Source organism: Trichosurus vulpecula, chromosome 7 (genome assembly GCF_011100635.1).
Source record: "Trichosurus vulpecula isolate mTriVul1 chromosome 7, mTriVul1.pri, whole genome shotgun sequence".
In the NCBI taxonomy this organism is placed as follows: Eukaryota; Metazoa; Chordata; class Mammalia; order Diprotodontia; family Phalangeridae; genus Trichosurus; species Trichosurus vulpecula.
This window is the reverse complement of record NC_050579.1, coordinates 206,771,611-206,843,699: the sequence shown is the minus strand read 5'-3', so window position 1 is coordinate 206,843,699 and position 72,089 is coordinate 206,771,611. Positions and strand designations below refer to the sequence as shown.

At 37.5% G+C, this 72,089-nt stretch overlaps 1 pseudogene; it reads left to right on the top strand.

The window, feature by feature from the left end:
• Positions 1 to 43,427: 43,427 nt before the first annotated feature.
• Positions 43,428 to 62,584, top strand: LOC118857791 (annotated as a pseudogene).
• The last annotated feature ends 9,505 nt before the right edge of the window (positions 62,585 to 72,089 follow it).

The window sequence follows — 72,089 nt, the reverse complement described above, 5'->3', positions numbered from 1 at the left end:
AGAAGGCAAGCAATACAATAATTGTTATATGTAGAAAGTTATGTAAAACACATTTCCACATTAGCTATATTATGAGAAGAAAAGCAAAAGATAAAATAAAATAAAAATGTGCTTCAATCTGTACTCAGTTTATCAATTCTCTCCCTGGAGGTAGATAGCATTTTTTAATATCATGAGTCCTTTGGAATTATTGAGGATTATTGTGTTGATCAGAGTAGATAAGTCTCCCACAATTGATTCTAATTTCTAATCTATTCTTCCTACAGCTGCCAAACTGATTTTCCTAAAGTGCAGGTCTGTCTATGTCACTCCCTTATTTAATAAATTCCAGTCAATCCCTATTGACTCTAGGACCAAATAATTTAATATTTATCTCATTATTTTATTTAGTTTTTAAATAAGTTTTTCAATGTACATAATTATTAATTTGACAATACATGTATATAACTTGTAAATAAGTAAATATATACATTTTTGAAGAGTTTGGACTAGATAAGTGGTTCCCTTTCAGTGGATTTACAATGATAGTCCAAGGGATTAATACTAAATGTCACTTTAATGACAACTTAAGCAGTAATTATCCAATTATGTTACAAATATATATTTCCTCTGTGACAACAATCATATGCATCTTTGAGGCACTGTAGGTTTGTTTCTGCAGTGATTTGAAATGGCTGTGATCGTGCACACAGTGATTTTGGTGTTTACACAGTGATTGCATTAAAAGCTGAACATTTCTGACTAAGTGCATCACGTTCTTACAGTTTCTCAACCTGTCATCAAATTATTTCCAAACCAACCTAAGGGATCAACATTCGAGTGCAAATTGATTCCCATAGTGAGATACATATGCATATCCTTATTTGAGTTCCCCATACTGTACCATAGAAGCTTCTTCATTTCCTTCTATTTACCCAGTAGTTGTACCTCATCAACTGTGTAATCACATGATCAAAATCTTACGAATTCTTGCATTTTGAAGTTCAAATTACAGACTGTTTAAAAACCATGATCACTGAGCATTAGCATTAAAAGCCATCTTAAAATCATGACAGATTATCACAAGTGTTTTGCAGAAACAAACCTTATGTTAACTCTCATTGCAGTATTAAGGCTGCTTTCCTTTTTTTTCTTTTTTCTGAATGTTGCAAAATTATTTAGTATTTTATTTTTCCCCAGTTACATACAAAAACAATTTTAACATTCATTTTTAAAACTTTGAGTTCCAAATTCTCTCCCTTCCTACCTCCCCACCCCGCCTCATTGAGGCAAGCAATTCTATATACATCATACTTATGTAGTCATGAAAAACATAGCCATAATAGTCAAGTTGTGAAAGGAAACACAGACAAAAAAAACTCAAGAAAAATAAAGTTAAAAAGTATGCCTCAATCTATAATCAGACACCATCAGTTCTTTCTCTGGGGATGGATAGCATTTTTCATCATAAGTCCTTCAGAGTTGTCTTGGATCATTGTTTTGCTGAGAATAGTAAGTCATTCAAAACCGATCATCTTACAATATTGCTGTTACTTTGTACAAAGTATGTTTCACTATGCATCAGCCCATGCAAGGCTTTCTAGGTTTTTCTGAGAGCATTCTGCTCATCATTTCTTATAGTACAATAGTATTCCATCATAATCACGTACCACAACTTGTTCAGCTATTTCCCAATTAATGGGCATACCATGAATTTCTAAATCTTTGCTCCAAGAAAAGAACTGTTATAGATATTTTTTGTACATATACGTCCTTTTCCTTTTTTAAAATATCTTTTGGGATACAGACCTAGTAGCGGTATTTTAGTTCAAAAGATATGCATGGTTTTGTAGCCCTTTGGACTTAGTTCCAAATTGCTCTATAGAATGGTTGGATCAGTTCGCAACTCCACCAACAGTGCATTAATGTCTCATTTTTACAACATCCCCTCCAACATTTGTCACTTACCTTTTCTGTTCTTTTGGCCAATCTCATAGGTATGATGTAATACCTCAGACTTGTTTTAATTCATATTTTTCCAATCAGCAGTGACTTAAAGTATTTTTTTCATGTGGCTACAGATAGCTTTGATTGCTTCATCTGAAAACTGATCATATCTTTTGATCATTCATTAACTGGGGAATGGCTCTTATTTTTATAAATTTGACTCATTTCTCTATATGTTTGTGAATTGAGGCCTTTGTCAGAGAAACTTGCTTCAAAATTTTTTCGTGGTTACTATTGCTAACTGTATTTTCCTTCATCCTATTCCCCCCATTTATTCTATTCTCTCCCTTTTACCCTGTACATCCACAAAAGATTTTTGCTTCTAACTACCCCCTCCCCCAATCTGCCCTCCATTCTATCATTCCTCCCTTCTCTTATCCCCTTCCCCTTCTAATTTTCTGTAGGGTAAGATAGATTTCTATACCCAATTGTGTGTGTATGTTATTTCTTCTTTGAGACAATTCTGATGAAAGTAAGGTTCAGTCACTCCTCCTCATATCTCCCCTGTTCCCCTCCATTGTAAAAGATTTTTCTTACCTGTTTTATGTGAGATAATTTACCCCAGTCTACCTTTCCCTTCCTATTTTTCCTGGCACATTCCTCTCTCACCCTTTAATTTTATTTTTTAGATAATATCCCTTCATATTCAACTCACACTTATGCCTCTGTCTGTACATACTCCTTCTGACTAACCTAATAAGGAGAAAGGTTTTATGAGTTACAAATATCATCATCCCATGTAGGAAAGTAAACAGTTTAAGCTCATTAAGTCCCTTATGATTTTCCTTTCCTGTTTACCTTCTCATGCTCCTCTTGAGTCTTGTATTTGAAAGTAAATTTTTTTATTCAGCTCTGCTCTTTTCATTAGGAATGCTTGAAAGTCCTCTATCTCATTGAATATCCATTCCCCGCCCCCCATGAATTATATTCAATTTTTCTGGGTAGGTGATTCTTGATTGTAGCTAGCTACTTTGCCCTCCAGGGTATCATATTCTAAGCCCTCTGATCTTTTAATGTAGAAGCTGCTAAATTTTGTGTTATCCTTACTGTGGCTCCATGACACTTGAGTTGTTTCTTTCTGGCTGCTTGCAAAATTTTCTTCTAGACTTGGGAACTCTGGAATTTGGTTATAATATTCCTGGCAGATTTCATTTTGGGATCTCTTTGAGGAGGTGATCGTTGGATTCTTTTAATTTCTATTTTATCCTCTGGTTCTAGAATATCACGGAAATTTTCCTTGATAATTTCTTGAAAGATGATGTCTAGGCTCTTTTTTTGATCATGACTTTCAGGTAGAACAATAATTTTTAAATTATCTCTCCTGGATCTATTTTCCAGGTCAGTTGTTTTTCCAATGAGATTTTTCACATTGTCTTCTACTTTTCATTCTTTTAGTTTTGTTTGATTGTATCTTGATTTCTCATAAAGTCATTGGCTTCCATTTGCTCCATTCTAATTTTTAAGGAATTATTTTCTTCAGTGAGCTTTTGGACCTCCTTTTCCACTTGACCAATTCCGCTTTTTAAGGCATTCTCCTCACTGACTTTCTGGACCTCTTTTAGCATTTGGCCTAGTCTGTTTTTAAGGTGTTATTTTCTTAAGTATTTTTTTTGTGTCTTCTTTACCTAGCTATTGACTCATTTTTCATTATTTTCTTGCCTCATTCTCATTTCTCTTCCCAATTTTTCCTCTATCTTCATTACTTGATTTTCAAAATTCTTTTTGAGCTCTTCCATGGCCTGAGACCAATTCATATTTTTTCTTGGAGACTTTGGATGTAGGAACTTTAAGTTTGTTGTCTTCTTCTGAGAATGTGTTTTGATTTTCTTGTCACCATAGTAACTTTCTATAGTCAGAGTTTTCTGTTGTTTGCTTATTTTCCCTATTACTTGACTTCTAACTGTTTGTTAAAGTAGGCCTCTAGTTCCAGGATGGAGGGCACTGTGCCACGCTTCAGGGGTTTTGTGCAGCTGTTTTCAGAGATACTTCTAGGGACCTTTTAGTTTTCAGTTCTTCTAAGGTGTGATCTAGGGAGAGGTGTTCACTATCTCCTGGCCTGTGCTCTGATCTGTGAGTGACCACAAGCACTCTTTTCTGCCCTGGAACTGTGACCAGGGTCCCTGTTCCCCTCAGGCCCCAAGCTCTGCTATGCTCATTCTCCTCCTTGCCCTGGGACTGCCACCAGGACTGTGACCCAGATCCAAGTATGGGCAAAGCAACAGAGTCCTGGCTCAGGGCTAACAAAAAGACCCCTGTAATCTCTTTCTGACCATCTGTTCAACCTCCTCACCAATTGTGGGCTGAGAGCTCCGGAAGCTGCCACTGCTGCTGCCACCACTGCAGTCAGTCACTTCCAAGGCCTGCTCCTGGTTTACTGTGGCTGGGGCTGTGCTGGTTCTGCCTGCACTAGACTGTGCTCCACTCTCACCCAGGTGTGACAGACCTTTCCTGCTGACCTTCCAAGTGTCTTGGGCTGGAAATTTGTTTCACTCTAGTTTATTTTTGTGGGTTCTGCTGCTCTAGAATTTGTTTAGACTCATATTTAAAGGGTTTGGACGGGTTTGGAGGAGAGCTCAGGTGAGTTCCTGTCTTTACTCTACCATTGTGGCTCCACCTCCTTAAGGCAGTTTTCTGATGTTAGCTTATCTTCTACTTATGTTATTTTTATGTTATTCAAATGAACTGGTTAGCAACACTAGTCAGTCACTAGTGGGGTTTCTGTAAAAGTGTAGGTTATATGCTAATGGTAGACAAGAAGAAAACCATCTTGAAGAGATTCTTTTCTTATAAAGGTTAGTTTATATATAAACATTGTTTAAAGAAATGAAGCAACATATGCCATTGCGTTTTAAGTACACTTATCATTTAATATAATGTTTGTCATCAGCAAGTAGTTAAGTAGATATTTTATATTATAAATAGCTCTTCATTTTTGTCAATTGGTTAAATGGATAAAAATTGTAACAATGAATTTTTATCTCTTAGCAAGAGCCTAGCTTATAAAATTTTACCATTTACATCACGTTTGTGTGAGTGTACATTTTTGTTATAGTCTTGTTTTATATCAAAATACAGAAATAAAATTGATAAGGAAAGAGATTTAAAACTGTGCTTATCTGGTATTAGCCAAATATTACAAATCTTTGTTCAAAAAAAAATCCAACATTGAAAGTAGGTTTACTGGAAAGACTTAGATGAACTGATACAGAGTGAAGTGAGCAGCACCAGGACACCACACACGGTAAGAGCAATGTTGCACAATGAAAAACTGTGAATCATTCAGCTATTCTCAGCCATACAGTGATTCAATACAATACCATAGGATTCATAATGAAAAAGGCTATCCATTTCCAGAGAAAGAACTGAAGAAGTCTCAATACAGATCAAAGCATACTATTTTTCACTTTCTTTTTTTGGTTCAAGTTTTATTCACAAAATGACTAATAAAGAAATATGTTTTACCTGCTTGCACATATATTTCCTATATCAGATTGCTTACTGTTTCATAGAAAGGGTAAGTTAGAGATGGAGGGAGCGAGGAAAAGAATTTCAAACTCAAAATTATAAAAAATAATATTAAAATTATTTTTACATGTAATTGGGGGGAAAATAAAATATTTTTAAAAGCAAGTAGGTTTATATGTGATTATTATGATAAATATCTTCAAAGTTATAACTTATTTCATTAAAAACATTTTTACTGAAAAAATTGTAAAATGAAAATTTTTTCAAATTTCTTTCTTTTTTATCTTTAGTTTTCTAAAAAAGAAATTTAATATTAAGTATCACAAATAATACTAAACATAAGAGGGTTTGCTCAATTACTTCTCTTAATGATTACAGAATATGCCACATAAAAGGTTCATAATTATGTAATTTTGTATTTAGAGTTTTTAATAATTATAGATGGAAAAATTTATAATTTTAATTATATAATGTACATCTTAATTTGGATATTTTTGTGACCAAAGGTATCATTGTAACTATTATAAGTACAAAGGATTAAATCTAAAAGAATGTTATGAGTGGTATACTAAATTAACATGAGGATTCACAGCACAGTTTTTTTTTGTTCCTGTTTTGTTGAAAGTTGTTCATGGAATAGGAAACATTGAGAACCACTGTACTGGATGGCTTCTGAGGTCCTTTCTAGCTCTAAATCTAAGACTCTATGGAAAATGAAAATAAAAACAGTTTTAGAAAACCAACAATGTTCTACTTTATGGCAAAGTAGGTGGAAGCAATAAGACACAGTTCCCCCTCACAACTAATCCATAAAGACCCAGAAAATTCACCAGTCTGAGTCCTGATTGGAAAATCCAAGAAATTAATCATAGTGAGTCATTTTTCCCCAGCCCCAATCAGCATAAAGGTCTGTGGAGACAGAGGGTCTATCTAGGAAGGCACAGGGATGAGCCTTCTGGCATGGGAACGGAACAAAGCCCTGAATATATGCATTAGTTTAAGAAGAGGTTCAAGCACAACAGTGTCTGACTAGGCAGGGAATAGGAGCAGGTGCCAATTCATCACTCATACCTTAGAGCTGGGTCACAGATCCAGTGCAGACTGAAGTACCTGTATCTAGGAGAAGTAGATCAGGGCAAGGAGCTGTCTAGTGACTCACAGCCTGAGGCTGTGTAGGAAGGGGGAATAGGAACAGAAGTGAGGGGAGAAAGGTAATAAGCATTTATTGAGCACCTGCTATTTACTAGGTCCTATGCTAAGCACTTTCCAAATTTTACTTCATTTAAATAACAGCATTATTTGTAAGTGAGCTGTAGCTATGTGGTTCTGAACTGGAATCAGAACAAGGTATCCGATCAAGCCTACACCACCATCCTAACTCTATAGTGATATAACCTAAGCAAATAGCTCAAAACAAAGGGGACTCTGCCATTCTGTTTCTCTGAATCTACAGAGTCTTCCAGCTAGCTGATGGTAATTGGGTCCAGCAGCAATCTAATGGAGCTCCAACCAGGGGAAAGCTCACAGTTGTGTTGCTTGCACACCGACCCAGTTCAGAAACTTGCAAAGTTGAGACAAGGATGGCAGAGATCATGTTTCACCCTGAATGAGACAGTTTTGGGCATCATGAAAGCTTATAGATTTCCAACTTGAGCTGTTCCAGAGACCCTTAAACAACATACCAGTCAACAATTGGAGAAAATGGCAGCAGGACCCAAGAGAACACAAAACAGGACTGAACATGGCCCAAATAGTCCTTCCAGAAATGTGCAGAACCTGGCCCTAAAAAAGTCTGAGGTTAGGAAGTAAAATTGGAAGAATGAGCAAAAAAAAAAGGAATCATCATAGAGAATGTTCTCTAAGAAATAATGAAAAAGATGGTTTCTTAGAAACCTGGGAAGACTTGTAAGAACTAATGCGGAGAAAAGTGAGCAGAATCAGAACAATTTATAAATTAATGACAATATTTTAAAGACAAAACAATTTTGAAATACTTAAGAACTCTAATAAATGCAATGAACAACCATCATTCAAGAGGGCTCACAATGAAACATATTGCCTGTCTTCTGACAGGTGATGAACTCAGAGTACAGCTGTGACATATATTCTTTGGACACAGCAAATGCAGGAATTTGTCTTGCTTGACTACACATATTTGTTACAAGCGTTTTATTTTTCTTTCTTTTTAAATGGGATGGTGAAGAAGGGAAGTGAGAGGGAGAGAAAACAGATTTTTGTTTACTAAAAAAAATTATAAAAAGAAAATAATCCTTATACTTCTTTCACAAGATGTGAGAAAAAACTATCTGTAAAATCTTTTTTTTCCATTTGGACCTCCAATTTCTTTGTTTTTTGAAACTCACATTGTTAAAACGTGCTTCATTGATATAGGTGGGAAACCTATGGATAACTTTTAGTCTTAGTAAGTTGCCTGGGGGAACTGAGACTAGTTCGTGTCAAAAGAAGCATTTTAATTCAGGTCAGGAAAGGCCTCATGAAAGAGGTGGTATTTGAGCTGAACCTTGAAGGAAACTCATACGTACTTTTTAGATGACTGTTAATGGGAAGCCTACACGGTGAGGCTTTTAATAAATTTCAGGAATGTTATGATGAAAACATGCAGATGCACAAAAATGAACACATAAAAAAACCTTTCAAATATTCCTGAGTTAGCAGGAAGATTGCATTGTAAATCCATACATGTGTATGTATATGCAATCCATGCATTTTATCTTTATTTGAATTTCTTTTATGATCTACTTCTGTCTCTACATCTAACTGGATTGAATTCCTTTCTTTAATACAACGTAACTGTGATACATTCAGCAAATAATAACATTTTAGGCCTTAAATTTTTCATAATTAGAGATAATGAATAGCACCAGTATAAAAGGGCTATTGTGGGTATAATGAGATAACAAAAAGAGATTTGCAAACCTTAAACCTGTGTGTGTATACATACATACATACATACATACATGTATACATACACACATATATATGCACACATACATACATACATGTATATTAGAATGGATAGAGTATTGGGCCTGGAGTCAGAAGATTCATCTTCCTGAGATTAAATCCAGCCTTAGACATTTACTAGCGGTGTGACCATGAGCAAGCCACTTAACCCTCTTCGCCTCAGTTTCCTCATCTCTACAATGAGCTGGAGAAGGGAAGGCAAACTACTCCAGTATCTTTGCTAAGAAAACCCCAAATGGGGTTATAAAGAGTTGAACATGACTGATAAATGACTGAAATTTTAAGCTGTATATACATATATATATATATTCATGTTGTTATACATATATATGTACATATATATCTATTGAACCATATATTATATTGTTTGGGCCATAATTTTCTGTCCTATTCCCCCATCCATAAAAGTCTTAGTCAATTCCCTTTGATCACTGAGATTTATTAATCTATTTAAACTGCATTTTCTCAAATGGTGGTGGGGTTCCAAGTAAATATTCTTAGAAAATGATCTATTTCTGAAAAGTTATTTTCTTTTTCCACTTTTATAATCATTATTTTACTTGCCCATTGACATTTTGAGGATGTTCTTACCTTTAATGTTACTTCACGTACTTGTGCATCCAATTAAATTCCATTATGAATCAAAAGGCAATTCCATGTCACTGTGACTTTCAATGACATAACCTCATTAGGTGTACGTACTTTTACTTACAGCTTACTTTTCCTATCTTTTTATTTGAAGATTGAGCCAGATTTTCCTAGCAGCTTACCCTACTTCCTAGATGTGATTAGTGGCTTTTGTCAGGATCTCTACTGGTTCAGTTGGTGGATTGGAGAGAAGCACTGCCTAGCAGTGCCAGATGGCAAGCTGTAGGAATGGCTAGAATGAGAAGAAGAGGGTCATTGCTCACTGGGAGATAATTCTCCCTTCTGGAAATTTTCATGACTTTTTCAGGTCACTAATATCTCCAGTTTAGAAGTTATTCTCTTAGTTTCTGAAAGAGCTCATGTGCACTTTTGCTTTCCTAGGGTATTCTCTGAGGGTCAGAGACCAGAGACAAGGTAGTTGACTGCCAACAACAACAACATATGCATATAAAGCTTTCAGTTTTACAAAGTGTTTCGTATTATCTCACTTGATCTTTACAACAATCCTATGAGAAAGTTACCATTATAACCTCCATTTAATCAATTTTTAAAATCAGATTTATAAAGGTTAGGTGATTTACCCAGGGTCTAAGAGATAATATGGATATGATGAAGAATTTGAGCCTGCGTTTTTTATGACCCTAAGTCCAACACGTTTTTAGGACCTAGACTAGAGACCACCCTGCCAAAACTCGGATCCAAAGTCCAAGAGGGTACTAGACTATGCATAGGAAATACTTTAATTGAGGGTAGCCTGAGGATCCCAAGGGGATATATCTCCTAGTGAGCTGTTGAGTGGCCTGAATCTTGTCCTCATCCTAGCATGAATCAACGCTACTAGAAGGATATGACATTACCCATAGATGTGGATGATAAAGGGGTCCTGGTTGCATGAAGGGAAAGCCTTTGATATCAGAAAGAAAGATCTGTTTTAATAAGGATGTACCTTTAAGGCTAAGACAGGTTTGCCTATCATATAGTATTTGGTGTAAGGGAAATAGAAAAAAAAAGGAATTTACTACTTGTTAACCTTATGACCAAGGGAAAGTAATTCCATCTTTCAGAGCTTCTGTTTGCTTTTCTGTAAAACAGTGATCTATTTCATTATAATCTAAGTGGAACTAAACTGTAATCATTTGAAAGGGTCACTTCCTTCTAATTCTTCTTAGAGCAAATAATTGACCTTAGAGCTCTCCATGGTATTTAATCTGACACTGGTCATCAGCTGAGATATTTCTAATTCTTGACCTTGTCTAGATTCTAGCTCTTGAGTCAGTTTCTTAAGTGTCTGACCTGTCACCTAGATATGTTGTCTGCCCTTGTGCACTATATTTAAGCCTTTACTGTACCCACAACTAGTTCTGACCATTAAGGACCACTAAGTACTATCTTTACCTTGACCCAGTTTAGAGCCAAGACTTCCTGATGCTTCAAGACTAAAGACTAAAATCTCTGGTGACCTAGTCCTGAGAAAGGTGCTAAATCTTGTGTTCAAACTAAGCAGGTGTTACTGGGTGTAGGATTATTAAGTATAATTGGTGAGGACTCATTCTGGAAAATGTTCAGTTTAAGCAATGACTTTTTTAAGCCATAAAATTCCAAATGTTCTTTTGAATTCCAAAATCCACTTTTGAAGAGAATATTATGAAAAATCATTGTATTGTGGGGGAATTTTGACAAGTAATTCAAGAAATTTCCTCAAAAAGCCCAACAAGAGAACAACAAAATCAGAGATATCAGATATTTTCTTCTAAATCCAGTTTAAGTTACTCTGTAAGTTTTGGTAAAGAGTGCATGAAAGTATCATATTGCCTCCATCAGGTTTTCCATTTGTAAAATTCAATTCGATAACTATTTATTAAGTGCCAACAATGTGCTAGGCACTGATGACTGTTGTTGTTCAGTTGTTTCAGTCATGTCCAACTCTCTGTGACCCCATTTGGGGTTTTCTTGGCAAAGATACTGGAGTTGTTAACCATTTCCTTTCGCAGATCAATTTTCAGATGAGGAATTGAGGCAAACAGGGTTAAATGACTTGCCCAGGATTACACAGCTGGTAAGTGTCTGAGGCCAGATTTGAACTCAGTAAGATGAGTTTTCCTGACTCAAGGCACTCAATTCACTGTGCCACCTATGTGCCTCCAGGCACTGGGGATACAAACAAAAATAAAACAATCCTTGGGGAGCTTACATTCTATTGGGGGGCAGCATATGATTTGTATACAGCAAAGTTAATACAAGACAATTACTATCATACCCTGTAAAAGGAAAAGTGGTTTAAATTCTTCCACATCACCTTTTTATTATTGAACTACACATTTTCTGGGTTACCATGGACCTTGCACATTATCTATAAGAGGGATAGAGAAGTTTAGTGGATAGTGAGCTGGACCCAGAGTCGAGGAGACTTGGTTTCATAGCCTGTCTCTAATATGCTGGATGCGTGACCCTGGACAAGTCACTTGACCTGTCAGTGGCCTAGGCATTAGGCATAATAGACCCCTTCTTGATTGCTCCCTTTATACCAAACCCTGCTTTGATAGGCACTCTCGTTTTGAGGGGCCAAAGAATGGGAATCTAAGAGAGTGTCTAGAAATGGGAAATGGATGAATAACTCGTGGCATGTAAATGTGATAGAATTCTATTGTGCTGAACTCTTATCAGTGTAATGACCAACCAGGATTTCAGAGAATTAAGGATGCCCGCTCCTGAAAGAAAGATGAAGGGCTCAGAATCCATATGACACAATTTTTTTGGCATACCCAATTCTAAAATTTGTTTTGATTTACTTTACATGTATGCAATGGGTTTTGTTTTTCTTGCGTTCTCATTCGTGGGTGGAGTGAGTTTGGGGTGAGAAGGTGAGGGGACAGATTTTGTCTGACTAAAACAAAATATTTAAAAAGAAAAAAATTCTTTGCCACCACAAAGAGAGCTGCTATAAATATTTGGAACATATAAGTTCTTCTCCTTTTTCCCTAATCATCTTTGGAAACAGACCTAGTAGTTGTATTGCTGACTGGGGGAGGGAAGAAAAAAAGGGGGAAAAAAGAAAGTTACATTATAACTTTAATGTATATTTGAAAGGAATAGCAACTTGTACATAATAGATTTGTCTTTCACATGCGATCATCTTTTCTCTTATTCTACTACGATATGGAAATGCCTGCTTTATTTCTTAAGTTCTGAATAAAATAAATTATTTTTTTTAAAAAAGAAAAGAAAAAAAAGTGTATATCACAGAGCAGATGCTGACCCAGAGCTTAGCATGATGTCTGGTACATACTAAGTGCTTAAGGAATGCTTTTGACTGACTGAATTGCATTGGTAGATGTAGTTTTCTACCTAGGAATTTGCTATACCAATGAAATGACATGTTCAATAAAACAAAACAAAAATAAATTACGGACCACCTACTTGAGGTGAGACACTTATCTCTGGGTGGGGCTGTGCATTTTTTCATAAACTTGTAGTATGTAATGTGCTATACTACACTGTCATCACACTACTGGTAAAGACGCAGCCTGGAAAAGAGGGCAGTGGATTGGACTTAGAGTCAGGATGACTTGGGTTCAACAACTCCTACCTCTGCTTAGCTTAGCTTAGATCAGTTAACCTCTTAGAATTCCAGCCACCTCTTAAGATTGTGAGTTGCAGAGTTTGGGATGATTGGCATTGGTGGAAGAAGTTTGTTTACCAGGAACTCCCTACAATGGCTAAATCATAGGTTCAGCACCCTGTCTCCTCCTTCCCCCCTGCAACAACCCCCAATAAAAACACCAATGTTCTGAAATTCATAAGGAATTCACCCTATTGTACATAATTCTCTTCTTTCCCCTCTCCCCCAACATACCTGAAAAGGCACATATGCCTGTGGGGAGAAGCATTATGGAAGACATGGTCAAAGAGAAGGCATAATGTTATCATGAATCTTCCAATTCGAAGACCTGCATTTGAGCCCAGGCTCTGACACTTACTATCTGTGTCCTCCTGGGAAAGTCGCTTTATTTATCTATCCATTCATTCTTTCATTTATTTATTTTTTGAGCTTTGGTTTCCACATCTGTAAAACGAAGATTATAGATTTAGAGATGGAAGGGAAGATAAGGGACTTTAACGGAACATAACTGCAAGGTTATCTGGCCCAACACTTTGATCTCATAAATAAAGAGAGGTTAAATTATTCACTAAAGTCACATCGGTGGTGGCAAGTTGAAAGGACCAGGATTCAACACATGTCTTCTAAGTCCATCTCAATCATTTTACACCCTGTGTTCCTTTCAAGATTGCTATGAACAAAGTGCTTTGTAAACCTCTCAATACAATTACTTGAAGAATCTGTTATTTCAGGAGTATACTAATACTAATCTCTACCCACTCATGGCTAAATCAGAAGTCCTAGGAAATTGTTTGAGGGTCAGAGAAGTTAAAAGACCACCCAGAGTCATACAGTTAATAAATGTCAAAGGTAAGATTTGCACCCAGGCCTTCCTGATTCTAAGCCTAACATTCTTGCAGTACCTAAGAACCACTCTTCCATGATTCCTCTAAGTCAGAGGTTCCCAAACTTATTTGGCCTACCACCCTCATTTAAAAAAAATTACTCAGTGCCTCCACACTTGAAATCAACTTTAATCCTTTAATGATTTTTTTTTTGAAATTTGCATAATTAAAAAAATTTTAAAATGACACATCTTAAATTTAATGGTTTATTGTGAATTTGTGGTTTTTTTCCTGCATTGAAATTTTGATGATGCCATGTTTTGCCATGTAACTATATAGTATTGTATTGTAAACAAGTCATTACATGAAGATATTCCTGCTGATGTTGCTGGGCTTCCTGGCAATGCATGACACACTCATATGCCAACACTTGGTTGTTGAGAACTGTCAGTGGATTTGATCACTGATAGGTTATAACTTGCATTTTGTGTGTTTATGTGGAAAATAATGTTACCACTACTACTTTAATTCTGTTATGCAATAGAGGAAACATGTGTTAACAGTTTTTAAAAATTTTCTTATCTTTTCTTATGCTTCTTCCACCCCTTTATTTTTATTCAATTCCCCCAACTGCACCCAAGGCTACTACTGCCCCCTCCATTGTTCCAGTACCCCCCAAGGGGTGGTATTGCCCATTTTGGAAACCTATGCCTAAGTGTTATAGGATAGGCACTTAGAGTGTAGTTTTATTGGCACAGGGAGCTCCCAGGCAAGGAATCTCTTTCTAGTGATATAGGTTGGTTGGCTCCTTCTCTGCAACTTGTAGTCATAGAGAATTACTTAGAGAACTGAGAGATTAAGTCTCTTGCCTACAATCAGTGTCAGAGGAAGGTCTCCAACCTAGGTTTTCCTGGTTTTGAAGTTGGATCTCTATCTACTATGTATCATCATTGCCATTACGGTCATCATAGATCTTCAATGTTTTTATTGTTACTACTATCATCATTATCATTATCATCATCATTATAGTATTTGTAATTTACAAGAAGATATGACTGATATGCATGAGACAATATCAAACAATAACTAAATGACACTTGATTAGGCGCTAATATAACTGTGTATTTAGAAAAATAAAAACTCCTTTCGGAGCATAATTTCTGCTTCTATACATAGGAATCTGGCAAGAGTCTAACTTAAATCTTGAAAAAAATGCAGTTGACCTGGGAAGAGAGATAATTTGTATTGCATCAACCCTTTCATCTTTATACAGATTTTACTTATTCATTATGATCCTGTCTCTGGCCCATCTTCCTGATTCTTTTGTTTCCACAGGCAGTGCCCTGCTATTTTATTTTAGAATATTTTTCTTTGCTTTTACGTGCTAATATGTTGGATGTGTATTTGTCCTGGAGTCATTTTCCCTTTTGTCCAAAGATATGTTGTATAATATTGCAGAGTTCTGCTGAAGTTCTTCAGTTTTTAAATAGCATAGTCCCGGTCATGCCTGTGTAGTGATATTTTTCCATTGCTAATGTCACTAAATGCCGCTGGCAGCATAAATAACTTTATTACTAAGCTGTAAAGTAGAACGAGTTATTAATATTGCATGAATTGAATTCTATTCAACTTTTCTTAATGGGGAGAGAATTCACCACATCCCAGCAAATACCTCTTTAAAACTGCTGAGTTGCATGTATTGAATGAACTGAATTAGGAAACCCCATTGCTTCTGGAAATTTTGATTGGAAGCTCAGTTTTAATAAGTTCAGGTTTACCTCAGAGACTCTCATTTTCCTTAAGAATTCAATTGATTAAGGCAGCCTAACTCTCAGCAGGAACGACAAGAAATTAAATTTTACTGTGAAGTGTAAACAGGCTTGCGATTGATGATATGACACTTTGGGCAATATCAAGAGACCTGCTTACTGCTTTGTTGTGGGAGGTAATTGACACTGAAAGCTTCTAAAAATTGAGGTTTACAGGGGCAGGCCCAAGTCAATGAGATTTTATTGCATCTGAAGCATTTGAATAAGACATAAGTTGCCTCAAGACAATAGGCATAGTCTAGTTCACCTCATTGAGGCCAAGTCTAAACAAGACCCACTCTAAGGCAAGACTTCATTTAAAGGAGTAGAAACAAACTGACGTTACAGGATCAAGGTTCCTTTTTGGGGACCAAAAATCTACCCTTCCTTGTCTCCTAGATAATTGAATTATTGTTATTACTATTGATGTTATTATTATCTGCACCAATAGTTTCATTTGTATTCCCAGTCAGGAATTCCTTCTACCCATTAAGATCAGCACCTGATGTGAAATTTGTAGTTTTGGGTAGTATCGGGGGCACTGAGAGGTTAGGTGCTTTGCATAGGGTCATACAGCCACTATATATCAGATGCAACACTTGAACCCAGATTTTTTTGACTCATTAGCCCAGTCTCCATCCACTGAACCATGCCTTAAGTAATACATAACTTCAGAGTAGCTTATTTAAAGACGAAGAAACTGACGTCCATAGGAATAAAATGATTTGCCCAGGGTCACAAAGCTAGTTGGTGTCTAAGGGAGGATTTGAACAAAGGTTTTCTTGACTCTATATCTAGCACCCCATCCACTACACCTGCCTAACTAGTTTTTCTAATGAGAATAAGTTTCCTTTTACATATTGAGGTTCCTACAAAGGATTATTGGATTATTATTTGGTGGAGTAGAAATATTATTAGGGTTCAGGAAACCTGGGGTATGATCCACTTTGCTACTAGCTACTTTTGTGACCTAGAATAAGCCACTTGAATCAAACTTTGCCACAGTTTTCTAATTTGTACAAAGAGTTGGTTGGACTAGATATTCTCAAAGGTCATTTCTGGGTCTAAAACTCAAATTATAAAGGGAGAAATTGTTATTATTATTATTTTAAATCTAAGGATCGTTACTCCAAGTAAATAGCATGACTGGAACATTAGTATTGAAATTTTTCTTCACTCTGTTCTATTTCTGCATTCAACCATGTGGTGTTAATGTGATTAAAAATCTTTCCCACCCATTTAATAGGCCTCAGGTGGAACTAGTTAAGAGGAGTTTGATTACGGGAGGCTTGTTTGTAGGAAGGCCCACACCCTTTTGCTAACTAGGAATGAAGCCCTCGGACCCTAAACAGGGTATATACATACATACATACATACATACATACATACATATATACATACATATATATGTGCATATATATATATATGTATATGTATATCCAGAGGATAGCCATTAAGCTCAGAAGAGAGAACTTCCAGGGAGAGAGAGCTTTGAAAGAAAAGAGAGAAGAGGAAGGACTGAGAGAGAGAACTGCAGAGAGAAAGAGAGAGAGAGAAAGAGAGAGAGAGAGAGTGAGAGAGAACTGCAAGGGCTCTCGGATCTGTGGGTAGAGAGGACACAGGCAAGCAGATAGCTAGGATTTGTGAGTATGTGTTTGTGGGAAGGCCTCAGCAGAAGGGAAAGTTATAGGATGGCTTGACCCTCTGCTGTGATAATTGTGTTTTAATTTCCTTGCTATTATAATAAAGTGGACTTACTGGTTTGGGGATACAATTATTGCTATGTCGAATTGGAATTATTGGTTTTGGGATCTGATCTTCTGGTGTCTGAATAAATGTTTTCCTTCTTCTGCCTTCTATATAAAGAGTCTCCTATGTTCTGCAATTCCAAATTACACAGGCATATTCATGGTCACAATCAATATTGTGAATCTTGCTTTACTGATACAAGCCACTAAGTGATGTTGGGTAGGAGTATGTTTTCCTTAATATCACCTATGAATGGTTAAGCATATAATTCCCCTCACTCCCTCCATCATTTCTAATTTTGCTAAATTTCTTATTATGGACCACTCAGCATTCATACCTATTTGAACATATTTCTGCTTAAAGCCCTTATCAACAATAATTTCCATCATGTACAACTTGTTATATAAATAGCCTTTACTGTTATATGTCCTAAATTTATCACTCACCAGTTTCAAGGAATGCTAGTTCTTATATTTCATATTGATTAAAGAAGTCTTTATAAATATCTTCCAGGAAGCCTTGTTTGTTTCCTTCTCCTTGTCTTTTCCATCTCTGAGTTCCGTTGGTGATTTACTTATATCCCTCATGGTTCTTTAATATTCTCACATAGTAGTTATTTGTATACTTCTCTGGTTCCCCTTCCACTATTATATTGTAAGCCTCTTGAGGGTAGGAGTCATGATTGCTCATATGGTTTTGTATACTCCTCCCCAACCTCTACCTTAATGTCTTGTCCATAGGATAAAAATTCTATTGCATGAATGAATGCTTATGCTCTTTATGACTTATACTTTGGATCATATTACTACTTTTTCTCTTTTTCTATTATATTTTCATCCTCTCCCCCCATTTTGAAATTGATGTTATTTTTATATCACAGACAGACATCTTCCGATATACCCTTCATAGCTCCATCTCTATGGAACCTGCCTTGGAAATGTAGTTATGCAGAAATGACCAATAAAGAGTAACCAAATCGGACAGTCTGTACAATGTTTTGAATCTTTTCTACAAAGAGAAGATATATGTATTTCATCAACTGTTCTCTATAAGAAAGACTATTCCTTTCAATTAATCTCAGTTCAGCTGACTTTTAGTGTGGTTTTCATTGATGTTACTATAGTCATTCTGCTTATTGTTCCCTTGGTTATGTTTTCTTTACTCTGTATCTCTCCTAAGTACAATTCCTTTCTAAATGCATCACATTTTAAAAAGTTATGGCAAAATAATATTCTATTATATTTGTATGCCACAATTTGTTTGGCCATTTTTCCATTGATGGGCACCTGTTTTTTCTCCAGTGTTGCTACCACAAAGAATACAACTAAGGATATGCTATATGTAAGAATTTTGTTTCTGTCACTGACCCCCTTGGAGGTATTTATGCCCAGTAGTGAGATCACTGGGTCAAAGGGCATGATCAGTTTAGTGAATTGTCTTACATAATGCCAATTTTATTTTCCAGAATGGCAAATCCAACTCATAGTTATTCCAATAGTATAATAGAATGCCTGTCTTCCCACAGCCCTTCCAACACAGATTGGAGTTTCCATTTTTTATCCTCTTTGCCAGTGTATGAGGTAAAACCTCAAAGTTATAAAATGTTCATGTCTCTTATTTTTAGTGATTTGGAACATTTTAAAATATAAATGCTACAGTTCTTCTTCTGAAAATTATGTGTTCATATCCTCTGATCACTAGCCATGGAGGAATATCAGCATTTATCTTTCTATGCTGAAGTGTAACATACTATTTTCTATAAGTCTTAGATCACACAGCTACTCCTTCTTCCTTTTGAATATCTCAGTTACTCTTCTGTGTCTCTGTAGATGGACAATGAACTTGGCTCAGAATTAAATAGGAGGAAGAGAATGAGATGGGTTGCATTTTATAAATTGTGCACTGCATTCAATAATCCTAAACTCTTCCTTGAAGGGGACATGGACACATGGACACACACACACACACACACACAGAGTTTTCTTTTCTTTTTTAAATTTTTTATTTAATATTTTAGTTTTCAACATTGATTTCCACAAGATTTTGAGTTACACATTGTCTTCCCATTTCTACCCTCCCCCCATTCCAAGATGGCATATTTTCTGATTGCCTCATTCCCCAGTCAGCCCTCCCCTCTTGCACCCCACTCCCCCCATCCCCTTTCCACTTACTTTCTTGTAGGGCAGGATAGATTTCTATGCCCATTCCCTATATATGTTGTTCCCCAGCTGTATGCAAAAAACAACTTTTTTAAAAAAAATTTTTAAGCATCTGCTTTTAAAACTTTGAGTTCCAAATTCTCTCCTCTTTTCCCTTCCCACCCATTCTCCCTAGGAAGGCAAGCAATTCCACATAGTTCACACATGTATCATTATGTAAAACACTTCCACAATGCTCATGTTGTGAAAGGCTAACTATATTTCCTTCCGTCCTATCCTGTCCTCCTTTATTCAGTTTTATCCCTTGACCCTGTCCCTTTTCAAAGGTGATTGCTGATTACCTCCTCCCCCTGTCTGCCCTCCATTCTATCATCCTCCCTTTTTTTTATCCCCTTCCCCTTACTTTCCTGTGGAGTAAGATACCCAATTGAGTGTGTATGTTATTCCCTCCTCAAGTTGGATCTGATGAGAGTATGATTCACTCATTGCTCCTCACCTGCCGCCTCTTCCCTTTTGACAGAACTGCTTTTTCTTGCCACTTTTATGTGAGATAATTTCCCCCATTCTATCTCTCCCTTTCTCCTTCTCTCAATATATTCCTCTCTCAGCCCTTAAATTTAATTTTTTTAAGATATTCAACTCATCCTGTGCCCTCTGTCTATATTCCCTTCAACTCTCCCAATACTGAGAAAGATCTCCTGAATTACACACATCATCTTTCCATGTAGGAATGTTAACATAACAATTCAACTTTAGTAAGTTCCTTATGAATTCTCTTTCTTGTTTACCTTTTCGTGCTTCTCTTGATTCTTGTATTTGAAAGTCAAATTTTCTATTCAGCTCTGGTCTTTTCATTGAGAAAGCTTGAAAGTCCTCTATTTTATTGAAAATCTATATTTTGCCTTGGAGCATGATACTCAGTTTTTCTGGATAGGTGATTATTGGTTTTAATCCTTACTCCTTTGACCTCCGGAATATCATATTCCAACTCGTGCGATCCCTTAATGTAGAAGCTGCTAGATCCTGTGTTATCCTGATTGTGTTTCCACAATATTCAAATTGTTTCTTTCTGGCTGCTTGCTGTATTTTCTCCTTGACCTGGAAACTCTTGAATTTGGCTACAATATTCCTAGGAGTTTTCTTTTTGGGATCTTTTTCAGGAGGCAATCAGTGGATTCTTTCAATTTCTATTTTACCCTCTGGCTCTAGAATATCAGGGCAGTTCTCCTTGATAATTTCTTGAAAGATCATATCTAGGCTCTTTTTTGACCATGACTTTCAGGTAGTCCAATAATTTTTAAATTATCTCTCCTGGATTATTTTCCAGGTCACTGTTTTTTCCAATGAGATATTTCACATTGTCTTCCACTTTTTCATTCCTTTGGTTCTGTTTTATTATATCTTGATTTCTCATCAAGTCACTAGCTTCCACTTACTCCAATCTAATTTTTAAGGTAGTATTTTCTTCAGTGGTCTTTTGGACCTCCTGTTCCATTTGGATAATTCTGCCTTTCAAGGGATTCTTCTCCTCATTGGCTTTTTGAAGCTTTTTTGCCATTTGAGTTAGTCTATTTTTTAAGGTGTTATTTTCTTCAGTATTTTTTGGGTCTCCTTTATCAAGTCATTGACTTGTTTTTCATGTTTTTCTCACATCACTCTCATTTCTCGTCCCAATTTTTCCTCTACTTCTCTTATCTGCTTTTCCAAATCCTTTTTGAGCTCTTTCATGGCCTGAGCCCAATTCATATTTTTCTTGGCGGCTTTTGATGTAGGCTCTTTGACTTTGTTGACTTCTTCATGCTTTATGTTTTGGTCTTCTTTGTCACCAAAAAAGGGATCTAGAGTTTGAGTTTGAGTCTGAGTTTGTTCCTAGCCAACTACTTGACCCTTGAGCTTTTTGTCAGGATATGACTGCTTGTAGAGTAGAGAGTACTTTGTCCCAAGCTTTAGGGTCCAAGCACTGCTGTTTTCAGAGCTACTCCTACTCCACCATCACCCCAGACTCTGTTCCAGCAGCGTTCCTCCTTCCCCAAGAACTGCCAACCAGGATTGAAATACAGATCCAAGCAGGGCACAGCAAGAGAATCTGCACTCCCACTCTGATCTGATGCTAGATTCCTCCCACTATGTGAGTCAGGGACTCAGGAATCAGCCGATACTGGAGTTCTGGAAGCAGCCCCAGGAGCTTCCTGCTGCTGCTACTGCCACTGCTGCACCCCCAGAGCTCTGAACTTGATTCTGCAGTTTCCCCCGAACCTGCTCTTTGGCGTTTGTGGGTTGAGAAGTCTGGTAACTGCCACAGCTCACTGTTTCATGGACCCAAGGTCTGTTCCGGCTGGCTGATTCTGGGTCTGGTCTGTCCTGGCGGGGCCCATGCCGGGCTGCCCTCCTCTCTCAGCACCATGCAATAGACTCTTCCTGGAGACCATCCAGGCTCTCCTGGGCTGGAGACCTATTTCTCTCTGCTATTTTGTGGGTTCCACAGCTCTAGAATTTGTTAAGAGCCATTTTTTACAGGTGTTTGGAAAGATTTGGGGGAGAGCTTAAGTAAGTCCCTGCTTTCTAGCTGCCATCTTGGTTCTCACTCCCTCCCCACCCCCCACACACGCTTTTCAATACCAATATTCTTCCAGTCATGCTATAAAGCTATGAAATCATGGAGTACCATGATCTTAGAAGAATCAAAATTATGACTTGCCCAAAAGGCTAAGAGGAAACACGTGGTAGGGATAAATAAGTAGCAGCTTGTTACTAGTGATTAACGGCATGCTAACAGTGTAAAAGATACTATCCAAATTATGTATATATTTTTGCATTAGTTAACTGAGTTGTTCTTTTCTCTATTTTATCACTCCTTGTGAAAGCAAATCCCCTACTTTGGGAATCAATTCCCTTTCCCCTCACCTCCACATACATATCGGACTGAAAAAGGAAGTGGGCTATTCACCAAGTGGGATCAACTTATATCTTCATAGTAGAAGCCTAGAAAAGTCCTCCAGCATATTGTGTGGATCTTCCTCATGGGAGATGCACAAAAGTCATACAAGATGAGTTGCTGTGGTCTTAGTTGCTGGAGGGAGAACCCACAAGATAAATGCTTAAAGAATTAACAAACTGTATGAATTGTCACAGTGTATCTGCTCGAAGATAAACTGAAGACAGTACATGAGTGACAGACCATCTTCTGATATCAAGCTGTGAGTTAGGTGGTACAATGACTGGAGCTGAGAATTTAGGTGGGATGACTTGAGTTCAAATCCTGCCTCTGATGCTTACCAGCTGTGTGGCCTTGTACAAGTCACTTAATCTCTCAACTTGATTTTTCTCATCTGTAAAATGAGGATAATAATAATACTTATTTTACAGGGCTATTGTGAGAATCAAACAAAATATCATATATTTTGCAAACCTTATAGTGCTAAAAAAGCTAATTTTTATTATTATCTTAGAATCATAGGCTATGTTGTGAAGAACAAATAATTGTAAAACCGAGATAACAGACACCTAAAAATGTCCTTTATTAAGAGGGTATGTGGTATGGAACTGCCTGTCCCTAGAGGCTTGTTTTATGTCAAATTAAAAAAAAAATCTTCAGGAAGGTATTTTTTCACCTGAGCTTTGCACAAATCCTGACCTAGACAAAGCATCTTAGAATCCCACAGGCCTGGCTGTTCTCCTACAAACTTCCACACTCATCACTCACTCTGACATAATCTACAAGGGCTATGGATGGTGACTTCTTTCTTCTCAAGTGCAATATCTCTGCCTGAGCACTCAGGGCTCTATGGTGATAGATGTCATAAAAATGCACAGACAGTGTGAACATAAAAAGGTTTTGATGTCTCAACTGGAAAAAGAGGTAGTGGGCAGAGCAATGCTAAACTGTCAAAGTGGGAGATGATCTGCTTTCTACCCGCAGACTCCCTAATAACCATTCTCTCTATTTTTTCTTTGGAAGAAAAAAAGTGTCTAGTCTTTTTGGAAATGTTATCAAGAAGGGGGAAAATTTAATTGAAAGGCAAATTTTAGACAGTCAATCTTAAATGGCTTTTTTTTTGAGAAAAATGAGCACTGATAGGAACACTCTTGATAAACTGGGAAAAAAAAGATCATGATGTGGCTGACAGTTTCAAGCTCTACAACTTCAATTTTGGTCCTGAGTTACAGCATTTGAAGCTTTCAGGCTTGACCGAGCACTGACAGTACGAACATGTTGACTCTCAAGACGACTGACTGCATGGATTAAGGAAGCTTTTAAAAATATCTCTCAGGTTGCTAGCAGCTGTGCAAATGGGTAAGTGCCTGAGATTTTGACTTATGCTCACCTACCTTTCCTGGCTTCATTTTTTTTTTTCTTGCAGAATTAGATAGGGCTGCTTTTAATTATTGTATTTTAATAACCAATCGAGATAAACCAGAGAAGAAATCCATTCAGAAGGATAAAATAGGGTCCAAGCAAGGCAATAGGAAAGGTCAAGTATTTACGATTATGCATGGAAAATTTGGCTCTGGTCTTAGAAGGAAGCACCATAATGAATCTGTAACTTGTCCTTTCTCTCAATGTTTAGCCTTGGTTCAGGTCTTGCTGGTCTGCAGTTTGCCAAGGCGACATGTCCACATTTAAAATATGTTGGTTTCAGCTCATAACTTCCCTTTCTGTATAACTCCAAGGAAGGAAAACAGACATTCTGGTCTGTTCTTTGGAATCATGGGTAGAATTTGAATCCAAAGTGCTCCTCATGGAATTCTAAATAATCTCTGTTAACAGCTGTACTCTCATTCCCTTCCAAGCTATTATTTTGGTTGAGATTATTAACCTTTGGGTTGTATTAAATTTTATCTTTGCATCCTATCAACACTTCCTTTACCCAAACTAATACGTTTTTTGTAAGGGGTGGGGTTGGAGGGCATAGTTACTTTCTTATTGACAAAATTGCTATTTCGTTATTTCTTTGATATAACATTACATTTCCCATCATTATGTCTTTACACAGGCTGTTCCTAAGATTCGAAATGCATTCCTTCTTTACCTTTGCCTCTTAGAATCACTAGTTTCCTCCAAAACTCAATTCAAAAGCCACTTGCTGTAGATTTCCCCAGATGCTAATGCCTGTCACCTAGAATGATCTTACATTACTGTGTATATATCTTGTATATCCTTATGAGAGTGTATATATGGTCTCCACCAATAGAATGAAAGCTTCTTGAGGAACTTTTTCATTTGCAACTTTGTAACCATAGCACTCAACACAGTGCCTGGCACTGAGTAGGAACTTAATAGATACTTGCTGATCAATAAATTATTTTTTCCCATAATTCCTGTCTCTTGACAGTAAAGATTACTTGTTGTGCATCGTTAAGGCAGTTAAGAAGTATATGGACAATTATTCTGTTTTTCCCATAATAATAAAACATATTGACTGTTAGGCACCAATAGAGAACCTACTTTGAAGTCAGAAAGATCTGGGTTGAAGTCCTGCCTCTGACACATGCTAGCTGTGTGATCCTGGGTAAGTTATTTACAATCTCAGTGTCCTCTCTAAGACTATAACTTGCAGAGAAGATGCCAACCTGTATTGGTAACAAGGGGTTTCCTAATTTCGGTGTTCCCTATACCAATAAATTAGCTGGTTTAGTCCCTATCCTTAATGTTGAATGATAGGCTTTTTCTGACCTACCAGATTATAGAAAATTGAGATAAATTTAACTTGAAAAAAAATTCTGGGATCGTTTTCCAGATGATCTTCCAGAAGTTCACATTACTAATGGTGAATATGGCTTTAGCCATCACTTTGTGCCCTTTGAAACCAAGAGTCATCAATAATAAAGAGCAGTATGTCACCAATCAAAGAGCATTTAAGTGTCTACTATACACTAGGCATTGTATTAAGTGCTGTCAATGCAAAGACAAAAATCAGACAGTTCCTGCCCTCCATTAGCCTACATTCTATCAGTGCAGACAACATGTCAACATGTCCTATGTCATGGAAAAGACATGAGAGGCAGTATGGTATAATGGATTGAGGGCTGAGAGTCAGGATGTACCGGATTCAACTTCTGTCAGTAACATTTAATTACCGTGAAATCCTGGAAAAGCCATTTCACCTTTATGTGCCTCATACCATACGATTTTTCTATGGTGTCATAGTCTGATTGTAACCTGTAGTGGTGGAGCGAATTTCCTTGACACTTTTCCAAAATAAGATCAGATTTTTTGCGGATGTGCATAACATATATGTATCTAGAAGAAATAGGATGTAACTCTTAGAGCCCTAGAGCAAACATCAGAAAACTCATTTCTGTTTCTAACTCCTGCACTCATCCACTATTTGTAGTTGAGCAAATCAACTATGGCTTCATTATTGAGGATTTAGAGTTCGACATCTAATTATAAAACTCTCTTTTCACAGATGGAGTAAACTGAGGCTCATAGAAATTAAGTTACTCATTCAAAGTTGCATAGATAGTAAGTGGCAAAGCCATAATTCAAGCCCAAATCTTCTGGTTCTAAATCTAGCATTTTTTTTTCTATTGCACTATATTGAGAAGTAAAAAAATCATTTAAATACAAGATTCAAAGTATTATCTTTGTCTATACTCCCTCAATTAACACAGATTACAGACTCTGTGCTTTAGTAGAATGCTTTATGGGTTGCTATGGTCAAAAAGGTCATTACTTGGAGGCCGGTTTCCTAGTAATAAGCCTTTCCAAACTTAGCTAGGATGAGCACACAACAGACATAGAGTCTATTATCAGGCCTCTACATGAAGTATCTGCAACTTGTTGGAGCCTATAGGATAGATCTTAATTAGGGTCACTGGTACTACAATATATGTAGAATAATATTTGTATTTTTCCAACATAAGATGATATTTTTGGGATGATTACACAATTCGCAGAATGTAAATTCCTGGAACACAGGGGTTATTTAATTTTTGCTTTTATATCCTCAGCATCTATCCTGGTCCATAGCAGGAGCTTCATAAATGCCTGTTGATTGACTGATTAATCATATTTGTAGAGCACAAAGGCATCCTGAAAGATAACCCAAACTAACTCCTCGCTTTTAAGGAAATGACTATCTAAACCATTCAGCATTAGAAATTATCTTGGTTTCTTAGACACTATCAGATATCAAGACTCTACAGCTTCCTTCAGGAGGTTTTTTTGCATATTTCAGTACACAGTCAAGAATTTCTTCTTTAAGACCACTTCAAAGCTCTCCTCTTTAAATCAAGATTATTCTTCCTAAGAGTTGGGATTGTTTCATTCTTTGCATTTGTGCTCCCAGTGCCCAGAACAGTGTCTGACACATGCCGGATACTTGATAAATACTTGCTGATTGATTCCTCTTTGTCCTCCATGAATTAGTAACACAACAGTTAAGAATATTCACGTCCTTGAAGATGGTAGTCAAACTCTGCTTTGCCTCTCTTTCCCTTTTCTTTACTTAGGTACTTAAATGAATTTATTATCTCATTGATGTGAATGTGTAGATTACAACAATCTATTTCTTCTCATCTGGTATGATTCTTGTCCATAAATTCTCCAAAGAGGGTCTGCCTAAGACACTGAAGGTTTTTTTTCCTAGGTTTCCCAAATCAATTCAAGTCAACAAACTTTATCAAGTACCTACTACATGAAAAAAAAACACCACCACTATGACAGATTTTGAAAATTCAACAAATAGTCCTTCCTCTCAAAGAAATAGTCCCTCCCCTCAAAGAGCCTATATCTTTCTTGGAGTTTGCAGTATATGCAAAGATAAACACAAAGTGGTAATTTTTGGAAGAAAAGAGCATTAACAAAGTGGGAATGGAGTGTCAGGGATCAGGAATGACATCTCAGAGGATGTAGCTATGAGCCTGGAAGGAAGAAATTTTAAAGTTTATGAGAGATATAGCAGGGAGTAGATGTCAACATCTCACAAGTACCAGGAAAACTCATGTTTTTCTCCTTTTCCAATCATATACTTTGTAGATGATGTCTTTTACACTAGATTACTTTTTGCATGCAAGGCATTCTTGGTAATATGCTCTGGACTACTAATATCTACTCAGTACACATCTCTCCATTGCTCTTTGGCTCACCCATAACTTCAGTCCTTCAGAGAATGTAGTGCTTCATTACTTACAGACATATAGCATGATCTCTTGGGAAAGGAGATTTAAAATGATTCAGAGAAAGAATAAGTTGTATCTCATGCTTTAAAACTACATAGGGTTCTCAAGGTATGGGGGAGGAGTAGGAGAAAGGGAGAGAATTGGAAACTCAAAATTTCAAAAAATGAATGTTATTTTTTAAAAAATGTAATTAGGAGGGGGCAGCTAGGTGGCACAGTGAGTAGAGCACCAGCCCTGGAGTCAGGAGGACCAGAGTTCAAATCCGGCCTAAGACACTTGACACACTTATTAGCTGTGTGACCTTGGGCAAGTCACTTAACCCTAATTGCCCTGCCTTCCGCCCTCAAAAAATGTAATTAGGAAACATTGAATGAAATAAAATATATTAAAGACCAAGAAATATTATATAGGGGAAGTCAGTGCTATGGGGATAGAAGGCTTTCAAGAATGAGATAGAAAAAGGAACAATTTTGAAGAGATCAGTGTTGATGCATAAGGAACTTGTGAATCAACTCAGATTTTTGAAAGATATGTAAAAAGGTAAAAGCAGGGGTAGATATCAAAGGATGAATGAACAGAACAGTATGGCCCTGTAAATATTGGGTGAGAAGCACTAAAGCTCAAAATAACATGAGGTTGTCATCTAGGGGCAAGAAGCAGGGAGCTTTTTAAAAGATATGCTGTGGAAGAGAAGAGTATCAAAGAAGGAATAGGAGCTCTGCTCAGTGTGGATGAGATGATAATAAAGGATCACGATGAGAAGGCAGAAGTACTCAAAATTAATTGCTGCCACTTTCTCTTCCAAAGAGAGTTATCTTTGAACCAGAAAGGACAGAACAAAATGACTAATAGGGAATTGAAATGAAAGGTAAGTAGAGGCATAGAAAGAGAGCCCTTACCTGCCCTTCATGAGTTCAGGTCACAAGGTCCAGATGCATTTCATCCTTAATGGGCTTTTCTCAGTCCTAATCTTTCCTGTCCTTTCTGCTGTAGCTGAACCTGTTGACCGCTCGCTCCTAAAGACTCTTTTCTTTCTAGGTATTCATGATACTACTCTTTTGTGGTTCTCCTACTTGTCTGACCTCTCCTTTTCAGTTTTCAACCATATTATACCTTCCCTTCTCCCTCTAAACTCTCTCTATATTCTCCTAGTAACCTCATCTACTCCTATGGGTTTAACTATCATCTCTATACAATATCTCAGATGCATACACACATACATATGCTATATACATATATATATATATCTATATATTCGTACATATCCAGCTACAATATCTCCCCTGAGTTTCAAGCATCATCAGTTGCCTATAAGACTTTTCAAACTGGATGTCCCAGAGATAGCTCAAAGTCAATATGTTCAAAACTGTAAATATCTTTACTCCCAAACAGCTCTCTTTTCCAGACTTCTCTATTTCTTTGGAAAGAAACAGCATTTTCCCATGCTCTCAGCTTCCTAACTTTGGTATTGTCCTCACTTTCCCTCACCCCAAATATCCAATCAGTTGCCAAATTTTGTCATTTCCAATTCTATAATATCTTTTGCATCCAACTGCTTTTCTCCACTTATTGCTAACATACCATAGTTTAGGCTTTCATTACCTCTTGGTCTGCTAGCCGCAAGTTTCTTACTCTTCCAGTTCATCCTACGTGCTACCGCCAAAGTAATTTTTTTTAATCAGAAGTCTGTGTCACCTTCCTCCTCAACCAATTCCAATTCTATTGCCACTAGAATAAAATTTCCACTCCTTTGTTTAGTTTTTAATGCTTATTACTTATCCCCAAACTACCTTTCTAGACTAAATCAGCATTGCTCTCCAGCCTTCTCTCTGTTCTTCACAGAGGACACTGGTTTCTGTGCCTTTGCACTGGCCATCCCCCATGCCTAGGACACCCTCCTTACTTATCTCTGCTTCATAGAGTCTCTCTCTCTCTCACTTTAAGATGCAGTTCAAGTACTGTTTTACATGAAGCTGTAATGTTAAATGGGGTGGGACTTTTTTTTACTGTTTTGTCTTTCGGAATGCTAAGCCAATCAAGTGCCTTTAATGAGTCTTGCCTTTGAATCTGGCAAGTAAAGTGGGACCTTTTGTTGTCTTTTGTTTTGGAGTGCTTCTCAGCACTGAGGCAGTTGAGTGTCTTTGAGTCTTTACTTTGAATCAAGAGTCATTGATTGGAAGCAATGTATATGATGTGGTGCTAATGATTAAAGATCTTTCCCACACCCTTTTGCTAAGTAGGTGCTGAGCCCTCAGGGTATATGTGCTCTGAGGCTGGAGTTTTGATTTTGGGGTTATACTCATTGGAAGAGTGTTGTTGATGGGACTCTGGGTAGCCATTGAAGACCTCCTCCCTTCCCCCAGGCTTTGAAAGCCCAGATGTTGGTGCTTCTCACTCTGACATGCGATATCTTGATCAGACAAAAGCCTGTCTATTGATCTGTTTATATTTTCTCTCTTTGTATTTGCTCTGAAGTTCAGGGTGCTGACTTTTCCCCCTGAACTAAGTGAGTGATATATGTATGTTTAATTAAAGTGAGATTGTTGACCCCTTAAAATTGCTTTCCATAGAAAAGCAGATCAAAGAGAGCAATGCCGATTTAGGCTAGAAAGGTAGTTTGGGGATAAGCATTAAAAACTAAACAAAGGAGTGGAAATTTTATTCTAGTAGTAATAGGAAGCCATTGGAATTGGTTGAGGAGGAAAGTGACACAGACATTTCAATTAAACAAAATTACTTTGGCAGTAGCATGTAGGATGAACTAGCAGCCCACCTGTGTGCTCTTGTTGTTGGTCTTTCACCTCCAAAACAGCTGCTAGCAACATTGTTGTTACAGAAGCCTTTCCTGATGCCCTCAAGTGCTAGTGTCTTTCCCCCAAACCTTGTAGGTATATATTTATATATACCTTATTTATAAATAAAAAAGGCCAAGGTCTCCCACTGCATCCTGGGGCCATCTCCAGTTATCCTGATCTATATCTTGCCACTGGACCCAGGAGGAGAGAGTGAAGCTGGTGACTTTGCACAGCCCTGCCTCACTTAAATCCAATTCACTTGCAAGTCAAGACATCACACTCTTGATGCCATTGGTCCTCTTTAAGAACCAAGGATAAACTTCAAACAACAACAGCAACAAACCTTATAGTTAACTGCTTTGTGTATGTATATATTTGCAGTTATTAACTTTATCTTATTTGTATTTTATATGTACTTGCCTCCTTTATTATGATATAAACTCCTCATGATTAGGGATTGTTTCAATCCTTGTGATTGTATTCTAGAACCTGGCATGGGGTTGGAGACCTAGCAGCAACTTTACAAATACTTGTTGATTGATTGATTCCATAGCGCTGAATCAGCTAGTTAATATCATTGCTCAGTTACTCTCAGTGATCTTTGAAAGATCATGGAAAATAAGAGAGGTGCCAAAGCAAAGGTCAAAAGCTGTCCTAATTTCAATGAAAGGAAGAGAGTGAAGCCTGGACAACTATAGGCTGGTGAGCTTTACTTTTATTCTGGGCAAATTTCTGGGACATATTATTCAAGGAAGGTTAGTGAACATATAGAAGAGGAAGTGGTGAAATTGCAGGTTCTGACCCCCCAAAGTCTATTAAAAGATGGTTTGTGAACATTTACAAAAGGAAATGGTGAACACAAAAAGCCACCATGGCTTCATCAAGAACAGGTCAAAAGAGGTTAACCTTGTTTCCTTTTTGGATCTACCTACCCTGATAGATCAGGAGAATCCTGTTGCTATAATTTATATAGATTTTAAGCAAATATTTGAAGAAAGCCTCTTATGTTATTCTTATGGAAATGAGGAATGGACTTGGATGAGATGATAGTTGGCTAAATTCAGAAATGATGGAATGTTTGAAACCAAAGAGTAAAAAAGACAGCACAAAATAGTGGATGGATTGCTGGACTTGGAAGCAGAAAGAATCAGGTTCAAATCCTGACTTTGATAGTTAAATAAGCCTTAATTTTCTCAACTGCAAAATGCATCTTGTAGTGCCTATGATAGAGTTGTTTAGAGATATGTATATGAAACCCTTCATAAATTTTAAAACGTTATAAACATGTCAGTTGTTAATATTAATAATATTAGACTGGTCTAATTGGATAGTGTTGGCCAGTGGTTTGCCCCAGGGATCCATCCCTAGCCTTGTGTTGTTCAACTTTTCTGTTAATTATTTAAAGGGATAAGTGGTATATTTATCAAATTTGCAGATGATAGAAAGCCAAGAAATGTGGTTAACAAACTTGAGGTTAGTCAGGATGCTAACAGTTTTTAAGAGGCTAGAAAGTTTGGTTTAATAAAAGAAAAATAACTTTAATTGGAATAAATGTAAAGCCTGACTTGAATTTTTAAAATATCCACTTCATAAGTATAAGCTGGGTGTAGATCAGATAGATGTTAGTTTGTTTGATTTTGGTGTCTTATGTGGGGACAACATAAACAATATGAGGCAATGGTATAATATAGCAGTCAAAAATCTAATGTGATCTTGGGCTGCCTAAAGACTGGGTACTAGGCAGACAGAAGATTGTCCTGTTTTGTTCTGGTCAGACTTCATCAGGCATTTGATATTAGGGTACCACGTGCCATGATTTAGGGAGGTTTTGACTGAAAAGTTTCTTTAGATCTTCCCAGGATTGATAACGCCGCGGCTAGCAGCTTCTGGACTATTTGAATGGGAATGAAGATGGTTGAATGAATGAAAAAAATTCGTAAGCACTTATGATAAGTGTAAAGCACTGTGCTAAGCCCTGGGAATACAAATAGAAAAGTAAGATAGTCCTGTAATCAGGGAGCTCACATTCTAATGGGAGAGATAACACATATGGAAGGTTTTAGCTGACAGTCAGATGGAAAAGTCCCTGGGTGCAATGGCAAAGCAGATGTTAATGATTCTTCTTTAATGTCATTTCCCACTGATAAAATTTTTTTAACAGTTTATGGTATTGAATCATTTGCCAAGGACTTTGATGACAAGAGCTTTCTTTTTTGAATCTTCAGTAGCTAAGGCACCTGCAGGACCAGTTGTCATAGGGGTTACTTCCCAGGATTATGTCTATAGGCACTGGGACGGAAGCATTGATACTCCCAAAGCTTTTGGGTTTGGGGTCCTGGGCTATCTCCACAGGAGTTTAAGGGGACATGGTCTTCAAAGTGGTGATTGTGGTCTGTGTTCTGACTTTACTGACATATGCTGCCTCATTTCCCTCCCTTACCCCCTCCACACCCGAGTATCAATGCTTCAGTTAGATTGACTTGCCTGCCTTGTGGGTGACATTTAGAGAAGGATGGCTGGCTCCTTCTTCACATGATTTGCTTTTGTGATAATGATTGTGAGAGACGGGCTGGAAGCAGGACTGATGGTCTGGTGGATACTGTCATGCCCAGGGCTCTCGTATGTTGGTGGCAGTTGGTCAGCAACTGTTGCTGGGGGTGGTGAGGAAGGTGGGCCTCTTCTCCACAGTGATCTCTCCCTTTAATGATGACTGAATAGATTGGAAGAAGATTCTAATTCTATCCCCATTTAGGTCCAACTAGTTCAGATGGTCCCCAAATGGGTCACAGAATTAAGGGAGTGACTTTCCATGTTGAATGGAGTACGGTCCTCTTGATTTTGATTTAGAGCTATTTCCCTGGTGAATCATCTGGACTAGGTAGGGGAGATGGCTTCCTGTTCACCACACACACACACACACACACACACACACACCACACACACACACCACATACATATCAGATTCTTCTTGTTCCAAAATGACTTCTTCATTGTAGAACTTATAGTCGGAGTCATTAACACATCTTGGGGAGGAGCATGTGACCTAGTTTGAACAGAAATTGTAGATATACTTTTTTTTTGGAACATTTGCTCTTGAATTTAGCTTTTCTCTTTTCTTTTTCTATGAGCGAGGAATTTTCTGAACTGATTCTATATGCTGAGTTCTGCCAAAGCATAGACCAGCAAAAGATTCTCCCTGAACTCCCTCTCTCCCCAGCTTCTCTTGAGGCATTAGTAAATACGTGTTATTCCAGGGAGTACAAGAGTGATCAATCAGAAGTTGGGTTCTCTGTCCCTTCCTTTTCTCCTTCCTTTGCCCTATTTCTCTTCCTCTTCTCCTCACCCCTCCCTCCGAACTCAGACTTGAAAAGTCCAGTGGTATTAGGAATGGTATTAATTATAATTTTCTTTACAGAAATAATTGTGTGCTTTGTACAGTTAAAATTATTGCTAAAGATTCTGTTTTCATTCTAAGTGAGGGTTATTTTTTTATAGATTGGTACCTGTAACAACAATGCTGCTTGCTGCTACTGTAGCTGTGTAAGACCAACAACACCAGCATACAGAAAGGCTGCTAACACAGGTTCTTTGATCTGCTTTTCTAAGGAAAGCAACTTTAAGGGATTAAAAGTCTTACTTTAATTAAATGTACATATATCATTCACTTAGTTCAGGGGGGAAAAGTCAACACTCTGAACTTCAGAGCAAATACAAACAGAAATTACAAACATACATTATATAAACAGAGCAAATAACACACAGAGATCAACAGACTAGTCCCTATCCGTCTCACCAAAGAATTACATAGTTACTAGAAAGAGAGGCACCACCATCTGGGTTTTCAAAGCTGTGGGCCTTGACCAGCTACCCAGAGTCTCATGTTTTCAAATCACATGACATTTTTCTAGTGAGTGAGAGCCCCAAAGACAAAATGCCAACCTCAGAGCTTTTACAGGCCCTGAGGGCTCAGAGCCTACTTAGCAAAAAGGTGTGGGACCTGGGGCCTCAAACCTAGTTAGTGAAAGGGTAGGGGCCTGCCTCTAATCAAGCCTCCCTTTGTTGGCCCCACCTGAGGTCTGTTGAGGGGGTAGGAAGAGTCTTTAATGCCTGATTAGCATCACAAAGGTGTAGGCCTGCCTCTAATCAGGCCTCCCTTTGTTGGCTCCACCTGAGGCCTATTCAATGGGCAGGAAAGATCTTTCACTTATAGATTGGCCTTATAGTACCTTTGATGAGCTAAAATTTTCCCTATAGTCCCCATGCTTTTCATACTCATTAAACTTCTTTCTGTCTCAGGCAAAACAAGGGAATTACTTTGCGGAAGTTCAGATTTGTAGCTATGCTATGGTTAACAACTAAAGTTACTATTGGAGACCTGGCATCCCAACAGATTTTGGGATATAACTGGCAGAAATTGGAGCTTTCCCTTCTTCCAGAAGGCATGACAACAATAAAGAATATGAACTGAGAAGAGGCCATTGGATTTAGTAATTAAGAGTTGGAAAAAATGGCAAACCACTCCAGTATCTTTGCCAAGAAAACCCCAAAATGAGGTCACAGAATCAGTTACAATTGAAAAATGACTGAACAGCAGAACAGGAAGAACAAAACCGGGACAGTGATCTAAATCCAAGAGAACTGGTTAGGTCCCAGAATGACGGTGACTGGTCAGAAGAAAGCAACTCTAGCAACTCTAAGTACTTTCTGCTTGCAGGGTAATATTAAAATTCTAGATCATTCCGTAATGCCTCCAGGAGGCAGGGTTTACCAGCAAGGAAAGGAGAGTTGTTTAGTCTGTTTATGGATTCAAGTGTGTGTTGAGAGAGTAGATTAAGAAGAGAGTCCACTCAGAAATCTGACTGGTAGAGACTGAAAAGTGAGTGGGTGGTACACCAATGGTTTCAATGACAGTAGAGTTATTTCTAGGAACTTGAAAATGAAAGGGATGGTTGATACAGGACAAAACCTTGAGGGCATGGCAAGGCCAAATAAAGTTTCTTTTTTTCCCTCAAAGATTGGGGAGATGGAAGTGTGTACAGGAAGAAAGGATCTGCTTGAAGGATTCTTAACCTAGAGTCCTGGGCACTAGAAAGAAAAAGATTAAAGATGAATGAGAGGGAGGGAATGCTTGATGGGGCAAACTTTCAGCAGAGAAAACCACAAATAGAAGGGTTAACCTTAATAGGGACAAGATGTACCTCTTCAAATGTCCCTTCTAGCTCTAAATCTATACACATGCCTCCTCAATCAAATTTTGTTTTTCTCCCAGGAAATTAGTTCTAGAATTCCATTATTTCAGCTTTATGATATGAAAATAGCACAAAACATCAAGTGATAAGATAGACAATTTTCATATCAGTAAGAAATGTGTAATTTCCCCACCAGCTGAAACACTCTCACGTGTGAAACTTGATGGAATTCTCACCTGTTCTGAAACGTTCTGATTTGCATTTTCTGCTCATCAGCTATACCTGTGAGACCTCTAGCATAGGAAGATATGTTTAAAAAGTTGTTTTGCCTTTAAAAGTAATTTTGAAAAAGAACAGACATTTTTGTTCTGTGTATGGAGACTGTTCCATCTCAAAAGGGAAGCTCTGGTAGAAAGTGAAATATAAATTAGGAAGTCTATTTGTAGGTCAGGAAGGAGGTTGACTGAAAGCAACAATACTGTTTTGTCAGTGTGGTGACTGCTCTGATGTCACTCTTCCATGATGAGTCTGGCTACGTCTCTCCCTCAGGATTTTATGGGACTACCAAGGAGTTGGGAGTGTTTCTTTTCTAATGCTGTATTATATGTCAGCTTGAGCCTCCACTGTGATGTTACCTCTTCTGTTAGGCAACAAGTGATTAACTCTCTGGTTCCATTTAACCAATTAACATTGATTAGCTTGTGAAAATGGAAACCTTCTTCTTGTTTTACTACTACCACTACCACCACCACCACCACCACCACCACTACTACTACTACTAGTAATCTAGCATTTATATAGAGCTTAAATGTTCCAGACACTGTGCTAAGAATTTTACAAATATTATCTCATCTGATCTTCACAACGACCCTGGGATGTGGGTGCTATTGTGCTCCCCAACTGAACCTTCCTTTATAAAGGAAACCAGTGAAACAGAACAATTGTGTCTGACAGCATATACACTTTTGTAGAATCCTAATTCACCTCCTCTCTGCTGAGAGGTGGGGGGGTATGTTTCATCATTGGTGCTTTGGAACAAAAATGGGTCATATATTTCATCTGAATTCTGATAAAACCTAATATTTATGAGATAAAATTGCATTGGAACTTTTGTTATTGTCATGGAAGGTGGGACCATGGGAAGGAATAGGGAGGATGGACCAGGGAATGTGTGATTTTTGGAACTTTGCAGAAAGAAATACAAGTGCCCTTGCTCTATCATTAGGTGCTAACAATAGGCTGTGGGGACTGTTTCCATACAGTAGAACTAGAAATTTAAAGCAGAAAATCAACAAAAATATGCATAGAAAGGATTGAAAGCATTTGGCAGAAGATGGTGATCCAGAGCACAGGTCCCTGTAATTGTGCAGAGGACTCATCTACTACAACTCATCAGAAATACTCCTTTTGGGTGTGAACCTTAGTAGATAATTCAAAGTTGGAGCTTTTCTAGAATTCTCTCCCATAGAAAACAAAAAGTAAAGGTCTGTCTTTTCACTCACAAAGCCACACAAGGATTATAGGAATATCTCCCTAAGGAAGATATTTCCATGTTGTTATAAACAAACCAGTCTCTCTCTTTGGTTTATAGACATATACCTATAGAATATGTATATGTGAACATATACGCAAATATATAACAAATATATATGTATGTACACACACACACACACACACACACACACACGCACATATATATATATATGAAGAAAGAGAATAAAATAGAAATGCTGACACAACAGCATTCATGACTGCTGACACAAATGTTCTGAACATAGTTGATGTAACCGATGCTGACAGAAACCTCCTTGAGCACAGCTGCTAGAAATGGTTTTCCTCTTTCCTCCAACAGAGTGACTTTTGAGCTCTATTGAATGTTGAGTAAACTTTCACTGAGAGTCTTAAGTAGGCTGAGTTCACCAAGGCTTTGACCCAATATGCTGGCATAGCGTAGCAACGATGTTGCTAGCAGCTGCGGCTGAGGTGTAAGACCCAACAAGACCAGCAACAAGAGCTGCCAGCCAGGTTCTTTGATCTGCTTTTCTAAGGAAAGCAACTTTAAGGGGTTAACAATCTCACTTTAATCAAACATACATATATCATTCACTTAGTTCAGGTGGAAAAGTTAGCATCCTGAACTTCAGAGCAATACAAAAAACAGCAATTACAAACAGAGACAATATTAATAGAGCAAACAACACAAACTAGTCTATCCACAGCAATACATAGTTACCAGGGAAGCACCAACATCTGGGTTTCTTCAGGGCTAGGGGAGGGGACTTCTTAACAAGGGCTACCCTGAGTCTTGTCTAGTCAAATCTCATGACACTCTTCCAGTGAGTGACAGCCCCAAACAAAATGCTAACCTCTCCCAGTTTATATACCCTTCTTAGGGCCAGAAGGCCCCATACCTAATCAGCAAAAGGGTGTGGGCTGGGGGCTTAGCACCTAGCAAGACTTAATCACAGGCATTTGATTAGCATTCTAAAAGAGAAAACAATAAGAAGTCCCTCCTTAATATTACACATAGGGGGTGGGTCTGGGCGGGTCATGCTTTCTCCTCACAATAACCCAAAGAGCACATCACCCCCTGGGCATGCCCAGGGTTCTGTTGCTGTGGTACCCCTCTCCTGAAGCACACCTTCCTTCCTAACCCCTGAGAAAGACTCTGGAAGAATAGGTCATCCCTCCCTGGGAGTGGCTGGGCTGTTTTTATCATTATAATCCACCACCTTCCCCCAACTGTTTCTGTCCCAAGTGAAATAATTTCTAGGTATGTCTGTGCTTATTAATCTTAGCCTTTAAATACAATAGATCGGCATAACTTTCCTGGTTCCTCCTTCAAACCGGCCTTATGTTCATAAATGCTTAAATTCTGTTAAGTGAATTTTTGTTTGTTTAGCCGAAAAGTATATTGTTTTGTTCTAGAAAATTATTTTATATAACATTTTACTTTTTCCTTAGTTACATGTTAAAAACAATTTTTAAACATTTTAAAAAGTTTTGAGTTCCAAATTCTGTCCCTCCCTGCCTCCCTCCTCTCCTTCTTTTCTGAGGCAATCTGATATGGTTTATACATGTGCAATCATATAAAACATTTCCATTTTAGTCATTTTGCACAAGAGGACTCAAAGAGAGAAGGAAAAAAGGAAAGAAGAAAAGAAGGAAGGAAGAAAAATAATAAAGGAAGGAAGGAAGGAAGAAGAAAGAAAGGAAGGAAGGAAGGAAGGAAGGAAGGAAGGAAGGAAGGAAGGAAGGAAGAAAGAAAAAAGAAAGAAAAAGGAAAGAAAAATAGCATGCTTCAGTCTGTATTCAGATAGTATCAGTTCTTTCTCCGGAGGTGTATGGTATACTTCATCATTAGTCCTTTGGGATTGTCTTAGATCACTGTGTTGCTGGGAATAGCCAAGTCATTCACAGTTCTTAATCATACAATATTGCTGTTACTTGTGCACAACTTTTTCCTGGTTCTCCTCACCTCACTTTGTATCAGTTTGTGTAAGTCTTTCCAGGTTTCTTGTTTTTAAATCATCCTGCTTATCATTTCTTATAGCACAATACTATTCCATCGCAATCATACAATGGCTTGTTTTGCCATTCCCCAATTGACGGACATCCTCTTGATTTCTTCTTAGCCACCACAAAAAGAGCTGCTATAAATATTTTTGTACAAATAGGTCGTTTTTGCTTTTTTTGGATGTCTTTCGGATATAGACCTAGCAGTGGTATTGCTGCATCAAAAGATATGCACAGATCATTGTGCAGAGCTAATAATTAAGTTTCTAGTAACCACCATAGAATCATAGAATTTAGAAACAGCAGTATGATGGAGCCAGCTTGAACCCATTCTTGGGAGCCAATTGCTAAATTTTCAGTGTAAGCATTTACACCTTGGGAATTGGCAAACAAATTAGGGCTTGATTTATTGTTTTATTCATTGTCTAGTCTTAAGAAAGTGATAAAGAAAATAATAAACAGATTAAATTTAATGCATGTTGTGCATATATTTTTTGTCTTGGGAGAACTGGTTATACATTTATCAGCACATCCTTGAATGTGGAGATCATCCAGTCCAACCCCGACATTGTGTAGATGAGAAAACTGAGGCCCAGTGCTGCGCAGTGATTTGCTGAAGGTCATTTTGGTAGGTAAGTAAATATCAGAGCCACCTGGAAGTCCAGTGAGCTCACAAAAACATGTTGACTAGGGGCAGCTAGGTGGTGCAGTCAGTAGAGCACTGGCCCTGGAGTCAGGAGGACCTGAGTTCAAACCCAGCCTCAGACACTTGACACATGTACTAGCTGTGTGACCTTGGGCAAGTCACTTAACCCCAATTGCCCTGCCCCCCCAAAAAAGCAAAAAAAAACCATGTTGACTGTATCCACTAAAATTTATGTTATCTTATTTTACTTGGATCTTCATTTCTGCACATTAATTAGAATATGCTGCACCTTTTATTCTTTTCTGATCAGCATTTTACCACATTTTCAGTGTTTGCTCTAAAAAACATTCTTTTCTCAAACTATCTATGCTACCACTTTTCCCTCCCTCTCAACAGAGAATCTTGCCTCACTGCCTCAGTCTTCAATAAAAAATATCTAAACCTTCCATATTGAACTTCCTCTCTTCCCTATCTTTTCACTACAACAGTTCAGCATCAGCCCCCATCTTCTATTCCTTTTCTCTAGTCTTAGAGGATGGGTTGGTCCTTTTTTGCCAAGGGCAATACATTTACTTGTATCTTTCATATCACCTCATCCTCTCTTCTAGGGGCTTGTACCTTTGAACGTTTCCTCTCTTCTCCTAATTTTCAACCTCTCTTAATACTCATTTTTCATTCTTTGGTGTTTACAAACATGACCAAGTCTCCCCCACACTATTAAAAATGAAAAACTTTCCTCTGACAATATCATCACTGTCTATGTCTATTTCTTCCATTTTTCATTTCCCCCTCAATCTGACTTCAGTTCCTGAAATTCTTTTCAATCTACCTTCACTAGTGATTCAAATGGTTCATCAGCAACGTATCAGTAAATCCAAAGGCCTTTTCTCAGTTCTCATCTTTTTTGACCTCTCTTGACACCGTTGCACACTACCTCCTCCTGGATACCTTCTCTTCCCTGGGTTTTCATGACATTGATCTTTCATTGGTCCCTTTCTACCTATTGAATGTACGTATAGGTTATAATCTAGGGTTTTGTCCTGGGCCTTCACATCTCTGTCTCTATACTCTGTCTCCTGGCGAGCTCATTAGTTTCTGTGGAAGCAGCTCTCTATGCAGAAGCCTTTGACATCTATACATCTAAACTTCATCTCTATCCTGAACTATAGTCCTTTATCTTCACCTACCTGATTGTTATCTCTACCTGGATATTCCATAGCCAATCCAAATTCAATATGCAAAACAGAACTCATAAAATGCTTGTTGATTGATTACTCTCTAAACTAACTTCTCCTCTAATTTCCTCATTTCTGTCTATCTACCACAATTACTTTAGTCATCTAGATTTGCAACCTAGGAGTTGTTATTAAGTTTTTACTCTATCTTACTCTCCCCCTAATCCCAATATCTACTCAAGTGACATATCTTATTGATTCCATCTCCTACACATCTCTTTTATCCACCTCCTTTTCTCTACTTAGAGATGGCAAGTAGCAGAGTAGGGATTTGACCCCAGATCCTCTGGCTATAAATTAAAGGTTTTTTGGTATCAGGGTGCAAAGTGCAGAAATTCATCATGGCTGAGACAAGCCAGAAAAAACAGGTTGCAGAGCTATTAAATTCACATGAGATCATAAAGAAAGATACCAGGAGTTCTGGGGAAGCTGATTATTTCTGACAGTGGATAGGGCACTTGACTTGGACTCAGGATGTTGTTGCTGTTCAGTTATTCTGTGACTCTATTTGAGGTTTTCTTGGCAAAGATACTGGAGTGGTTTGCCATTTTTTTCTCCAGCTCATGTTACAGAGGAGGAAACTAAGGCAAGCAGAGTTATTCATCCAGGGTCACATAGCTATTAAGTATAAGTGTAAGGACTCAGGATAACTGAGATTCAAATCTTGCCATTTGACAGTGGATCTGCCTTAAAATGATTATGTTTGGGGACAAAGAAATAATGAAATTTCCAGGGAGTATTTCATGCCAAGCTTTGACTTGACCTCCAGGAAAGATTATCATGCTCCCTTGTTTCTGCTGGAAGGGTCACATCTACTGATTAGTCATCTTAACTTCAAAGGACAGATAACAAGTCTTTCTGGATGAACCAATACCTCCTCACTGTCTGGAAGAAAACTGTTTTCACATCTTTGTTTATAAGGAATGGTTCTCCGGGTGAGAAGGAGGAATACATGGGTAAATTTAGGCGATATAAAAACAAAACATATCAATATATTTTTAAAGAGGTCTATATTCAGTAAGATAGGGGGTTACCTTGGCAGGCAGACTACCCAACTAAGCAAGACCATGAAGGCTACCTTGTCCTAACAATTAAGAATAATTAAATAATAAATGTCCACGAATAACTTGCACTGGGCTGAGAACCAATCCAACGAAAGAGTTGGGGGGGGGGTCTCTCTTTTCTATCTAGATCCAAGGGAAATGACTCCACTGGTTATTTATGCCAAAAGGTTGCTGCCTTCAATTTCACAAATACCTCTAGTATCATGGCTAGGTCCTTATGGGGCTGAGAGAGTTTGTTAGCACAACTCTCCAGTCTCTGGAGCCCCCTTCTGGAGGTCCTTCAGTATGATAAGCAGCTTGTTCATCAGCTGTGGGTCATTGATTAAGGAGTCAGACAACATTGTTTCTTGCACCAGCCCTACCTAATAGGGGTCAGGATGTGCCTGTAATTAGGAAAACTTTGGGATAGAAGGATGATCTTTACAACAGGATAGCAGGAATGAGTTATGGGGTTGACAGCCATTCTTCCAATTCAACCTAATGCCCCCAAACTTTGATAATTTTGTCTGTTACTTCTGTTCCCTACTCCTGCCCTGCAATCATGGGTGAAATCCATTTGCACAGAGAGCCTCTTCCTGAATAAGCCACCTCAAGACAGTCCATGGATTCATTTATTATATATAGCCAGAACTCCCTCTGCCCAAGTCATTTTGTGGGAGGGATGTGCTGGAGACAACTTATCCAGACTCCTAAGACTGCTGAATTTTCAATGTGAGCATTTATACCTCAGAAATAGGCAAATGCTATAATTCAGGGCTTGATTTATTGTTTCGTTGATTGTCTAGGCTTGAGAAAATAATGGAGAAAATTATGCAGATTAAACTTAAAAGTGTGTCAAACCTTTCTGGTGAGCTAATTTTTAAAAATTTATCAGCACACCACTGACAATCAGCTACCAATTTCAGGCTGATCCTGATCCAGGGATTCCCAGAAACTATAAGTGCCATGGCTTGGGGAAAGTAGTGTGACTAGTTAGCCAGATCTATGAGTACAAAAACATTGAATCGTCTTTCAAAAGTATTGTATTGGGCTTGATGGGGTGGAAGGAGGGGTGAGGAGGAGGGAAGATATAACTGTCTTCTCTGAGGGAGGTCTCCGGAAGTGTCTCTGATGTAGTTTTGTCTGTCTTTGCCCCACTGTGCTGGCAGAAAAGAAAGCAGAGGAAAGTATATTAGGTCCATATGTCTCTTTATCAGTTAGGTAGAAAGTTACCCATAGATCACCATAAGAAAGGACCTGTGAGGTCACCACCTCCCCACCTAAACCATTTATTTCTGACACTCAAGATTGAACTGCTATAGGGTACTGAAGATTACAGCAGTGAAGGCCTTTGCAACCTTTCCCAAGAAGATGGAGTACCTTGGAAATCCTATGCTGCTACAGGGCAGGCTCTCCTTTAGATTCAACCTTAAGCCATTTAAACTCATGGAACCAGTTCTGATCTGATAGGAACAAGCAGGGGTTGCTTAGATACTAGTCTAGAGTGGCGTGAAAATATTCTGCCTCTGTTATGACAATCAGTGGGCCATGGGGGCATGTTCATGTTCAAAACCTTATATGCATATGGAGGCTCTGGACTTTTGGGGGCCGTGACTATGACATGATATCTGCCGATATGTCCAGTTTCACGAAGTTTGTTTTAGGGGCTAAGGATGCTATAGGTTTCCTGCTAACTTACTGAAACCTTTCTGACCATTTTACATTTCTGAGTGGTGGCAATAGTGGATTTTATTCCAGATTTGTCTCATCTTAGGGTTTTGATGCCATGTGAATGAATGTAGATGGGTTTTCGAGGATGGCTCACTTCATCCTATATGCTAGGCTTCACACTGTTACCTAGTCAACCCTAAAGGACATTTTCTGCCTTCCTTTAATATAATATTCAATCAGGGTCCCCAGTTTATCTCATATTTTTGAACTGCTCTATTTATTCATAGTCTTCCAGGCACTTTTTCAGTTTGCACAGTGGGAAGAACACACTAATTGGAATATTATCTTTGCTACTACATGTCTTACCATCAGGCTCACTAGGCCCCCCTTACACTCCCCATTATATTTTGTTACAATAACTCAGTCTGCTCAGATACCCAGAACATGGTTTTATCTATGGAGTGTGGCTTCTATTCTTTATTTGTCCTAGCACTCACCTCATGAATCACAGTCAGTGACTGCCTGGGGGAGTGGCAGCTATCTAGGATGATGTTAACATGAACCCCAAAAGCAGTCATAATGGCTTACAAACACAAATCTTACTACCATAACACCTATAGAGAACCGCTAGGTATGGGAGGTCAAGTCTGGTTCTTTGCCCATAATCTTTATACCTACAGATGACCCTACAGATGGTTTGATAGGCTCATTCACCATCACATAGGTGGTGAATCCCATGCCTATAGGTTAGAGTTGCCTGTCTCACTGGTAATCTGCCACATGTTCCACTGCACCGGTAAAAAACACTGAAGAGGTAGGAGCTTTGTGCTTGAGTTGAAGAGTGATAATAGTTGCTCATAGATGTTACTCAGAACCTGGGATATAAAAGAATGGTCAGTGCATTCTCTTACCACTAGTAATCAGGACAATTGGCATGTTAAGAAGTTAATGCCTGGATGTTGTTAATGGGATGTGGAGCAGTAATTAAGTATGGGGTCAGGGGAGAGAGAAGGAAGGAGGAAGAAGGGCAGGGATAGAACAGTAGTATGAGAATGACAGGGACAGAGAGTCATAAGGGAATTCTATGCTTGTGTGGAAGTGCAAAGAATATGAGTCTTATACAAGGAAAAGTGTGAGACACTCTCATACAATGTCACATACATGGACAGATTATATTCAGCTATGGAAACTGGGAGGGTGTAATGTTGGTGGAATATGAAGAGCTTCCCTGCCATTAATAAGCCTCACATGGAGCCCTTTAAGGGAAGCTTGCTTAGGGGAGGCTTGCTTGTAGGAAGGCTTTTACACCTTTTGGTACTAAATTGATTAGGCATTGAGTCATGAGAGTTGTGATGCCTCCCGGCTCTGAGAAGCGTATGTATACTCTCAGTTGGTATTTTGCTTTGGGGGCTCATGTATGAGAAAGATCTTTTGATTTCCTGGTTGAGACTCTGAGTAGCCACATGTTCAGACCCCCTCACCCCTTTAAAATTGCTTTCCTTTAAAAGCAGATTAAAAAACCTGTGCTAGCAGGCCATCCTGGGTATGCTAGGGTGCTTACTGCTACAAAGGGTTCGACAGGGATATTTTGGTGTGGATCACTTTCCGGGTATATTTTGGGTATAAGAACCTAGGCTGTTTATGACAACTAGGTGGCACTGTGGATAGAATGCTGGGCTTGGAGTCAGGCAGACCTGAGTTCAAATCCACCTTAGAAACTTAGTAGCTGTATGACCCCAGACCAGTCACTTAACCTCTTTCTACCTCAGTTTCCTCAACTATCAAATGGGATAATAAAAACATCTGCTTCACAGGGTTGCTGTAAAGATCAAATGAGATAATGTGGACAATACAATTAGCAGAGGACCAGTCCATAGTAGACACTTAGTAAATGTTTGTTACTCTTCCCGTTGGATGTGGATCTTCAGAGGATTTGGGTCTGTAGTTCATGGGCCCCTTTGGCACTCTAGTAAAAAACAGATGCCGCATGAGAAAAATGTTTTTAAATGCATAAAACAAAATACATAGGATTACAAAAGAAATCAATTATATTGAAATACAGTAATCGAGTATACTCACCCTAGGTTAAGAAACTCTATCCTGGAGTAAACCGAGATTAAAGAAGCATATTCTTGTAATCAGAGAAACTTGGCTCCTTCCAGTAAATACTACCTTCATCAGGAAAACTAGATATATTCTTTGTTCCTTCCTGCCATTTTAACACCTTCCTTTGGATGCCAATTAAACACTCCCTCCTCTTTTGGGTTCCTTACTCACCAAGTTAGATGTTTCTTAAGGTAACCTACCTGCCTAATAGTCATTCTCTTACCTTTTTCAAGGAATTCCATGTCTGACTTACAGTCTTATCTCCTCCACAATGCTCTCCTAACTCTCACATTTAGGGACAACAATATACCTGTTAACATCCTCTCAAACACCCTGGCCTCCCAGTTCTTCAAACTCAACTCTCATGAGTTAAATCTTCACTCTACCCCATCTCCCTACAATGACGTTCATAACCTAGAACTTACCATTATCCATAATTGTGTTTCCCCGTGCTTCACTCTTAAGACTCTGCTATATTCTCACCAGTAACTACCATATACACTCTCTTCCCCTTAAGTTCCTCGACCCTTTGACCCCTCAATGTCTTATCAAACCTCTACCCTAAGTTTTCTCTTACTCTTTTTTGTTTCTATTCATATGCTGCTAAATCACATAATCATACCAAGTGAGTCCAGTGCAATAACAACCACCACCATGACAACATCTAGCATTTATGTAGCGCTTTAAGGTTTGTAAAGTGCTTTACAAACATTATTTCATTTTATCCTCACAACAACGCTAGGAGGAAGGTGTTATTTCTCCTTGTTTTACAGATGAGGAAAATTGAGGCCAACAAGTTAAGTGACCTGACCAGGGTCACACAACTACTGAGTGTCTTGAAGACAGCTTTTAATTCAGATATTTTCTGACTCTAGCTCCAGCACTGTATCCACTATGTCACCTTGCCATCTCCTCTTGATAATAGCTAGCATTTTCATAGCACCTTAAAGTTTGTAAAGAGCTTTATAAATATCTCATTTTGCCCTTAAAACAATCCTATGGGGTAGGTGTTATTATCATAACCATTTTACCACAAATTTATGTCAACTAATCATGACTGGTTGTCATTACCAAATGGCAATCCTTTTATACTTCCTTGATTATCACTCTCTAACAGTGGGTCTCGAACTGAATGTCGGAGTCAGGAAAAATTTAGCAACAGTAAAAGATTTCTGAACATGCAACAACTAAAAATTAATTCAAAATCATATACATAATGGATCTGAGGTGTTTCTGGCAGTGCTTGCCCATGTTGCATCATGAGACTTTCTTTGCAGCCTTGGTTCTGAATATACAACATGCACACTTTCGTACTGCACATGCTGTCATGCCACGCAATGCCAGAAACACCCTGACTCAGATTCTAGACTATTGTATGGTATGAATTGCAGTGTTTTTACTGTACATACAAAAATCATCAAATCAAGTTTGGCAATGGCCCTAAACATGCTTCTGCCATTTTGTACTACATCTTTATGTGAAGCAGTGTTCTCAGCATTGATGATTTTAAAATAAAAGTATCAATCAACTCTTAAAAACGTTGAAGATGCTCTACATCTTGCAGTATCAAATATTTCACCAAAATTTAATTCTTTATGTAAAAATAAAGAAGTACATCCATCTCATTAGTGCACAAATTTTCTTTTGTCTTTAATAAATGGTAAAATTATATGTATACCAAAGAATTGTTTTAAAATAATTTTTATAATTTATTATCAGTAAATATTTGATTTGTATACCTATTTTATAAACCTACATGCCCGGGGTTGTGTAAAAATTTCTCAAGTGAAAAGAGGTCACAGGTAGAAAAAGTTTAAGAAGCCCTGCTATATAACACTCTCCACAGAAGCTATTTCTCTTTTCTCCTCAAGTCTTCTTCAGAGGACAGTGCTTACTAATTTACAAAGAAAATTTATACTATCATGGTGAAATCTCTATTCCCCAGTTAAAATCCATCCCTTTTAGTCCCTTTTAGTAGTGCCACACCTATTTAGCCCTTGAACCCATTCCATCCTATCTTCTCTGGGAGCTTGTACCTTCATTTCTTCACTCCATCTTTTTCTCATTTTAGATCTCTTTTTAATCTACTGGCTCCTTCCCTGTTGCCTACAAACATGCCCGGGTCTTCCTCATTCTTAAGCAACCTTAAACAAACAATTCTCAAATTTCATTTAACCTTGCCATCTCCTTAAGCTAAACTCCTATAAAACAGCTCTCTTTGTGGTCAGACTACTGGAGAGCCTTCTATACTCATAGCTTCCCATCTCACCTCTTGACTGAAAATACTCTTTCCATGGTTACCATTAATTTCCTACTGGCTAAATCCCAGGGCTATGCCACTCTTCCTCCTTTTTGCCTTCTCATTAACTTTCGACCTTGTTGACTAGCCTTTTCCCCTGGGTACTCTCTGGATCTGATGCAGGCTAATTTGGCTGTTGGGATCACTGAAAGGTTCTTAGTTTCTTTCTCAAATCTTTAAGGGGTTTAAGAGCCATTGATGCCATTTTATCTTTCACTTTCCCTCTTTGAGAGTGCCCCCTCACAGACTGGATTTGAAGAAAGGCCTTCTTGACCCCTCAGTTGCCCATCCTTTCCAAGATACCCTCCAAGAATCTTCTTCTGTCATAATGCAATGGAAAAATGCCAAGACTTAGAATAGGAGAAATGAAGTTCAAATCCTGGCTTTTCCCCTGGCTCTCTGTGTGTCCTTGGAAAGGTCACTTCTCCCTGAGCCTCAGTTTCCTCATCTGTAAAATGAGAGGGGTTGGACTAGGTGACTGTCAAGGTTCCTCCCAATTCAATGTCTATGATCCTATGACTACTGTTTCCATGTACTACAAGAATGGTCCTATTTTAACCACGTGCAAACATCTCCATTCACCCTTTCTTTAGCATCCTACTTCCTTGATCAGCCAAACTTACTTGAGGTGCTGGAATTCCTAGTTACAAATTGAGTAAGAATAAAGGCTGGAAGGTGGAGTTCTTGGAAGCAAGGGTATAGGCTTTCTGGGTCTTAGTGTCTTTCAGCCTGAAAATGAAGGACGTGGTTTCTAAGGTCCATTCCAGTTCTAGCATCAGGATCCCATGTATCAATGGGGAAATGAAGTACCTCCCTCACCCCACCCAATTGAGAAGGGAATTTTGGAGGAAACTGTGCTCAGACCTTTGTAGTCCACTTACCTCTTTTGCCGCACTCATTAGAAAGAACTGAGAAAAAAAAAGTCACAGCAAAAACATAATAAATATTCAAGCAAAATTATAAAAATAGGTTATATTTGGGAAGGGTCTTTGTTCTCATCACCACTAAGGGGTCTCCAAGATGTGTGTTGTTGTGGAGTTTGTCTGTCCCATCACTTTTTGTCTTCTCCCATTCTCAAATCATTAAGCATTTGTTTATAACTTTTTTATCATTATAAATAGGCTGCTACAAATATTTTGGGGGCAAATGTATTCTTTTTTCTGTCTTAGGCCTCAGTGGGGCCCAAAATTCAAAATGGAGTTATTGAATTGGGGTCATGAACAACTTATTAACTTTTCTTACACAATGCCTAATTGTTTTCCAAAATGATTGGACCAATTCACAGCTTGACCATCAGGGAATTAGTATGTCTTACAACACATCAATAAACATTTATCAGTCTCTTGCTATATGCCAGGCACTGTGCTAAGTTCTGGGGGTACAAAAGGAGGCCTCAAGGAGATTACAATCTAAGGGAGGAGACATTGACATTGCCCTATTTTTGGTTCTCCTATGTCTCTGCTTCTCCTCAGTATCATTTGCTAGATCATCACCCATTTCTCCTCTCCTACCGGTTTCCTCCAAAGGCTCCGTCCCAGGATTTCTCTCTCTCTCTCTCTCTCTCTCTCTCTCTATTCTCTTTTGGTGACCTCATCTGCTCCCATGAGTTCATTTGTCATCTCTATGCAAATTCATCCAAATCTATGTCGTGATATTGGGTTCCAGTCCAGCATTTTGTTTATTCCTGGGCTTTGGATCCTGTTCCACTGTCCCCAGAAAGGGACTTCCCTTCCTAGCTGCCCTAATCACCCCCACATTGTTTACAATGACCTTTTTTGAAGAACAAAGGTGATCCTGATGGCTTTTGGACATGATGACTAAAATGAATGGGTGCATTGTTGAAGAAAAAAGTGACAAAGTATTTTCAGTGTTATAATATCCTACCTTCTTTACATTATCTAATGAGTATTTAAAGTAGACATTGAAACTGTAATTTCACTGGCATAAGTACACAGAAATTCCTTCTCCAACTGCTGGTTGGCAACTTATAGTCTTAAATAGTTGGCTGGATCACTAAGACGGCAAGTCACTTGCCCAGGGTCTTATCGCCAGTACATGTCAGATGCAGAATTTGAACTCAGGCCCTCCTACACTTTTGAGTCCAACTCCATCGTACCACAAGGCCTCTCTTTTTAGAGGTGAGTTACTGAAAATATTTTTGGAAAAGAATACAAAATCTTTTCAAAATATCCAAAACTAAATTTTATATGGGAGTAGAAATAACATTAAATTTATTTAAAATAATTTCTTTTATAAATTAATTCATTTTAATAAAGAGCTTTTCTATTGTAAATGAATATAATATAAATGTGCATTTATATTATATTATGTTATGTTATATATTTATTATATTTATGTTACATATAAAATATAAATAAATACATAAATATATGTAAAAAATAAAATAATATCTTTCTATTTGTAAGACTGTACTTCCCTGTAAACCCATATAGTAAAATACATATCAGTACATGTTAATTTATCTCACTTCTGCTTTGCAAAATATGTGTATATAACATGGCTTGTGGGTACAACACATGTCATAATAACTAAGGCAAACATTTAAGGAAAGAAAGTCAATTTATTTGCTAAGATAAGACTCTTATGTGATTTTCCAAGGAAAACAGAATTGGAGAAGAGTGAGCTGTGTTCTGCTAGTTGAGGTATTTCATTCTAAATTGTACCCACCTCGAGGGTACAGAGTATATGGCCCCCTTTGTATATCCTACAGCATCTAACATAGTACCACTCAGCTCCTGTGGTTCAAGGATCATTTTCTTTTCTTTTTTCAAAAAAATTATTTTCTTCTGAACTTAAGAAATAAAACAAGCATTTCTATAACACAGTATAATAAAAAAGATGTTTACACATGAAACTGCAAATCTGTTATGTACAATTTGCTATTCCTTTTGTATATGTATAAAAGTTATCATGTAACTTTCTTTTTTTTCTTATTTCTCCCCCCTCCCAGAGATGGCTACCATTAGACACAAATATGTATACACATATACATGTAAAACCATTCTATATATACTTCCATTTATCAGTTTTTTCTCTGGATGCAGATAGTATCTTCCTTCATAGGTCTTCTGTGGTTATTTTGAGTAGTCAAATGACTTAGTCCCTCAAAGTTGTTCTTAAAACAATATTGCTGTTACTGTATACAGTGTTCTCTTGGTTCTGCTCATTTCACTCTTCATTATTTCATGCAAGTCTTTGAAGTTTTTCTAAGATCATTGAGCTCATCATTTCTTATAGCGCAGTAGTTTTCCATCACAATCATATACCATAACTTGTGAAGGGTCATTTTCAACACATTGTCCTGTGCTTTTTCTTTTTGAAAAGGCCCTCATAGACTTGCTATAGAAACTAAGCACTTTGCAGGGGTCCCTACAACAAATTAACCTGCGTCAAACTCAAATGCCAGTTTACCTCAGCTTCCATCCTGGCCTACACTGAACCACATCAAACAACATGGATGTTTAATAAATGTTTGTTGAATAGGTGGCGGTGGGGGGTGGGGGGAAGCCCCCTTCCTGAGCTCCTGGACCCTGGAAATGTTGAGCATATGGTCTTTTCTATTTTCTTCATGCATCTTACAACACCAACAATAATAAATTGGCTTACTGTTTTTCTTGGCAGCCTGGTGCTCTTTCTAATGGTAAAAAGTAGAGCTCTTGCTTGGTCTTGTTTCAGCCTTCGTAGCTGTCTATTTTTTCCTGTATTTTCATCCATTTTTCAGTTTTGGGGGGCAAAGGTGAGGAAACTGAAATAAATAGGTTTGAGTGACTTGCCCAGGCTTACACACCTTGACTCCAGGCCATTCTTTCCATTGGGCCACCTAGGTGCCCCCAAGTAGTCCTATATAGGATTACATGAATGCCTCTTCATAGCTTTACATCTGGAAGGGGCCTTTATAGATAAGAAAACTGAGCTTCAGAAAGGATAAGTGACTTATCCAGGATAACATGGATAGTTAAGTATCTAAGATGGGAATTGAACCTAGGTTTTCTTGATTCCAAGTCCCATACTTTATCCACTATGACACATTCCAACTAATATGTCCTTTATTTCTGCTATTTACTATTTTGTCTTTCTTTTTCATAGGAGTGGGACTTCCCATCTGCCACACGATAGTTATAAGTTCTAGAGGTCATTTGGGGACTGGGTTTGAAAAAAGTGCTCATTAAGCATAAGCCACAAAGAAATGATTCACATCTAGCTCTGCCGCTCACTACCTGTGGGGCCTTAGACAATTTATTTAGACTCTTTGGGTCCTAGTTTCCTAGTCTGAAAAAATAAGAGATTGAGATGACCTCTGTATTCCAGATCCAAATAAATAATCCTATGATTTTTTGAACCCTTAAGCATATCAGGCTAAGCAGTCATTTGGAAGGGCACTAGGTAGCATCATAGTGGATAGAGTGCCAGGCCTACAGTCAGGAAGACTCATCTTCCTGAGTTTAAATCTGGCCTCAGATACTTACTGTGTGACCCTGGGCAAGTCACTTTACCCTAAGTTAAGCCTAAGTTTCCTCATCTATCAAATGTACTGGAGAAGGAAATGGCAAACCACTCCAGTATCTTTGCCAAGAAAACCACAAATGGGGTCATGGAGAGAGAGATGTGACTGTAACAACTGAACGACAACAGTAATCTAGAGCTTCAAAACTTGATTATAGATTCAAAACTGAAAGGGACTTTAGTAGTCACCTTTAGTGCATCCAATTCCTTCATTTTTCAGATGAAGAAACTGAGGCTCAGAGAGATTGACTGGAAGAATCATGGATTTAGAACTAGAAGGAATCATGGAGGTCGCTCTCACTTCACAAGTGAGAAATGGCAGCTTAAGCAGGGTAAAAAAAAAACAAAAACAACTAGCATGTTAGAGGTGGACTTGAACCCAAGTCTCCCCCTTTGGAGGCCAGTTCTCTAGACACAACACTATGTTAAGAGGCTTATAGGTAGTAAGGGACAGAGCCAGGATCTGAATTCCATTTCTCTCCCTCCAAATCCACCCTTCTTCCCACTACACTCAGACACCTGCATTTCCATTCAATAATGAAGTTACAAACATCAGCTGCGACAATTTGGAAATATAAGTGGCTGGAATCATATTAAAGTATATGGGTCTTCAATTCCAAATTCAATAGAACAAATATACTGATCTGAGTATGATAGCAGGAAAGGAGAGAGCTAGGAGTCTCGCTGATTATCATCCACAGCCAGCACATCTCCTAAATGAATAGGAGACGAAACAATAAAGAGTGCTCAACTGAGATGAAGGCAGACATTTCAATTTTCCCTTTGCTACATTAAACAATAGAGTTGGCAATTTAGAGTGACAAGATGAGAAAGCCAAGTAAGAAATAATGACTTGAAGTATGTGGCATCAATAATTAAATCCTGACCTTGTGTCAGGGCTCAATCCTCAAGCCTTTGGGCCCATGTAGCTCTCACTGAATTTAATGGCAGATTTTTCTATGAAAGGATTGTGCAACTTGGTTTTCTATGTTCATTAACACACAGACACAGACACAGACACACACACACCTGATTTACATTTAGAAAGAAATGGCACCATTCAAAGAGGAAGCATAAATGAATTGTTAGATTCTCAAAAATGTATATATGTTTTAAACATCTTTAAAAAAATCTTGAAAGTGAAGTTGTTTCAGTATTTGCATGTTAATGAAACATGAATCTAACTAGTGGAGACCAACTAATTAAAAGACATTGCAGATAACTTCCAGATGTGCTTCATGTAACCTCATAATCCTTCTGTTCTTTGCCTTGGTCAGATGACATCTGGAATACTGTGCTCAATTTTGAGCACCTCATCTTTTAAATTGCATTTTAAAAACAAATTTTATCGTGCTCCACCTTTTTTTCCTTATAAGCCACTTATGGATAAGCCTTTATTCCTCACCCCCTGAAACTGAACACTGCCTGGTAACAAAGGAGAACAGCTAGGCAAAGGAATAATGAGAAAGAAATCTAATTGGTACATTTGATAATGTACGTAGTATTCTGTCTTCCTACATTCCTCTCTACCAAGAAAAGGCTGCTATGTTTCATTCATAGTTCTTTAGAACCATTATTGTTTTATTTTTCTATTTTAAAAGTTTTATGGGTGGCTTTTATTTTAACAGCAGTTGTTTCTGGATACTCAGCCTTGTGAACCTTTCCTCATAACAAAGAAATACAGTTAGTTAAGCAAAACAAACACAAGGACCAAAATCGACAGCTCATGCACCATTCTACAGCCCTAGCCCAATCCTCTCCAATGAAAGGGAGGTGTGGGGGAGATGCATTTCTTTATCTCTTCTGTAGGGGCAAGATTGGTCACGCCAATTATACAGCATTCTACTTTATTATAGTACATACTGTACATATCGTTTTCCTGGTTCTGCTGACTTCACTCTGCCTCACTTTATAAAAGTCTTCTACTTCTCTGAATCTCTCATATTTGTCATTTTTATGGTACAGTAATATCACATTACATTAACATGCCATAATTGGTTTAGCTATTTCCCAATCAATAGAAACCCACTTTATTTCCAGTTTCTTGCTACCACAAAAAGTGCTGCTATGAATATTTTAATATACATGGGATTTTTTGAGGGGGGTCTTTGATCTCCTTGGGGTATATACCAAGCAGTGGAAATCTTTTTTCAAAGGGTATAAAAAATTTAGTAACTTTTCTTACATTGTTTTGTTTCTTACATTGAAATTGTTTTTCAGGAGGGTTGGTCCAATTTGCAGCTCTACAAATAGGGGATTAGTGTTCCTGTCTTCCTGTGCCTCTCCCACACTGAGTATTCTGCTGTTTGCAATCTTTGCCAACTTTCTGGGTTTGAGGTGAAATCTCAGAATGGTTTTAATTTGTATTTCTTTTAATATTAGTGATTTTGAGCAATCTTTAATATGGTTGTTGATAAATTTGCAATTCTTTTGGAAACTTGATATCCTTTGACCACTTACTAATTTAGGAAATGCTTTTGGTTTGTATGTTTGTGTAAATTCCCTCTATTTCTTAGATATCATATCCTTATTGGAAATGTCCGATGTGAAAATATTTCTAATTAAGAGTTTCTTATAGATGCAATGATTGTATTTTCGCAAAAGTTTTTAAAGTGTCATGTTGTTGAATCTGTTTGTGTTCTCTTTTATGACTAACTCTATTGTTTGTTCAGTTAAGAATTCTCCCCTAGTTATAGTTGTGAAAGGAACCTCCTTCCATTTGAGATTTAGTGCAGTATGTAATCTAAGATGCTGGTCTTACTCTTCTTTCCACCAACCTACTTTTCAGCTTTTTCAAAAGCTTTTGTCAAATAGAGTCTTTCCCCATATAATTTATATTCTTGGGTTTATCAAATACTGAGCTTTTGAATTAATTTGTTTGATTCTTACTTACCCATTCTATTCCACTGATTAACTTTCCTATTTTAAAAAAAATCAGTACCATATAGTTTTGATGGTTATTGCTTCATGACATAATTTGTTCTGGTTATTCTCCCTTCATTCTTTTCCCCCCTCTCCTCCCCCTCCCTCCCCCCATTGTTTCCTTTGAGATCCTAAACCATTTGTTCCTCCATATGAATTCTATTATTACTTCTTCTACTTGTACAATGTAGCCCCTTGATAGTTTGATTTTTAGAGAAATTAGTCTTTAAATTTAGGTAGCATTTTCATTTTTAGTAAACCCAGAATATCTCTCTGATTATTTGTCTTCCTTAATATTTTTGTCTGTTTAATTGCTATAGGTAGTATTTAGAACTAGATGAAATAACATTAGGGAAAAAAGATATTCTTATTTTCCCCAAATTTATTTGGAAAGCTTATACTATTTCACCATTACAAATAATATTAAGTTTTTGTTTTATAGCTATAATTTTATCATATTAAAATGATGTATAATCTTAATTTTATTTCATGTTTCTTAGTTGTATATGCTCTACTAGATTACAGGTATATCATCATCATCAAAATTTGTACTAGTGGTAGTAGTAGTAGTGGTAATGGTGGTGGTGGTGGTGGTAGTAGTAGTAGTAGCAGTAGCAGTAGTAGCGGTCATAGCAGTAGTGGTAGTAGCAGTAGCAGTAGCAGCAGTAGTAGTAGTAATAGAGGATAGTGTCTTGAATAGAGAGCTGGCTTCAGAACCAGAGAGACTAGGGTTCAAATTCTGACAGACACATATATGTTGTATGGCCCTGTTCAAGTTACTTACCCTCTCAGTGCTATGCGGAACTCTCTTAAGACTATGAGTTGCAGAGAAGATACTGACCTGCATTGGTAGAAAGAATTTCCTTATCCAGGGACTTCCCTATGCCAGTGAAACCACAGATCTAGTTCTATCCCATATTTTAAAAGGCCTGCATGATGATTAGGATTTTTAGCATTAATCAGTGCTATATTTTATCAGACATTTTTCTGCAAGTATTGATGTGATAACTTTAAAAATGTAATTATTAGTGATAATTACCATTTTAATATTGAACTATCCTTGCATCCCTGATATATATGCAATATATGCATATATATAATGTGTATATATACACATACACACACATACAAACACATACACACGTGTATGCATATATCATTCCAAGTCTAAGTTGATTATGGTAAATACATTTTCATATATAACTGTAGTTATTTTACTAGGATTTTATCTTAAAAATTTGCATCAATATTCATTGGTGAAAATGGAGTTTTGCAGATTGCTTCCTTGATCAATTGTTGAGATTAATATTCATGAATATTAATAGCAGTTAATTGCTCTTTCAATATTGGCAGAATTCTCTTGTAAATCATGGACCAGGATTTTCTCCTTTCTGCTAATTCCCTTTATGATTTGTTCAATTCCATTTTTCAATGCTGAGTTGTTTGAGATATCTACTTCTTGTTTTGTTAATTTAGGTATTTTATATTTTTGCAAATAATCATCCATTTCCGGTAAATTCTTGGTTTGGGGAACATAACTTTTAAATGCTGTTTTAAGCTTTACTAACTTAAAACTTCTCTATGTCTTTGGGGATACCTTATGTAATTATTTATGGTAAATTTTAATAATTTTTTCTATTTCCTCTCTATTGAAATTTACTTTTTTCCTTTTTTGCTTTTGTAATTTGGTTTTTATGCTTTTATTGGTCAGATTAGCTAAAGATTTATTGACTTTGTTATTATTTTAATAACAAGATCTTTGTTTATAATTTCTATTGTCTTTTATTTTTACTTTTATCTATGTCTTCAAGATTTCTACTTTAGGGCTTATTTGGGTTTGTAAATTTGTGTATTCCTTGTTTTTACACTGCAGACACCTTAATATTCTCCTTTTCTATTTAATTAAGGTTTTCAGAGGTCTCAGTTTTCATCATCTGCAACCCGTGATTTTATAATTCTGTTTCATTGATGCCATTCTCTTTTACATCACTACTTTTTCCATGATTTGTTCTTTGACCTACTCATTTTGCAAAGATTCCATGTGAAGGGAAGGAAAACTGAAGGGAATAAGCATCTATATAGGGTCTACTATGGGTCAGGCATGTTTTTTTTTCAATTTTTGAAAAGCGCATTTTATTTTTTAATATTTTTGAATTTAAATCATTTATGTATTTAATATTTTTAGTTTTCAGCATTAATTTTCACAAGAGTTTGAATTACAAATTTTCTCCCCATTTCTACCCTCCCCCACACTCCAAGATGGCATATATTCTGATTGCCCCGTTCCCCAGTTAGCCCTCCCTTCTGTCACCCCACTCCCCCCCCTTTTCCTTTACTTTCGTGTAGGGCAAGATAGATATTTATGCCCCATTGCCTGTATATCTTATTTCCTAGTCGCATGCAAAAACTTTTTTTTGAACATCTTCTTTTAAAACTCTGAGTTCCAAATTCTCTCCCCTTTTCCCTCCCCACCCACCCTCCCTAAGAAGGCAAGCAATTCAACAGAAGCCACACGTGTATCATTATGCAAAATCCTTCCACAATACTCATGTTGTGAAAGACTAACTATATTTTGCTCTTTCCTATCCTATCCCCCTTTATCCAATTTTCTCCCTTCAACCTGTCACTTTTCAAAAGTGTTTGCTTTTGATTACGTCCTCCACCTATCTACCCTCCCTTCTATTGTCCCCCTTTTTTATTTCCTTCCTCCTTCTTTCCAGTGGAGTAAGATACCCAATTGAGGGTGTGTTATTCCCTCCTGAGGTCAAATCCTATGAGAGCAAGATTCACTCATTCCCCCTCACCTGCCCCCTCTTCCCTTTCTACAGAACTGCTTTTTCTTGCCACTTTTATGTGAGATAATTTACCCCATTCTATCTCTCCCTTTCTCCTTCTCTCAATATATTTCTCTCTCATCCCTCAATTTTATTTTATTTTTTTAGATATCATCCCTTCACATTCAACTTGCCTGGTGCTCTCTGTGTGTATATATAAATATATATATATATATATTCCCTTTACCTACCCTAACACTGAGGTCTCATGAATCCTACACATCATCTTTCCATGTAGGAATGTAAACAGAACAGCTCAACTTTAGTAAGTCCCTTGTGATTTCTCTTTCTTGTTTACCTTTTCATGCTTCTCTTGATTCTTGTGTCTGAAAGTCAAATTTTCTATTCAGCTCTGGTTTTTTCACTGAGAAAGCTTGAAAGTCCTCTATTTTATTGAAAATCCATATTTTGCCTTGGAGCATGATACTCAGTTTTGCTGGGTAGGTGATTCTTGGTTTTAATCCTAGCTCCATTGACCTCCTGAATATCATATTCCAACTCTTGCGATCCCTTAATGTAGAAGCTGCTAGATCTTGTGTTATCCTGATTGCGTTTCCACAATACTCAAATTGTTTCTTTCTGGCTGCTTGCAGTATTTTCTCCTTGATCTGGGAGCTCTGGAATTTGGCGACAATATTCCTAGGAGATTTCTTTTTGAGATCTTTTTCAGGAGGTGATTGGTGGATTCTTTCAATTTCTATTTTACTCTCTGGCTCTAGAATATCAGAGAAGTTCTCTTTGATAATTTCTTGAAAGATGATATCTAGGCTTTTTTTGTTCAGGCTTTCAGGTAGTCCAATAATTTTTAAATTGTCTCTCCTGGATCTATTTTCCAGGTCAGTGGTTTTTCCAATAAGATATTTCACATTGTCTTCCATTTTTTCATTCCTTTGGTTCTGTTTTATAATATCTTGATTTCTCATAAAGTTACTAGCTTCCACTTGTTCCAACCTATTTTTTAAGGTAGTATTTTCTTCAGTGGTCTTTTGGACCTCCTTTTCCATTTGGCTAATTCTGCCTTTCAAAGCATTCTTCTCCTTATTGGCTTTTTAGAGCTCTTTTGCCATTTGAGTTAGTCTATTTTTTAAAGTGTTGTTTTCTTCAGTATTTTTTTGGGTCTCCTTTAGCAAGTCATTGACTTGTTTTTCATGGTTTCCTTGCATCATTCTCATTTCTCTTCCCAATTTTTCCTCTACTTCTCTAACTTGCTTTTCCAAATCCTTTTTGAGCTCTTCCATGGCCTGAGACCAGTTCATGTTTTTCTTGGAGGCTTTTGATGTAGGCTCTTTGACTTTGTTGAGTTCTTCTGGCTGTATGTTTTGGTCTTCTTTGTCACCAAAGAAAGATTCCAAAGTCTGAGTCTGAATCGGTTTTCACTGCCTGGCCATGTTCCCAGCCAACTACTTGACCCTTGAGTTTTTCAGTGGGTTATGACTGCTTGTAGAGTAGAGAGTACTTTGTTCCAAACTTGAGGGGATGTGCTGTTGTTTTCAGAGCTATTTCTCACAGCAAGTGCTGCCACACCAGCACTCCTCCTTCCCCAAGAACTGCCAACCTGGACTGCGATGCAGATCTTAAGTAGGCTCTGCACTGCTGCTCTGATCAGCCACTTAATTCCTCCCACCAGGTGGGCCTGGGGCCGGAAGCAACTGCAGCTGTAGTTCTGTAGCTGCACCACCTCCACTGACCCTGGGGCAGTGGCCAGACCATGAACTCCTTTCATTCTGTCCCAGCAGCTTTTCCCACTAACCTTCTCTGTTGTATTTGGTGTTTGTGGGTTGAGGTGTCTGGTAACTGCCACAATTCACTGATTCAGGGCTCTAGGCCCTGTTCCGCCCAGCTCTAGGTCTGGTTGGTCTGGGCACAGCCACGCTGGGCTCTGCTCTGCTCTGCTCCCAGCTCCATGAGTGATAGACCTTACCCAGCGACCATTCTGGCTGTCCTACACTGGAGCCCTGCTTCCCTCTGCTATTTCGTGGGTTCTGCAGTTCTAGGATTTGTTCAGAGCCATTTTTTATCGGTGTTTGGAGCACCCTGGGGGAGAGCCCTAGACAAGTCCCTGATTTCCAGCTGCCATCTTGGCCCCTCCCCTGCCAGGCATGGTTTTAAGTGCTCTTTACAAATATTATCCAATTTGAACCTCACAACAACCTACAGGGTAGGTGCTGTTATTATCCTCATTTTACAGATGAGGGAACTGAAGCAGAGTGAGGTTAAATGACTTGTCTAGGGTCATATAACTAGTAAATGTCTGAGGCTGAATTTGAATTCAGGTCTTCTTGATGCCAGACACCGTACTCTATCCACTGAGCCACCAGCTGGTTGTTTTCAGAAATTCACATATTATTTAATGTTTCCACTTAAAGGACATGATACATTTTTTGAACCTTACTTTTTCAACAGCCTTTTCAGTGACATAGCTTCCTTTTTGCTTCTGTTCTATTTGATTTATTCAGTTCTGGGAGGGGGACATTAAAATCTCTTAAAAGTATTGTTTTATTTATGTCTTTTTTTCTTTTTTGCATTCATTACATATAATTTAATAATGATATTGTTCCATTATCTATGGTGCTTGCAAGTATAATGCATTTTCCTTCTTTCTCTTTCTGAAAATTGTAAATTATTATTTTTGTCTTATCTGATAGTATAATTGTGACTCCTGCTTTTTTTGAATAACCTAATATGCAGTGAATTTTATTCCAGTATCTTGTTTTCATTCTGTCTTTATTTTTTATGTGTGTTTCATATATATATATAATATAATTATTTGGTTTTTTTATCCGTTTTGTCATTACTGTACATTTTCTTAAGCTATTTAATCAATTAATATTTAAGATTGGAATCATAGGTTTATTTTTTCTTCCATTTGCTTCTTTTGTACTTGGTTTTATCCTCTTCTCACCAGGCAATGTGGGCAATAGTCACAAGCTCCTACATATACATATAGCCAACTCCACCAGCAAATCTCTATCGTGACTGCAAAAAGAGAGCTCCATATGCCTCTAGCTCCCATGAGGAGGACCTACTATAGGACTATGAAAGAAAAGTTGTTTCCCAGAATGAATTCCTTCACTACACAGTCCAAACCACCCACTGTTTTCTCTGGAGTGGTGATTTGGGAAAAGAGATAACTGAAAAGATACCCTAAATGACAAGTTGACCAAATAATTAAAGATGGTAATAGAAAGTTTATAATCTTGAGTCAGAACTCAGAGAGGAAAAGCAGTTTTATCTCTTGCATCCAAACTATTCTTCAGGAATCCCAACAAAGATGTAAATCTTCATGTAGCAAGTTGTTTGGCTGATATTTTCTGAATCTATTATCCTGAATTGCCATATGCTCACTACAAACCCAAGGACATATTTTTGTTGATTACAAGGTACTTAAGAGTTTTGGAAGATACCAAGGGAAAACAATATAATAGATATATTTTACTTATTAGAGAATTTAACTTGGATAAAATGCTATAACATCTGCTTTGAATCGGAAGATTGTAACGAAATTTTTATTCAACTTTTTAGAACTGTCTTCTCAGCTGTTCAACAACAGCCACAATAGGAATGTCCAAGTGCACGTGCTAGACTTCATGAGTTCTAGCATTATGGAAGGTGGTGGAGTAACCCAAGAACTGTTGGATTGGATCCTATTCCTATGAACTGCCTTTTGTGCACATAGGGACTTAAACAAACAAACATTTAATCTTGTAAGAGTACAATTTTTTTTAAATCCAGGCTTTTAAGACATGCATTATTAATTTTTAAAACCAAGTTTTGGTATTGGGAAAGGCGTCAATAAGTGATTTATCCAAACGTACATTTAGTTTGATAAACAATTTTTGCCATAGATTCTCATTCTCTCGGTTATTCCACAGCTTGAATTCAAACTAAGAACAATGATAGACAGGGGCATTTTGCCATGGTTCATTTGCTAGCTAAATTGGTTCTGAAGAGTCTGATTTGGCAACCCAGATTTGGCCTCTTTAGCAGTGTTTTCTTGAAAGACGTAATGATATTCATGTTTCTTGTCAGGTTAGAAAGTGTGAGATTTGCCAAACACTGCTTATCGAATCACCAGTACTTAACAAAGGACCTTATGGAATACTTGAAGTATTTCATCATCCAAATGAAGATTTCATTATCCAAAAGAACCTAATTGTCATGATGTCATTGTTATCATAATAATAGCTGGCAAAAGATACCTTTTGTTAGCCAACGAGCAGTTACTTGGCTTCGAGAAGGGACAAAAATTGGAAAAATGGTGGAGAGTCTGAAAAAGAAGTTATGATGGGTCTTGTCAACTTCATAAGGAATAGTCTTTATGTAGAATAAAGGATACACATTACAGCCATATCATCACAATAGCATTGATGATGAATTTTTGGTAGAGAATATCTTCCTCATTCCTTTGACTATCACAATCTTGAAACCGAAGAATGAAATGTTTATATAATTTCCAGCTTGGATCCAAATACTGAAAAGAAACTCGATGGCATGTGCAAATATAAGAAGACTTCTAAGTTACATCTTCATTGTATATCCCTCAGGAAAGGTAGAGTTTCTGGAATATAAATGTTGAGACCACCTACCTATCCTCATTCTATTCCTATGTTAATATATTTCTAATCTTAAACAATGACCCACAAAAAATATCAAGTTACTTATAGGGGAGCATAGATTTTGAGTCCCTGACTCTTGATTGCATTCTTCCTACTTCCTTTTCCCCGACTCTTCTTTTTCTTTTTAAACATCAAGTCCTATAATTCCTTTTGTAGCCCAAATCTCTTTTTGCAGATGGGAAAATGAATATCCTGGAAAGTTAAGTGACTTGTACCAAGTTACAGCCAGTTACTGAAAGAATTGGGAATAAAAACCGAGTCTCTTGACTTCTGGGTCAGAGTTCTTTCCACAAATCTATGCATTTCTGCTTGTCTCTAGTCCACTTCTATGCTTTCTAATTTGCAGTTTTTAATTGACTATGGGCTGGGAAACCAAAGCTCCAAACTTGTTTAATTTTGTATAAAGTGGGAATAAATAGGGCATGACTGTTTCTCCTGGAATAAAGTAAATCGATTTTGCAATAGTAATTTTTGGAATGGCTCAGTGGCTTTTTTAACTTATGTGTGGCAGAAGCCACTATATTCCTTAGGCTTCAAATTGACAGAAAGCTAACTCTTACATAAGTAGGACATTATTGAAACTGCCAGAAGTGATAATCTCCATCAATCAATATAAGTGGCACAGAGGACTTGGAATCAGAGGCTATAGGCTTCAACCCTGGCTGTGCTATTTACTACCTTTATGTCTTTGGGCAAGTTGGTTCACTTTTCCTGAGTCTCAGTCTTCTTCCTCATAAAGAAGATTGGAGGATCTCTAAGGTTCCTCTTTCCAGCTCTAGATATTCTGAATGAATACTTACTGAGCTACTACCGTGTGGATCAAGCCAGGTTACTTAAAGATGAAGTCTAAATCTTTTTGGATTCTCCCTCTACATGTGTCTCTGTCTGTCTTTGTCTCTCTCTCTGTTTTTCTGTGTCTCTGTATCATTGGCATGGGAGCTTTGATCTGCTCTTTTTTCAAGAGATTCTTTAGTCTCGGCCTCCCAGATAGCAATGATTGCAGGCAGGCAATGCTGAGATTTTCTTTTTAAGCTAAACTAAATGGAAACACAAAGGGAAGAAAAGGTTATTAATTAGGTATCCATACCATTTCATCTTGTGCAACATTTGTCTATATCCTTCTGCAAATCTTCCATAGAGGCTGCACTCAGGATGCTAGAGTTCTTCCTATAGTTTTTTTTTGACATCATGCAGATACCAATGGGTCAAGAACACAGAACTAGGAACCATTTATGGAATTGCAAAGAGGCAGATTTAAACTTATTGTAAAGAAAAAAAACCTAACAATTATGAACTTTGCAAAAATATGAAGATCTGCTTTGGGAGGTTGTGGATTTCCTCTCATTGGAGGTCTTCAAGCAAAAGCTAGATGATCACTTGTTAGGTAAGTTTTAGCAGGGATTTCTTTTTCAAGTCTACTGAGGTCCTTTATAATTCTGAAATTCCATGATTTGAGCACATGCACTATCCATCACTAATATCATGTGACTGTCCTACTTCCTTTTCTCCAAAGAGATACTTTGCAGTGTATCTCTTACACAGTTCTTCAATAGTAGTATGTTTCAATGCACTAACACATGCTTTCTTCTTCTCCAATGACATCTAGGGAATGAAGAACTTTAATTCTTCAGGGGTCATGGAAGAATGTTGATGCTAAAAACCAATTAGCAAGCATTTATCAAGCACCTAGACACCAGGGAGATATACATATATACATGCATGCACATGCAGATGTAATACATACATACATACATACATACATATATATATATAACATACACATATATTCATACACATACACACACATACAAGGAATGAAATAATCGCTACTCTGAGGGGGAAGCTTTTTGTTTCTGGGAGAAGTCTGAAGTTATTAAAAGTATTACACTTTTCCAAATGTCATATGACTTGCTTTTTCCTTCCTGTTCATTTCTGGTTCCAGTTCACCATCCATTCACAGTGTTTGTCCAAGATCTACATTCCAATAGGCCAGTTCCATTTGTCATCTCTCCAACCCTGCTGAGGTAGCACCTTACTAAGGTATGGAAGTGAGCTTCAACTCCCTCTACCTGAACACATACTCTGTTCTAGTTCTAGGCATCTCACTATCCCAAGAATTTATAATGCTTATTCTTGCTAAAGCAGAAAAGAGAAAAGGCAGGGAGAGTCAGGAGTCCTAAAGCCCCAGAGAGGAGGAGATGCCTTGATGCTAGCTTTCAAGAAACCTGGACATTGGGAAATAGTTTAATTCTGCCCCTGCCCCCCAGGCCAAACTGTCTTAAGCTCACTGACTCAACAGGCAGCCTTTATGATAGCCCCCTCACTTCGAATGCCCTTTTCTTCTCCATTCATCTTAATTCTATCTAGCTTTTACCATCCAGCTTAAGGCTATCTCCATTTATTTTCTCCCCATTACTGTGGTTCTCATTTCTTTCCCTCTCTTCTGAATCGGTATAGGACTTATAGTCACAGAATCAAAGAATTGAAAAGGACCTCAGAGACTATCTAGTGTAGCCTATACCTCAACAAAGACCCCTTCTATGCTCATCTAGCCTCTTCCAAAAACCTCTAAAGAGGAGGAACCTGACATTTCCCAGCACAGCCGATCCCACTTTTAAACAACTCTAATGCTTAGGGAATATTTCCCTACATCAGGTGAAATCTGACTCTTTAATTTACCTTCTGGGACAAAATAGAACAAATCTAAGCCTTTTCCACACAATAACTCATCACCAACTTGAAGGTGGATTTCTTTTCTAAGATAAATACTAACCTTCTCCTTACTCCTCCTCCCCCAATTCCTTCAAACAAACTTTGTATGGCATAGTCTCTAGTTTCCTTATAATCCTTGAGTTTTTCCTTTGGATATTCTCCAGGTTGGCTGTGCTACTGAAAAATGAGCCATTCAGAACTGAAAACAATACTCCAGTTGTCGTTTGACCATGGTGAAGTATAAACTATCAGGTCCCTCATTTTGGATACTGTTCCTTTCAATGCAGTCTAAGATAAAATTAGCACTTTTAGATACTGTTTACTCCTTTTACTCATTACAACTCCCAGGTCTTTTTCATAGGAACTGTTATCCAGCCGTGCCTCCCCCATCCATTGTCTAGGAAACTGAATATTTAACCACAGGTTCTGAATTATGCATTTGGCCTTATTAAATTTCATTTTATTAGATTTGAATTGGTGAATGAAAAACCATTTAAATGCTTACTATTTGTTATTATTACCACCGGCAAAGCACTATGCTAGATACAGGGGATACAAATAGAAAGGCAAGATAGGCCCTACCCTCAAGGTACATTCTAATAGGGTGAGACAATACCTTTTGCAGGGTTTGGAAGGACAGATGGAGAGGTCCTTAGTGAGCAGAAGCAAATTAAATGGTAATGCATCTTAGCGCCATTCCCTTAAACAAAACCATTTGACAACACCAAGGATTTTGGTATTGAGAACTCCCTTTTCTGGATCTACAGTTGCTGTGGTTGCTGAAGCCACTGTGGCTGAAGATCCTGCAAATGCTAGGTAATGTTGTGAGGTACTGCTATTCATAGAGCTGCTGGGACCAGGTTCCTACGCTTCCTCTACTGGGATCTGAATGGAGGAGGTAAGGAGAAGACAGTGGTTTGGCCTGCCAGATATGTGCTGCCTCCTCAGGGTACTTTGATACTTCAGCTTGGACACCTCACAATACCCTTTGGTGCTGTTTATAACATGGACAGAGTTCAGCTGATTCATTTATAGGTGGTGCTATCAAGTTTGAAAAGCACTTTTCTGCACCAAGCGCAAAGGCTGGTACTAGTAGAAGGAGCAAGTGCTGGATTTAAATTTAGGATAACTGGATTCAAAAATTGTCTCTGTCATCAGCTGTGTGACTTTGGATAAATAATTACCCTTTTCAAAGTCTCAGTTTTGTCAGTTCAGTCAGTTCTGTTCGAGAATCAATTTAAGAAACATTAAATTGGCCCATCAAACTCATTTGACATAAATTTAACCTTAGTGACCTGAATCTTAAGGATCTCTTTAGTCTCTTACTCTGTCATCTAGTGTATTATATTATCCTTCTCATCCTAGAAAACAAAGTTGAAGAACCACCTAGCTCCCTCTTGAAATACATGTCATGTGCCAACATCTTCCCCATGTTGAGTCCATCCCCATTCTTTAAAGCATAACAGTAATAAACATATATTATGCCACTACTATGTTAAAAGGTTAAAAAATGGTACAGTTAAAGGCCATGCCATGACTGTGCTCTCTTTCTACCATACCATTATCTCCAATGGAAGGATACATTTTCAAAGTGTAAATGGGTCCACTTTTTAAAATGTTTTCTTGCTTTTGAACATCTTACAAATTATTTTGACCCAAACATCTGACTGAGTCCATTGATCCATAGCTTGGGTTTGCTTATCCAAGAAATTATATTATCCATATTTAGCCAAGGACTCTCAAAATTGAAGGGAAATACAAATGAAGCTAGGGCCCAAGTTATCTTAGAATAACTTAAACAAATGAAGATGAATTTTGTATGATCATAAAAGGACTGGATTTATATATTCACAGTTTTACATAAATGTAACTGTATTATATAATTATATAAAATTATAAATTAAAAATTATACATTTAAATTTGTTGTTATTCAGTCATATCTTACTCATTGTGATTTCATTTTGGATTTCCTTGGCAAAGATACTGGCATTTCCTTCTTCAGCTCATTTTGCAGATGAGGAAATTGGGGCAACTAGGGTTAAGTGATTTGCTCAAGATCGCATAGCTAGTAAGTGTCTGAGGACAGATTTGAACTCCTGAAGATGAGTCTTCCTGATTCCTGGCCTGGCACTCTACCTACTGCACCACCTAGCTGTCCTACAAATTTTATTTAATTTTTAAATTTAATTTTCATTTAATTTAATTTTGCCTTATAAACGTTGTTAAATTGTAATAACAAAAAATAAAAATTACATACAATTGTAAAAAAAAAAAAACCATGGCACAAACTGATGCAGAGTGACATGAGAAAACCCAGAACAATATGGATAATAAGGATAGGAACTGTTCCTTTGCATCCTCAATGACTAGTACATTGAAGTCATCTAATAAATGTAGGTTAAAATCAGCTAAAAATTGATTTAAAAAACTTAAAGGTTGGGGCAGCTAGGTGGCACAGTAAGTAGAGCACCAGCCCGGCAGTCAGGAAGACCTGAGTTCAAATGTGGCCTCAGACACTTGACACACTTACTAGCTGTGTGACCTTGGGCAAGTCACTTAACCCCAATTGCCCTGCCTTCCTCCCTGCAAAAAACCCCCCAAGAAACAAAACAAAACAAAAAAAATCTTAAAGGTTAAGAAGCTCAATAATTGATCAGAAGTAGTTTCACATTCATATATTTTCTTTTAGTAGGTGTTTTATCATATGTTAAATGGTGTTATATCTTTAAGAATAACTAGAGAATAACCACTGTTAACATGCAGCTTAGGTGTCATTGTTCTATCCAGGGATGGCTCATTGATGGGGGAATACTTTTCCCCATAGGCATTATCCTCACCTGTTGTTCTAGTGGGTGCTGCCATCCTCCCTCCTCCTAGAAGGATGGGTGGATTGCATAGCTCAGGTGAATTAGCAATAATCAGTTTATTATATGCTTTGCATTTATAAAGTTTCTCATCAAAAGAATTCTATTTAATCATCACCACCATCATCAAAGAATGTTTTGATGCTTAATTGCATGTGTTGTGGTACAAAGAGAATTATTGAGGCTTGTTCGCTCACTAATTATCATAGCCTACTGGAGAATCGATGAGGAAAAAAATGTTTATTTTTAACAGGTCCTGAAACTGAGACAGAGAAGGATTAATCTGTTTAAGGACATGTAGAAGAATGGAAGAATCAGATCCTACACCCAATTAAGGCTGATTGAGATAGAACATTAGGCTAGATAGCTCTTCCCAGGGCCCCACCTCCCTTTTAGCAACATCCTTCTGATATGTTTGTAGTTGTGGGGCCAGAATCAAGCATTGTATTAATTAGTACTATAATTTCATTTTGTTAAAAAAAGTGTTTTATTTCAGTAAAATTCTTAATAATCCAATCTAGCTCCTGAAGGCTAGGAAATGTTTTAAACCAATTTGTTAACATAAACTGTTAAGTACAAAACTTCACAAACTGAAACCATACTTGGCTCTAAATTATATATACAGATATATTTGATACATTAGATATTAATATACATAGAATCCGAATAGCCCCCAAAGTTAGGAAACCAGAATTTCTAAAATCTAATTTTACTATGAAAACACAATGGTAAGCCAAGTGGAGAGATATTAGGGATTTATTTTAAAAAGGGTAACTTCCAGGATGAAAGGCAGTGGGGCATAGTGTCTAGAATACTGGACTTGGAATCAAAAGACCTAGGTTCAAGTCTTGGTTCAAACACTGATGCTGGGCTATATTACATTGGGCAAGTCATTTAAGCCCTCAGCATGCCAAACAACTGCCCAAGACTATAAACTGCAACTGCAGAGACAGATAACTTTGAAAATCTTAGGATCTTTTATCAACACCATGACCAACCATGAATCCAAAGGACTGAGGAATATGGTACCTACTTCCTGACAGAAAGGTACAGAATGAGACATCGATTATGCATATTTGTTCCAGGGGTTTTGTTATTCTTTTTTGTTAAATAGAAGAGATGGGAGGTAGAGAAAATAAATGTTTACTAATCAAAAAAAAATAAAATCCTGTTAATTCCAAAGATGGTGGTATTATGAAATGGTGGTTCCTTAACTGGAACTCTCTACACTGAAATTACAAGTCTGGTAACACACGCACGCGCACGCGCGCGCGCGCGCGCGCGCGCACACACACACACACACACACACACACACACACTCAAACAACAAAAAATTCCAGGGTATGCAAGAGTCTTCATTTATAAATATGATCTTGAAACAGAAGTCCTAGTAATGATCTTCTGAATCCAGAAAGATGAAATAATGTTCAGAAAAACGCTGGTGTTGCTATTGCATGCTTTTTGAAAATTGGTAACCTACAGATGGTAGTTTTAAAGTAAGGGAGGCAAGGTGGTATAGTAGATAGAGTACTAGAGATGGGAGTCAGGATTACCTGTGTTGGAATCCCTCTGCACTTACTAGCTGTGTGACTCTGGGCAAGACATTTAACCCTGCTTAGACTCAGTCTCCTTATCTGTAAAACAAGGATAGTGATTGTACCAAAACTTGCAAGGTTATTGTGAGGATTAAATGAGAAGAAATGTGAAGCCATTTATAAATATTTAAGTGTTATATAAATGTGAGCTACATAATTATTATGGTTATCAACCATCTCTAAAATGGGGGAATTGAGCCTATGATAGTAACCAATGACCCATTTATTTAACATTTTTGGATTAACATCTTTTCCTGTATTTGATATAAGTATGTTCAGCAAAATCAGGCAATGTCTGTAAGCATGAAATACTTGTTTTTTTATTAATTATGAAAATGTCTGAAATGACCAATTCATTTGCAGAATGATGAACAGTGTTTTATGGCCCTGTTTGGCACCTAATTATGTAAGCAAGAAAAGGGACATATGGCTTCTTGCGTGGGGAAGGGCATGGTGTTCTTAAGCTGGCCGGTAGAAACAGTGTAGTTTTATACTACACTTTCATTCATTCCTTAACAAAACATCCAAATCCTCCAGTTGTCCAGTCCTCTGGATCTTTCCTGGAAGGCTGAAATGGCTATCATTGCTCTGTGTTTGAATCAGCCAGAGAACTAGAGTGCCCTCTGTTGTTATTTTTCCTTCACTACAGTTAAATGTCTTAATTGTTTTAAGACTGGGGAATCATAAACCAAACATTTACTCCTGATATCACTTAAATTGATAAATTCTGCTCATAATAGAAAGTGTTAGCACTTCAATTTGGGAAACATCTCCAGTAAAAAAATATGTATATATAAAACTTAGTTAAGTCACCATATAAATGTTATATCATAATCAAATAATCTCTTTATAAAATATCCAAATTTCCTTTGTAAAATAAAACTGTATGAAAATATTTTACATTAGTTGAAACATAAAGCCAAGGAATATTGTCCAAATTTTTTTATGACAGCATATCTCTTTAAAACCCTGAATAATTCTGAGATATCCCTAATTTAAATATTTAGTAGAATAAGATCATAGGATCATAATGGGATTAAAGATATTTTGGAGGATCTTTGAAGTTACCTAGTTTAACCCTCTCATTTTATACATGAAAAATTTGAGATCTGGAGAGGAAATGAAACAACCCATTTTTACTAACCAACCCCTCCATTAATGTTTCACATTTTCCATGTTGCTAGTAATTTTAAAAATTATAGCACTTCAAAGTTTATAATATATTTTCATTGCAACAACCTTGTGAAATACATAATATAGTGTCATTATCACAATTTTGAAGATGATGTTGGGTCTCGGAATATAGGATTAAAGATTTAGAGATGGAAGAAACCTTCAAAGTCATTTATTGTCGTCAAATTAAAATAGAAATGTATCCCAGAAGTATAACTGACTTAGGAAACCACCAATTGTTCATTGTTGTTCAGTCATTTCAGTTTTGTCCAACTCCTTTTGGCAAAGATATTGGACTGGTTTGCCATTTCCTTCTCCAGCTCATTTTACAGATGAGGAAACAGGCAAACAGGGTTAAATGACTTGCCCAGGGTCATACAGCTCATAAGTGTCTGAGGTTAGATTTGAACTCAGGAAGATGATCTCCCTGACTCCAGGTCTGGCACCCCATTCATGGGCAACTAATTAGATGACTAAGCCCTTGGCTACCTGAGGAGCCATATTGTTCCCCCCAATTTACCCTGTGCCTCATTGAATTTCTCCACACTCAGAGCGCTAGGCAGAAATCACATTGTGTCAACACCCTTCGTGGGCCCTTAAAAACCACAAAAGAATATTATCTATTTTGTGTTATATTTTTATTCGTTTTGACAAACATTTCCCAATTACATTTTAATCTGGTTCTGAGCACACTCAGGAGTCTTGCTGGCCCACTTGCAGCCTGTGGACAAGTTTGAAAATCTCTAATTTTCAGATAAGGAAACTGAGACACAGAGAATCTAAACAACTTCTCTGAGATCAAAGTTATAGTAACTATTCAAACCCAGGTTCTCTGACTCCAATCACAGCATGCATATGCACGCACACACATACATAAAAATACAGATATATGTATTATGTATACAAATATATGATTTACGTATACACATACATAAATGTTTACATAATATGTAGGGTAATGTTGGGGTGGAAATACTTGTG